General features: G+C 39.6%; 3 protein-coding genes across 3 annotated transcripts; 1 reads left to right on the forward strand and 2 right to left on the reverse strand.

Annotated features, from left to right (window-relative positions):
- The first annotated feature begins 1,084 nt into the window (after positions 1-1,084).
- Srr (Serine racemase) lies at positions 1,085-33,790 on the forward strand. The gene is given in 9 exon segments (XM_072306205.1): positions 1,085-1,361; positions 18,324-18,446; positions 19,249-19,319; positions 19,957-20,244; positions 25,342-25,504; positions 27,718-27,887; positions 28,604-28,741; positions 30,724-30,949; positions 32,795-33,790. Coding segments are annotated over 9 exon segments (1,392 nt in total). The 5' UTR covers positions 1,085-1,271; the 3' UTR covers positions 32,918-33,790.
- Positions 12,298-13,357, reverse strand: LOC140226077 (uncharacterized). The gene has a single exon (XM_072306537.1). It carries the CDS (start codon positions 13,282-13,284, stop codon positions 12,445-12,447), a length of 840 nt encoding a protein of 279 aa, XP_072162638.1. The 5' UTR covers positions 13,285-13,357; the 3' UTR covers positions 12,298-12,444.
- Positions 33,791-41,611: 7,821 nt separating the features above from the next.
- Positions 41,612-42,898, reverse strand: LOC140226004 (uncharacterized). Its single transcript, XM_072306120.1, has 2 exons — positions 42,027-42,898; positions 41,612-41,972 (listed from the first exon to the last, which is right to left on the reverse strand). The coding sequence occupies exons 1-2, from the start codon at positions 42,490-42,492 to the stop codon at positions 41,905-41,907; spliced, it is 534 nt and encodes a 177-aa protein (XP_072162221.1). The 5' UTR covers positions 42,493-42,898; the 3' UTR covers positions 41,612-41,904.
- Positions 42,899-51,538: the final 8,640 nt, after the last annotated feature.

A 51,538-nucleotide genomic window follows, 5' to 3' on the forward strand; every position in this document is an offset into this window, starting at 1 on the left:
AAATCTGCTTTTTACTATTCTGCCAGGCCAAGGAAAAACGCCGTATAAGCCTCCAGACGTTGCAAAATTTCCTTTGATACATCACGAAGTTCCGGGAAAAATTGTGAAAATGTTTTTCCTCCAATATTTCTAATTTATGTAAAGTGTCTGAAACTGTCAAGAAAAAATATCCATGACTTTTCTCAAAAATAATACCTTTCGAGTCGGAACTGCGTGGGTAACATTCGAATACGGCGGTATTCCTCAGTACAACAGTAGGTATACGTCACTGAAGGAAATTGCCAGGGATATTGCCAAATTTCATCAGATAAAATACAACTCTTCCAGAGATCCTGTTAATTTTTGTGTTAGAAATTTTTGGAGTATTTCATTATTAATCAATATAAGCAAGCGTTTTGTAAGACTTGAAGGAAAAGTCAATCATTCCTCAAAAATTAATAATCCATTGGAAGAAAATACACCATTTTCGAATATTTGAATAGTGTATTTCCTGAGCGCACGAAACTGAACAAGCTTATTTTCATCACTCATCCGGAACAGTAAATTACAGTCCACGTTAGTGAACAATTTAAAAGAAGAATTTGTCATTATATTTGTAAAAGCAAACAAATTAACACTCATGTACAGTACTGCCGTGCTAAGGAAAAACGCCGTAAAAACATTCGAGAGTTGCCAAATTCCCTCCGATAAAATATTTATTTATAAGAGAACTTATGAATATTTTTCTTTGAAATTTGCGAGGTCTGTAGATGAAGTTGTGAACAAAATTATCGAACAAATTTGAAGGAAAATGTTCATAAGTTTTCTCGAAAATGCGTGTTTCATAAAAAGAAATTCGGCAACGTCTGAAGGTTCATACGGCGTTTTTCCTTAGCACGGCAGTGTAGGTGTATTATTTGCAAAATAAAGGAATAAAAAAACTCATCCGGCAACTCTGCGCCCTCTCTGCGAAGATAATAGAGAAGGTCAATCCAAAAGCGCTACGAGGGCGGGGGGTAGGGCATAGCGCAGACACTCTGGAGGGAGGGGAGGCGAGGAGGAAGAGAGGACCTCTAGAAAAGGAACATCTTTTTAATTTAATAATTTAAATCATAATTGCGATCGGTGCGCGCGTGGACCGCTCAGAGCTACGGCAAGTTGATAAAAGGATTATCGACGCGATTCCAATCGCGAAATTCGAACGGTAACGGGTCAAACAGTGCGACGAGGCAACGCGACGGCACGCGTAAATTCAATCAGTTTAAAGGTGCCGCACAGTTGATAAGTCGGTGATGAGTGCCCAGCAAATGCTACTGTTTTCCCCGGATTTCCAGCACCCGCCTTCGCCACCGAACGGAACCACCGAATCGCCGAGTTTTGAGGTCAGGATCAGGGATTGTCACTTGGCACTGTCTTCTGTTTGAATTTTGATGTGTGTGTCCGCTGAAAAAAAGTATCGTAACATCTACCTTAGGTCTAGTTGATTTTTTACACAGTGATACTATTTAGTGAAAAAGTGGAGAAACAAGAGGGAAAACGGGAAACAAGGCTAAAATAGTCAATTATTAAAAACCGAGACGTTCCGACTCAAAACTGAGTCATTTTCAGTCGGAAATACAATAAAATTGTAAAAAAAACGATGGAAACCTGAGCCCTACATGGTGGTGGCCGGATCTGAGAAAAAGAGATAAATGAGATTAATTGTGTATTTTAGCCTTGCTTCCCGTTTCTCTCCCTTGTTTTTCCACTGTTATCATTGTCTCAGGCTGCTCTTAAAAATTTGTATCTATTTAATGAAAATAGAAAAAACAACACACTCTGGTGAGAATAGTACTCACCAGAACTCTGGTGATACTTACCAAAATATGGTAAATGCTACCACGTCGCCTGAGGTTTATTTATCACAGTGTCAGAGTATGGTAAAGTCTACCATATTTTTTCTTCAGTGTGTGTATGCATCTGTACCTTAAAGTTTCTGTTTAATTTGTTGAAGAGACGAAAAAATAGGTATAAAATTGTTTTGTCGGAGATTAGATTGTGAGTTCAGGCTATATTCAGCGACAAATGACCTCGTTTTTGGCTCATTCAAAAAACGACGTATGTAGCATTTGGTTTTCCACGAAAGCTCATACGTTCTGTTAAATCGTTTTTTATCATTCATCATAATGTCCACTTTCAACGAAAAATTTGAACTTGAAGTGAGACTTTTTCGATGGTGAAGTAAACTCAAATGTCGAAAATTCAGGACATGTAGATGATGAAAAAAGAGTAAATATTTGAATTAAATGGTGCTATGCATTTCTCATCAAATTTAATACTTTTTTTCCGGGTGCTTCCGAAATTTTCCAGAAAGCATATAACGATTATATTGGCAACCTCGGATCACCATATCTATATAAAATCAGTGCTTTATTATACTCGTTGTCATTCCTGCAGGAATTTCTAATTCTCCAAAATTTATATATCGGCCACCAACCAAATATTATTTCATTCTGAAAGTAAAGTATACCTCATATCGTAATTTTTTAGGGGAAAAATAAAATCAACATTGATAAGGGAAAAATAGGGCCGCGAAGCGGCCTATTGATTGCGCGGAGCGCCTTCAGGGGGTTGGCCACGTAGCGGCCAGGGGGCGTAGCCCCCTAGTTAGGTATAGTGATGATCACGATTGAAACAAAATCAGGCGCATAAGTTTTACTGCAAAATTTGTCCTCTCATTTTCTGCCTAATAATTTAACAAAAATAAATACATAAATAAATAAATACAACTACACAACTAAACAAAAAGAAGTAAAGAACATAAATAAACCCTCCCGAAGAATAAATGTAATACACAACTGGTAAAAATTGACTTTCAAAATGTTTGCTGGGCGCGCTAATCTTTCGCGGCAAAATTTTCAAATGGCAACACGAATAAGATCTAAACCAGTGTCTGCTTCTTGAAAAAAAAATAAAATTTTAAATAAAAAAGTAAGACGCAAACCAATAACCAGTACAATGAATCAATTAATTTATTGTGTTAGATTTATTCCTCTAGCCCTTTCTCCGTGAATCGATTAATAGTAGTGAATATTTGAATATCGTTATCATTTCAGAGCAATAAGTTATCTGAAAGTTTTTTACAATTTAAATAAGTATGTTCAAAATCTATTTAATGATTTCCGAAGGTGTAAGTTTAAGCAAAAAGAATGTCTATACTCAAAATGAGAGCAATAGATGTTTTGTAGAGGCGGATATCGTGTCGTCGAGCCATGAAGATGATGAAAGAACATCTCTCTAATGTGTGATGCAATTTTGACGAGCCTTCAGAGAGGCACTTCTTCACAAAGAAGAAATGAAAATGATAACAATGTTGCGAATGTGCGACGAATAAAATTATGCTTCCTCTTCCATTCTCTCCCTCTCCTGTGAGCCAGCTCTTTCCCTCGTGCTAAAATTTGGAAATATTGAAGGATCGACGCATGACTACGATTTATTGAAATAGACACGTTTTTACATACTGAAACGCTCGTGTCTATAGTGGGAGGGTGGTGAGCTTTCACCGTCAACTGGATGTTGAACACTGAATGGCTTATCTCAAGTGGCTTAAAAATCACTGTTTTTCATAATCTGGCACACTTCAAAAATCATGTAAGAGTGCTTAAGAGTTACGGAAAGACTTGACATAGCACACGTAATAGATTGATTGGACGGGTGTCTAATTGATTGACAGTCAGTGACACACGATACTTGAAGGGTCGTCCATGAAAATAATGAGAGGAGGAATATTTGAATTTTTAAGATTTTTATGGGCTCGAGTTAGAAGTAGTAGCAAAATATCAAGCCAAACATACATCAAATGCCCGAGTTAAAATTTAAGTATCATTAAACTGCGCGTTCGAATGTTTTCAGGCCACGCACCAGCGTAGCGCCTCGCAATATCTCAGCTCTTTTGGTACAGAATTGTCATTAAATCACGAAAAGGCAGAAAATATTAAATTTGCAACCATTTTTGAGCAAATGAATAACTATCTGTGGCAGATATGTGAAACGTTGCAATATAATTTAACTCACAATACTCACACACTCAGACTCCAACTGACACTCTCAAATTGCAAAATATGTTTCCTTTGAGCGCAAATAGAATACCTATAATGACCAAAATTTGACTTTGATGCTTTTTCAAAGAGATGCTCTTAGACAAAAAGCAATCACCATGTAGGATACGCGCAGTGTTTCGCATGGCTATATTTCAAAATCTGCAGTGCATAAATAAATTAAGATGAACAATGCTATCATTCTTTACTCATTTTACGTTTGAATCGTCAACTTTGAAAAGCGCTCTAGAAGAATGAATTGATTGGAAAAAGAGCTATGAATGTTCATAATTTGAAAAAAAATCTTTGCAATTGTTTTAATATGGTCACCATTGCCTCAAAGCACGAAGCGCACCATGCGCATTTCGGTGCGACTGTGCGAGCAAGAAAAACCAGGGCGCCTTCAATTTTTTTCATGCATCACGCGCATCCATGGAGCGCGAATAGTTGCATCCAAGCCCTGTGATGAACTTTGCCTCCTTTCGCGTGTTCATTGGCTGCAAAAAAAGGAAAAAGGAAAACATTTCAATGATGAAAGTATAATTACCGAACCACATATCTCGATTTTCGACGTTACAATTTTCCTATCACATTTAACTATCCACAGAAGGCCCAATTGTCGTTTTTGCTCAACATATTCTTTGTTTTTCTTCGATTTACTAACGCTAATTTCAAAAAAAAATTGCGTAAACAGTTCAGCAGTATTTTAATAAGCAGCAGTAAAAAATTAAAAATGAATGCAAAACTGAATAAGAGTTCTTAATTTTGTATTACCGCCACTGCTTCGAATTGTAATAGGGTGTCCCTTATTTTTTAAATTTGCGAATTTCAAGTTGGTCAACCTCTCAAAAGTTTCTACGTGATGTAAAAACACACCTGCTTTTTTGAAAAAAAAATAAAAAAATTTTTTACCCGCCGCCCAAGGGGCGAAAAGGGCGCATGTCGAAAATGGGTCATTTCACATTTTTGAAGAGTCATTTCCGACTGAAAATGTCGAATTATGGCCCGTAGGGCCGAAATTTCATCCATTTTGCCTGAAAATCAACCGTTTAGTAGATACAGGAGCAAACACCATGCGGGCGCGCGAGTCGCGTGAGCGGGGGCGCGCAACCCCTCGTTGACCCCGCGACGCCGCTGGCGCGCGGCCTCCGCTGCAGCTATAAGCGTCATTTAACGACGCATGCGCTAATAGATTGCACAAAAATAATAAGCTTAAAACACTCTAGCCTTCAGCAGTTTGATAATTCAAGCTGCAAAAATTAAATAGAAATGATTATGACACTTTATTACATAAGAATAACACAAGGAAACATAAGGAAACATGCTAACATAAACATACACTGAAAAAAAAAACTGCTAAAATCAACACATGAAATAGTGAAAAATGGTGACAACTCATCAAAATAGATTAAGAACACCGGGTTGATTTAACTAATTTGGTGATTTGTCACCGTATTTTAGCAATTTTTTTTTCAGTGTAAGGAACATATTGAAAAATTTCCAATCACATATCATGATTAAGGTGATTCGTCAAGCTCAAGTGACGTGGTCGAACTGGCATGCGATATATCGCATCTTTTAGGTCAAAAATCTCGGCAGATTTTGAATTTTCAGCAAAAAAAGGACGATAGCCCCTGCGGCCTGCGCATGAGCCTAAAGAATCATTCTAAACCCAAAAATCGGCAAAATTCAGAGAAATGAAAGCAGGATAGTGTTTGGAAGAAAACTTCGCATTCGATTCAGCTATCAATTTCTGTATCGAATGCGAGGTGTGTTTCGAAACACTATCCTGCTTTCATTTCTCTAAATTTTGCCGATTTTTTGTGCTTAGAATGATTCTTTAGGCTCATGCGCAGGGGCTATCGTCCTTTTTTTTGCTGAAAATTCATAATCTGCCGAGATTTTTGACCTAAAAGATGCGATATATCGCATGCCAGTTCGACCACTTATTTTGAGCTTGACGAATCACCTTAACGTAATCTTCAGCGCAATGAATAAATTAACCAGCTAAAGATTCAAATGAGTCCTGTTTAGGTTTCTTGGATCTCGCGATCTTCCGTTTAAAATTAGAGGATACTTTTGACAAATCCTGGAAGTCATCCTCCTTTGTTGGTACCTTTCGATCATAAGTTTGAAGTAATTGTACCGCTCATTCGGCGTGATCGAGGCGCAAGTAAGTAGCCTGTGCCATTTCATACGTTGGGGGAAAAATATTGCGTTTACCCAAGAAACGAAATTCAACATGCGTATCTCTTTATCCCTCCAAAAAGAAGAATAACCCTCTTATGCCTGCAAATGTATGAACGGCGCTTTCTTAAATTTCAACCACAAGTAATTGGGAAAATTTGTCCCTGCTTTAGTTTTTTTCAAACACTTCGACAGAAAAAACAGCCTAGCAGTATTTGAGTTCGAGGTAGAATAATACTTCAATTCCGTTCATACTGAGTGTTTGCAGGCTTTTTCTTTTTTATCATCAGTATTTCAATTTTTTCATTAATCCTACTTTTACTTTCATAAAATTTCTCTCTAAAGTTTTGTTCCATTAATATAGAGGTCACTAATGAACAGTCCTCTTCACGTGAGAAATACCTATTCCTTGAAATTTTTAAATAGCTACAGCTTCAAAAAAAAAACCACTCTAATGGCTAAACTTATTGTTATATTTTTTTGTTTTGTTTTTTGAAATGTTTCAATTCATACTCCTGAGGCATTGTGTAAAGGTATTATTACGCGTTAGGCACCTGTTTTCAATTTCGGGTCTTAAAGGAGCGAAAGTTTATTTCAATTGATCAAAAAGTTATCGTCTTTTCCAAAATCCACTAGACAGCGAACTGATAATTTTATTGGTAAAGCAACAATACTAATCGTAGATAAAAAATTTTCTCCGTAAAAATCTATAAACAAAGCATAAACTCATGGCGTGTGGTTCAAAGACCAAGACCGCTGAAGTAAACAACGTTGTTAATGCTTCTGATAGGAGAGATATTGAAATTTTGTTTTGTAATTTTTTATGCATGCTACCTTGAATACGATTTTATTCTTTTATCAATCTTTTTTTAAAAAGAATAAAAGTCTCAGAGCAGTTCACGCGGAAGACATCGCCACAAGGCCAATCTAACCATACTTAAGAGAAGTCAAATCATTGCCTGTTATTGCAATTTCCCTACTTTATGTATTTCTTCATTCCTCGAAAAAGAAGTATCAACGATAATACAATTTTCAAGTAAAAAGTTGTGGTTCGCGCTATGATATACCCAATTCTTTCAGTTCCTAAGATTTGTGCACTATTTTTCCCTCGAGATAATACTGCCGTGCTGAGAAAGAACGCCGTATGAACTCCGAGAGTTGCCAAATTTCCTTCGATAAAATGGTTATTTTTGAGGAAAGCTATGATTATTTTTCCTAGAAACTTTCATGAACTTTAGGGGAAACTACGAACAAAATTATCTGAAAAATTTGGGGGGAAATATTTACAAATTTCCCCGAAAATTCGTGATTTACCATAGGAAACTTGGCAACGCCTAAAGGTTCATACGGCGTTTTTCCTTAGCACGGCAGAATAGTCCCACCCTGATACCTAAGACCCTAAACTTCAAAAAAAGCATGCAAAAACCTGAGGCATTAAGGAAGAGTAAAAGGACCCCGCACGGTTCTTATGGAAAATTGCCCTCGGTCAAATGCGTTGAAACTTCAGTATGTTGTGCAGCATGTCATCGTGAACAAAAGTTCCAATAGGCCAAACAAGATCCCATGTGCGGTTTTCGAGATATTCGCCGTTTTATGTGCGTAAACGGAGGTTTCGCGCGCTCCCGCCGGAGCCATACCATTGTGCGGCGCCGCTCGTGCCCTTCCCTCCCAGTCACTCTCCGCTGCCCCGCCGCCCATACCTTGGCTCCTCTATCGCTCCAACTACGACGCTCACGAGGCTGCGCCCATCATTACCGGACCGCGCCCGCACGCCGTCTTCTTACGCGGCCTCTTCTTCGGCCATGTCGCCTCTTTTTCTCAGCGATCCTTTCTCTAAGTCTTCAGAAACGTTTAAGAAGTCCATTTTTACTAAACATGATAATGCTAATAACACAAATAATACAAAAAGAGAGGAAAAACAAATGATAATCCATGCGAAAGTACGTAGGAGAGTTGGAATGCCTAAGAGACGTTGAATAAAACAAACTTTTTTTTATTGTCTTCCCTCTTCCTTTCTTTCTTTTTTTTCTTCATTTTTCTCATGTGGAAGCAGTGAAAGTAAATTCTGTCGGAAGATGATGTTGATGTTTTTTCTTTTGTTTTTTCTTTCTTTCAATAATGACGTGGCGGAGGTTGAAGGTAATTAGTCGGCTGACGATGCCCAAGTATAGGAATTAAGTTTGCTTTAGTCTTGACTTAGCTGAACCGCACCAATGGAGGAGGAGAGAGGGATCATTAATAACTGAACTCTAGGAAGAGAGATGTCCATTTAGGCGTAAATGGTCACATTTTAAGTCGCTCCAACTTGCAGCACCACCTTATCAGCCATCTTATTTTCTGCTGATCGTATCCTCTGATCAGATTGTACAGCCAAGACGAACTCCAAAGAGATGATGAACAAGAGTTGCAGGTCGATCGTAACATTCATGCGCGTTCGCGGCTTTTTTGCGAGTACGAGTTTACGATCGGCGATCAGAACCCTCGACCTTCGAAAGTTACTTAGGGATTTTCTTGCAATGGTCTTCCAGCCGCATCTTTAATGTCTTTTTTATGGAAGCTGGAGAAAACTCGTACTCACAAAAAGCCGCGTACGCGCATGAATGTTACGATCGACCTGCAACTCTTGTTCATCATCTCTTTGGAGTTCGTCTTGGCTGTACAATCTGATCAGAGGATACGATCAGCAGAAAATAAGATGGCTGATAAGGTGGTGCTGCAAGTTGGAGCGACTTAAAATGTGACCATTTACGCCTAAATGGACATCTCTCTTCCTAGAGTTCAGTTATTAATGATCCCTCTCTCCTCCTCCATTGGTGCGGTTCAGCTAAGTCAAGACTAAAGCAAACTTAATTCCTATACTTGGGCATCGTCAGCCGACTAATTACCTTCAACCTCCGCCACGTCATTATTGAAAGAAAGAAAAAACAAAAGAAAAAACATCAACATCATCTTCCGACAGAATTTACTTTCACTGCTTCCACATGAGAAAAATGAAGAAAAAAAAGAAAGAAAGGAAGAGGGAAGACAATAAAAAAAAGTTTGTTTTATTCAACGTCTCTTAGGCATTCCAACTCTCCTACGTACTTTCGCATGGATTATCATTTGTTTTTCCTCTCTTTTTGTATTATTTGTGTTATTAGCATTATCATGTTTAGTAAAAATGGACTTCTTAAACGTTTCTGAAGACTTAGAGAAAGGATCGCTGAGAAAAAGAGGCGACATGGCCGAAGAAGAGGCCGCGTAAGAAGACGGCGTGCGGGCGCGGTCCGGTAATGATGGGCGCAGCCTCGTGAGCGTCGTAGTTGGAGCGATAGAGGAGCCAAGGTATGGGCGGCGGGGCAGCGGAGAGTGACTGGGAGGGAAGGGCACGAGCGGCGCCGCACAATGGTATGGCTCCGGCGGGAGCGCGCGAAACCTCCGTTTACGCACATAAAACGGCGAATATCTCGAAAACCGCACATGGGATCTTGTTTGGCCTATTGGAACTTTTGTTCACGATGACATGCTGCACAACATACTGAAGTTTCAACGCATTTGACCGAGGGCAATTTTCCATAAGAACCGTGCGGGGTCCTTTGGAAGAAACGTTTAGATGAGTTAAAATGAGAGATGTAAGTGGTCAAAAAATGATGTAATTTAACTGTGAGGTCTACGTCCACTCTCCGTTAGGTGATAAGAAGTTTATGACGCGACGACGCGACGCGGGTCAACGAGAGAGTAAGTAAGAGAAACAGTGATTTAACAGTGTTGCCATTTCGACGGTAAAACTCCCAAACCGAACGTATTTTCTTTGCAGTATTTTAAAATCTTGGCTCATATTTGATTCTTTTGCAGGAAAACATGCGTATCTACACCATTAATTGATTTTTTTTCACAATTTATTTCGCACGGAAGAGAGAAAGTTATGAATTTTTCAAGAATTTACTTTGAGTATCTAGTTTTCCATCTAAAAAATAAAGACTAAACCTAACCGAGATACTGGGTTTGGGACTTTCACTGTCGAAATCTTTCATAAGAAATATTTTTTCAAAAAGTCGGTGTAAAACACGAGGGAAAGGCTTTGACATATATATTCCTGAAACTTGACAAACTGGATTTGAGAAGACTCGCAGTAATGAGAGTATTTTCGAGCGTATTGATCAAGGATTTACAGTGATGTCCGTTTGATCAATCTCCATACTTTTCCCACTTGAACTTTTACCTGTCTGCTCAACCGAGCGCCGTATCTGACAAATAAGTCAAATTCGCACGATAACGCGTCGACAGCATATTTTGTTCATACCGACATTGTGTGCCTAGAGCTCGCCGCAGTTCAACATGTCCGACACATCAGAGCTAATTGTAAGTTTTTTCCCCACTTTACTCGCGTCGCTCCTTTGAGGTTCTTCCGCAACTTCTCCGTCCCGCAAACTTTTCACTTTATCTGCACTTTTTCGTACTTCTAGTTTTTATTTGCGGTCGCCTCTTAAAGTTTTCCTCATGAATAAAACTTCCTCATTGACATGGAGTGAACTTTCGTTGCTGATTTCAAACTGTTTGCTTTTTTTGTTGTGAGGGTACACTTAACCTTACAGATGTTTCTCTAAGAGGGTCCTTCCATTAAAAAGTGCATACGGGGAGGTCAGCCGGTATCCAATTATGATCCATCGTGGAGACTTTAACCCCAAGTATAGCATTTTTCGACGGAAAAATCGCAATTGTTTGAAATCAAGTTTCGATTTTTGTCACGAAAAAATTGCTAGGATCATCAACATCTGAGCGATTATCCTCAATCTTGTCGAAATTTTATCTCTATGAATTCGCGTTCGATAAAATCGAAATTTTATCTCAATTTATCACAATTTGTGTTAGAAAATATTGCAAAAAATCGCCGTCAATTAAATCGCGATTTGATGCAAATTTATGCTCTGACATCTCAATGTTTATCTCATACAATAGTATTGTAATAAATCAACGTCGATAAAATCGCTATACACTCAAATTAAATCGCAACTTATCACGATCACAGCCACTTGGGATTCTGTCTCTGTTTCCTCATGATAGGGTCGTCAAATCGTAAACCTTTACATCCAGTCGTCTTGACTGATTTTAAACACATTGATTGTGAACTAAAGAAAAGATAGCTGTCTTGAGCCCGAATCACTCGCATAATTGTTGCCAGATTGTATGACAACCCGTCAATATTTTACATTGAGTGAAATGGGAAAACTTGCTGAATTTTCAGCACAATCTCACAACAATGACTCACATTTTGTCACGATTTAACCTCCGCTCTTTGATCAAAAATTTTTGGCGCTCTCAAGCAAAAGATGAATTTTGAACGATAGGGTTAAGTTTTTTACTTGGATTTCTAAATGTTATCCAGGCTTTTCAATATGAAATTCACGAAATCGGTACTCGAAATTTTGCTATGAAGAGCGGATAATATGTGGGGTCAGTGGACCCCTATGGACCCCCAGTAGTTTTGGGTTAAAAAACAAGATGACAACATCAGGGCCGGATTTACCTACTTGCCGCCCATGGGCCGCCTGTTTTTTGCCGCCCCCTTCTCATTCGTTTTGAAACATCAATAAAAGCCGTCAAATGAACGTGCAAGCGGGGGAGGGGTGCATAAGACTCGTGTTGAACACTTTTTTTGAGAAAGCCCTGTCAACACTACTAACAAAAATTCACGGAACTTTGCGCAAAAGTTAAGTTTCGTGAACCTATCTTTGTCCAACAAGGCCTTATTCCATTCATAAGAAATGAACGAAAAAATTATGAAAGAACAAACATAAATATAGATTAATGATTTGAACTTCCGTCGCCTCGCCGCGCAGACCGCACCGTGCGTTGGGCGCAATGCGTGAAGTATTCAGCAATATTGCAGCAATATTGTCAATATTGAAACAATATTGTCATGTAAATGTTACGCACAGAATGTGTAATTGCCCAATTCATGAATTGGGCAGATTTTTGCTCATTTCATGAAATGGGCAATGTCGTTGCCCAAATTGTGAAATGGCACAAAAATTGCCCATTTCATGAATTGGGGCGGGGAAAAAAAAAAATTGCCCAATTCACGCATTGGGCAAAAAATGAAAAAAACGCTCACACTCAATTTGTGTAATTGCCCAATTCGTGAACTGGGGCATGAAAATATTGAAAGTAAGTATTGAACAAAGTAGAAAGTAGGAAATGATATCATGCTAATGTAACTCACCTAATTGTTATTGGCGCAGGTCCTTTGCGGGTGGCAAGCGGAATTGCACTGCACTTTATTCTTGAAGCAACGGCACTGTAAGGTGCGACACATAGATTTTTTGCAGGAGCACCGCTGGTACCCCTGTCCACTTCCGACGGACATTTTCCGCACCAATTCCCGAACACTGAAACAATCTTGCGGCACATCCTCCACCTTCAGACCTTTATATTTCATAACTTCAAAAGCATTTCGCGCTAATCGTGTAGAAATAATTCCACATTTACTACCGATCTGGAACAAGCCATTCTCCTCCTTCATCACGATCCCAATAATATTGGCTGGATCGCCGCGACCTCGGTCAAATTCGGAGACGGGGACGGTAACGCAATCACCCACTTTGACTTTGGCTAACTTTTTTTCTGCACGTGTCAGCATTTTCTCTGCCTGGGTTTTTAAATTTTCGCTCGCTTTCTGACGAAGCGTTACTGCAGGATGAGCCTTTGATGCCTTTGCATTGCTACTCTCTGAGGTCGTTGGAATGTTAGGCTGAGACTCTGCTGTTGTTATGTCACTGGGTTGAATGTCGCACGCCTTTGCATCGCTACTCTCTGAGGTCGTTGGAGTGTTAGATTGAGACTCGGGTAGAGATGTTGATTGTACTGCTGTTGTTATGTCACTGGGTTCAATGTCGGCGGCTATTTCAATAACAGCATCCGTAATAATTTGACAACCATTAATGACACTTTCGAACACTTCTTCGTCTAGCGCATTTTGAAGTTTTTCAAGGTAACAGGAGGGCACAGAAGAGGCAACTCCCATTTTAGCCTTTACACCAAACATTGCCGAGTATGGCTCCATTTTGATGGCCTCGTGGTAGGTAGTGTTAAGACCCCATTGAACGAACTTCAGGCCAGTGCTCCACTTTTTCGTATTGTTAATGTCCCAAGCATCCATGCCACAAGAGCATCCTTCACACACGCATTGGCTCGCTCAACAGATCCTTGTCTATTGGGGGTGTCTTGGTCGCCCATTTACCATAAGAAGTCCTGGCCATACTGATCCTAACTCCTTGATGACCTCGGCGGTGAATTCACGACCATTGTCACTCTGGAGAATGTGAGGAGCTCCATCGTGATGAAGGAGGAGAATGGCTTGTTCCAGATCGTAGTAAATGTGGAATTATTTCTACACGATTAGCGCGAAATGCTTTTGAAGTGTATGAAATATAAAGGTCTGAAGGTGGAGGATGTGCCGCAAGATTGTTTCAGTGTTCGGGAATTGGTGCGGAAAATGTCCGTCGGAAGTGGACAGGGGTACCAGCGGTGCTCCTGCAAAAATCTATGTGTCGCACCTTACAGTGCCGTTGCTTCAAGAATAAAGTGCAGTGCAATTCCGCTTGCCACCCGCAAAGGACCTGCGCCAATAACAATTAGGTGAGTTACATTAGCATGATATCATTTCCTACTTTCTACTTTGTTCAATACTTACTTTCAATATTTTCATGCCCCAGTTCACGAATTGGGCAATTACACAAATTGAGTGTGAGCGTTTTTTTTCATTTTTTTGCCCAATGCGTGAATTGGGCAATTTTTTCCCGCCCCAATTCATGAAATGGGCAATTTTTGTGCCATTTCACAATTTGGGCAACGACATTGCCCATTTCATGAAATGAGCAAAAATCTGCCCAATTCATGAACTGGGCAATTACACATTCTGTGCGTAACATAAATATTTCCTTAAATACACTGCAGAAATATGTTGACAATATTGCTAAAATATTTCATGACAATATTGTAACAATATATTTATAAAAATGTTTTAAATATATTTACAAAATATATTTATGTAATTACTTTTAAAACAGTTTGTAAAATATATTTACAAAATATTTTAAAATTATTTTAGAAATATTAGTTTAAAAATATTTGTTTAATATTATGTTAAAAATATTTTATAAATATTTTTGTAATATTTAAAAATTAATTGCTAAAATGGCAAAAAATGGTTTGCGATTTCTGCAATTTGCTTTTTTTGCTAAAATGCCCACCCTCGTGGCGAGAACGACAAAACAATTTGCAAAAGTGGTAATTTTATTGTGCGAAAATGGCAAACTATACTTTTGCGAAATTAACATTACTAGTTTATGCTATTATGGCTAAAATTTTTGCTAGATTTTCAAAATGTTTGCCAAATTAGCGTATGGTTTTGCTCTGTTTACCAATTATTTTGCGGAACTTACTAAAATCAATCGCTAGAAAAAAGAAAGGGGGGGGGGGAAGAAAAGACAAAAAGAAGGGAAAAAAATAAATAACATAACATAAATACATCGACATAAATTCAAACTAGGAAAAAGCTCAAATAATTAAAACTGGAAAAAGACGCAATTATAAAAAACAGTAATTTGGTAAAGAAAAAAATGAGAGAGAGTTAAAAAAAACGAAAATTTGTAATACATGAATAGGAATATGTTGAGTACAATTAATAAAGAATTTGAAACACAAATTACAGGATGAAATAAAAAATAATAAATAAATAATAAATAATAAATTCTGGTAAAATATTATAAGAATCCGTCAATAAACAAACATATTACGGACTCAGAGGCCTGCGATAGTTAAGAGATTGAATTTACGGGCCCATCTACATCAAGCCTGGCTGGTCTGGTGGTAAAGTACTGGACTTCGGATATCAACTCCACCCCGAGGCGTGGGTTCTAATCCCGACTAGGACGGCGCGGATTTTAAGGTCAGTAACAACTCTACGATCCACAACCTGGACGCATGTGTACATTAGAAAGAAAATTAGTACCAAAGACGTCTCCTAGAGTGCGCGCACACGGATATGGAATATGATAACCTCATCGCAAGTAAATATTTTTAAAATATATTATCAATATTACCTTGACAATATTGCTGCAATATTGTCAGGGGGGCGGACAACAAACTATTGCAGCAATATTATTTCGATATTGTTAAAATATTGTTAAAATGTTTTTGACAATATTTCAGCAATATTTTAAAATATTTCCGTGTTGGGCGGGCGGTGCGTTGGGCGGCAATGCGTGAAAGTATTCACGCAGTCTTGCAGGCGCTATGCTTTTCATGCTGATCGCACTGTGTTTGCCGCAATGCGTGCAGTATTCTTGCATTCTTGTAGGCGCTATCCGTTTCACACTGACCGCAATGACCGCACTGTGTTTGATGTAATGCGTGAAGTATCCGTGCAGTCTTGTAGGTGCTAATATGTCTTACATGCCGATCGCCGTGCCGAGGGCTTCTCCTTTCCATCTCAAGTCCTCGTCATCATTTTCCCATTCAGTCGCGTCGTTCCAGGCCAAATTGCGTGTTTAGTTTCTCTCTTAACTCGACCGATTTAAAATTGCTGTGTTTTTTATCACTGAAAGACGACAAAAGTATAAATTACTATTCCCTCAGAAAATGAGAGATTTCGTCGCCTTTTCTCGTTTATAATTATTTTCTCTAAATCCGAATTTATTTTATATCTGCATTTAAAAAAATTGCAAAATTTGCCGCTCCTTATAGATTTGCCGCCATGGGCCGCGGCTCATGTGGCCATCCCCTTAATCCGGCCCTGGACAACATAATCAATCATAAAATTACAATTTCCCTATCATTCAGCCGATCTCAGAGAACAGCTGACGCGATTTTCAGGTTGTTTGGTGAACTTTGGTGGTGTTGGCGCCGATTTGTGTATCTTGAACTAATTTTAACCTCAAAAACCGGCCATTGTTTGTTGATTTGTTTGATAAAATTGGCTTTTCAAAGCCACCTACTATTAAACCACCCATTAATTGGTTTCTTTATCTAAAAAAGTGTTTCAAGGGTCCATGGGGGATCCCTGCTTTATGCAGAATCTGACTCTACAAGAGGGTTGCCGTGAAATTATCTCAAGATTTCGTTATGCAGCAACGCCTCATCAATATTGCAATTTGCCATAAGGAACAACTATTTATGGTTTATCCATAAAATCACCTACCTGCATGGGGATAGTAATGAAAAACGTACACCGTTTCTAAAATGGACCAGAAAAAGCAGTTTCTCACTGAAAAATGTTGTCCAGTTTTAAACCACAAAATTCAAGGTATGAGTGATCAAAGGCCAATTGCGCGGATATTGTTCCTCTCTTTTTGTGATTTCCCGCTGTAGAGCCAAATAGATTACTTCTTCGGTCTGAGGTTACAAATACACATATGAGTGTAATTCACATCAGCTTTGAAACAACAACAACAACAACAACAACAAAACAAACAAAAATTAAACCGGGATCTGGAGCTTCAGCAAGGAAAAATCTTCTGAGAATATGCAGCTACTTATCGAGCGACTAGGGCTCATCAACAGCAATTTGTCTCCTCGGAGAAATTAATTACGACCGAGCAAATTTATAATTCCGTACTAAATAGCAATCTTATCAATATTGAGGAAAAAAACACGAACCCTGGCACGACATTTCCCATGCACCCGTTTCGTGCTGAACACTCTCAGCCATTAGTTTTGCACTACAACGTATCGGAGATATTTTTTAAGTATCGACTCTCTCCTCAGCTTCGTTTTCTGCTCAGAATAATATGAGCCCCGCATCATTTTCATATCCTGTCATTATGATTAATTGGACCGCGTTAAGCAGAAAAGAACCAAGCCACATCAACTATTACCAAAAATTGAGCAATTTTATTTTTAAAATGAAAACGGTCGTGCGGATTTAGTGAAAATTTCGGTGAATTTTCTGCATTGTACGAAACAAGGCCCTTAAAATGTTGAAAGAATCCGCACAAACGTTTTTTGGTTAAAAATTTAACTTCCCAGTTTTTGGCAATTGCTAATGTGGCTTGGCTCCTTTCTGCTGAACGCGGTACAATTTGAGTTGGATTACTAGGCATGTTTAAAATGGTGAAGGGAAAGTTGTTGTGACGTGATTTTTGAGGAGCTCTCCCCCCCCCCCCCACTCCCTCCCAGGAGGAGTTGAGATACTGGTGAGAAGCGTCAGCATAAGGAAAGAAAGAAAAAAACAAACGCCCATATGAAAATAAAATTTAGAGTATCGGTACTTGAGTAGCGTCGGGTGATTCAAGAAGTCAAGATGGCCTTTTCAATCTTCGTAAGCCTTTTGAAGGCTACTTACTGTACATGTATATATATTTGAGTTAGTCGCGTCACTAGGCCACATGAGAGGCTAAGTCGCGTGTGCCTTCAATTCGTAGATAGGCAACATACACAACACTCCGTTGCGGTAGCAATAATTTTACCATGTGATTGCAATTTATTGCAATCTGCGCTACTTGGGGCGTGGCAGACAGAAAGCTCTTCTGACACGAAAAAACCTCTGATATTGTTTGAAAATAAAAAAATAAAAAAGCACAATTTTCTTCCGTCAAAACGTATACGAGAAATGGCTAGTATCGAAATTAGTATAGTGCTCAATTTTACTCGTGTGTACTTGTGTTGTTTTTTTTTTCTTTCTTTTTGTTTTGAGCGAGAACTGTGAATTAACTCACACAAAAAACGCTCTTGGCTAATTTGAGAATTGGACTAGGGACGTTTAAATGCACCTATCGTATTCTTCGTAAACCTTTGGTAGGGAGGCGTGTGATGAGATGCTCAATTTTGAAATCTGTAGAGTTTTCCATTCATTGTAAATCAATTTCCAATTAAATGTTTTAAACGTTTATAGTATACTTTACTATTACGCTACTTGAATAGGAGATAATTTGACTGGATCGGAGGTGGCTACTGCTACACTTGTAAGGAGTCGTTGCCATGCAGTAACAGCTAACCAAATTCAATTTTGAGGATTTTAAGGATTCTCTTTTTTAATCCTTACATTTAGTTATGCTACTCAAACGATAATGTTTAGTTATTTAAATTCAATTTTATTTGCAGGTACCTGAGCAGGAATATGAAGACCCGTTCTGCGTGCCGGGCAAACCAAGCGTCGTTCAGTTTGCTGACATCACATCTGCAGCTTTCAAAATCAGAGACGGAATTGTGAGAACACCATGTATGGTAAGTTCTGCCACTGTGTATTCATCAAATAACTAGGTACAGTGGGACAGTCATCTGGCAAATATACGAAAGTCAGACACGTGCGAGGCAGCGAAAAAATATTCATTACTCAAATAAAATACCGCTTCATTGCCCTGATAAGAATAATTAAATATTTCAAAATCAATAAAGCATATCAGCCAAAATTCTTTTGTTATAGCAAGTGATTGCCGTAATTCTAATCGATAGTATATCATCAATCATGATATTGATCTTTAAAAAAAAAGCTACGAACATTTTTGCAGCGTACCGTCTCATGAAAAACCACCATGTTGCGCTGCTAAAATCTAACACACAAATCCGCAATCATTTTAATATTTTATGAATGATATGCACTCTTTTTGACCCTCGCATCTTGCTCCAGAATATACTTAACCACACATAACAAGGTTGTAGTATAATGTTGGGCCCCACACTACTCAGCAGGGAAAATAATGCCAAAAGTTCCAAAAATTCATTATAAGATTTAAAAATGAGAGGAACTATTTTATAGTTTTTTCCCCACAAAATATGTGTAGCACCCAGCACAATTCTACCACCTTGTTACTTATAGTACTGTGCCACATTTTCATGGTGTTTTCTTTTCTTCCTTAACTGAACATAAGTAAGTGCAACGACAAGCAATGACAGTGCAACGGTTAAGAGTTTTGCTGCAAGAGCATAGATGCGAGGTGTCGCTGACGTTATTATCCATCAATGAAGAGCTGATCTTATATTGTAATTTTCTGCAAAAATTGACTTTCTTCTTTGTTTTCTCCCTCAGAAATCTCATCTCTCAGAATTGACTGGAATGGAAATATTTCTCAAAAAAGATTTCTTACAGTTTACCGGCAGGTATGATATTATCTATACGCATTTTGGTTCATAATTACGAATTTCTCGAAAAGTCGTGTGCTAGAAAAAAAAGGTCGAATTGCAATCGGTTAACTATGCACGAGATAATATCTTTACAGATATCTTTGATTCTATTATTTATCTTTGAGCTTTGCGTCCACGTCAGGTAAACAAAATCCAAATGCGGAAATGCGGATCCGAGTAATGACTATTGCTCCCATATAATTGACCATAAAGGAGTGTTAAATCTCCGAAAGTAAAAGCTTCCACCTGTCGCCAAGAGGCCAATGCTGCCGTAAGAAAGAACACCGTATGAGCCTCCAGACGTTGCCAAATTTCCTTTATAAACGCGAATTTCCTGGTAAATTTATGAATATTTTCCTCCCAATTTGTCAGATGACTTAGTTTGCAATTATATCCAAAGATTCTAAAAATTTAAAGAAAAATTTCATAACTTTCCTAAAAAATAAGCATTTATCAGAGGAAATTTGGCAACTCTCGAATGTTCATACGGCGGTCTTCCTTAGCATATAGCAGAATGGAGGGTCTCTTGTCTCTGAGCAGGGCAGTATATACTCTGCACCCGTTTTTGGAAAAAGTAGAAGTGTAACTTTGAATTGATCAATTTTGTTTTCAGTTTCAAAGAGCGAGGAGCCAGTTACGCTCTGATGAAACTTACGACGGAGCAGAAAAGCGCTGGAGTGATCTCAGCCTCCCTCGGGAACCATGCGCAAGCTCTCTCGTACCACGGCCAAAGACTCAAAATCCCGGTGACTGTGATCATGCCCATCGTGGCTCCCATCATGAAAATCCAGTCCTGTCGCAACCTTGGCGCCAACGTCGTCGTCCAGGGCAGGAACATGAAGGAAGCCAAGCTCATCGCCATGAAACTCGCCAAGGAAAGAAGCCTCGTCTATATCAACGGGTATGTGCAAATATCTTGCGGTGCGATGTCATCGTCGCCCGGCCCACAAAAAGGCGTAACTACACATTGAGACGAGCCCGTAAAAGCATTATATTATATGGACATTAGGGTTCATTGTAAAATGGAGCTACGCCTTCATGTTAGGAGGGCGACCATCTAAAATTGAGACTTTGCACGAAAAAATGTATTGCTTCATCTTAGAGTGCTCACTTGGCTGAGTTTGCCTCATTTGTCACAATTTTTTTCTGATATCGAAAAATGTGCAAATATAGATTTAAAAGTGAGGAAATCTGATGCCTTGTGACGTTGTTAAGTGGCATTTCCCATTTGAACTCGTGTATTTCAGCAGATTCAGTTATTTTACCGTATCTCCGCAAAAAATTGTTCCGTCTAGAAACCAAGGATAATCTCGAGACTACATAAAGTCGAGTTTCATTATCCAGTGGTTTTCTGACAAGAAAATAACTACGTGGTGGAGATTCTGGTACAGTGTAACGGTAGAGTGAGGAAATCTGATGCCTTGTGACGTTGTTAAGTGGCATTTCCCATTTGAACACCTTGGTTTCTAGACGGAACAATTTTTTGCGGAGATACGGTAATCCTGCGGACCCCAGCTGGTAGCCCCTGCCTCAAAGGGGGTGGGTAGACAGGGCTCTTAGCTGTAGTGAAAGCAACCTGTCTAGGAGAGGTAACTCCGAAATCAAACCCTGGTCCTCCAGGTTGGGGGTTGGGGCATCGGGCTGACTCCCCGATCCTCGGAAAAAATGTACAATGTCAAAAAACCCAATAACATATGCCTCGGTAACCATGGAAACAAACGGACTCTTCGACTTAGATTACGGAAAACGACCCTCGCTTTTGGTACTTGGAATGTGCAAGGCATTTCCAAGAAACTGACGGAAGTGGTATCGGAGATAAAGAACAACGGGATCGACGTGGCGGTAATAACGGAAACGAAGAAAAAAGGCCACGGATCAGAGAGCCTTGGGGACTATGATTTATTCTACAGTGGAGTGCCAAAACATCAGCGTGCACAGCAGGGTGTCGCAATTCTGATCCGCAAAAAATTTCGAAAAAATATTAAGAACTGGGAAGCCATCAACGCTCGCATGATTAAGATGAACCTAACTATGCACGGTCACAGAGTCACTGTTTTGGGGGTATACGGGGTCAATGATGATGCTACCATCGCACTTAAGGATCAGTTTTTTGAAGAACTGGACGAGGAGGTAGTGAAGGTAGGACCTGGGAGAGAAGTCCTTGTGTTGGGAGATCTAAATGGAAGAACGGGATCCCGGGTTAACAGTAAAATCGTTGGCCCGTTCGGTGAAGTTACAGTGAACGACAACGGAAGCCGCATTATCGACGTTTGCGAGCAGAGGGAATTAAAAGTATTGAACGGGTTCTACCAACACAAGGATATTCACAAATATACTTGGGTCCAACCTACCCGCGGCTTAAGATCCATCATTGACTACGTGCTCGTTAAACAGGTAACAAACCTGAAGATCCAGCAGGTGAGGGTATGTAGAGGACTCTCCTGCGGTAGTGACCACTATTTCCTCAGAGCGGATGTAGCCTTTCCCGCTCGTGTGTCGCAGAACGATCAAGGCGACAATCAACAACCGGAGCGACAACGCGTACATCAAGTTCAGTACAACATCGATAGCCTAAAGCACCCGAGTGTCAAGGCTCTGTACGCAAAGCGCCTGGATGAAAAGTTAGGAGATGCATGCGATGGCAGTACGGAAGAGCGGTATGAATTCATTAAGAATTGCGTTCACTCGGCGGCAGCGGAGGCCCTGGGGGTTTCTGATCAAAAAAATGATAACAGAAAACCGTACTGGTGGGATGCGGAGGTAGAGGAGGAAATAAATGTGAAAAGGAATAGGTATCATCAGTTTCTCTCTTCCCAAAAGTTGGATGATAAAATCATGTACAGACAGGCTCAAGCAAGAGTCCGTCGGGTAATCACTCGGAAGAAAAATGAGGCTTGGGAAGAAAGCTGCATGAAGATAAATACCTACCTTGGAGGCCGGAAAAGTACGGAAGGCTGGAAAGTGATCAAAGGGTTGCGACGGAATAAAATGCGCGACATCATATCTCCGATACCAATTGACAAGATGGAGGACTATTTTAAAGATTTATTAACGGAGAGGCGACCCGAGTTTCAAGGCGGAGTCATAAGCACTAAAGAAGATTCCAACGTGGAGATCCAGCTCCAAGATGTAGTGAAGGCTGTGAGGGAGTTGAAAACTCGCAGAGCTCCTGGACCTGGGGGTATACCGGCGGAGTTGATAAAATGTGGTACCGGTAAACTATTTGAACATCTGAGGAAACTTATGCAAGACTGTTTGCATGGTTCCGAAATACCAAAGGATTGGAAGGAATCTTGGATTACTCCCAGTCATAAGAAAGGTAGTAAGCAAGATTGCGACAACTACAGAGGTATATCGGTCACAGGAACCTTGAGCAAGGTCTACGGTAAAATTCTCAAGGCAAAGGTCGAAGAGGTTTGGAGCGGCCAGGAAGCCGAAGAACAGGCTGGTTTTAGAGCCGGTAGGTCTACCGTCGACCATTTGTTCACCATTACCCAGGTCATCGAGAAGAAAAGGGCGGTCAGCCAGGAGCTGCACTTGGTGTTTGTGGATCTTCAGAAAGCTTATGACAGCGTGCCGTTAGTGAAGCTTTGGGAAGCCTTGGAAAAAAGGGGTTTTAGCAAAGGACTTGTGGGGGCAATTAAATCATTTTATAACGGGACGATAGCAAAAATTAAATGTCGTGGAGAGTTGTCCGGAGGTTTTTTCGTCACAAAAGGGCTAAAACAAGGCTGTTGTTTGTCACCAACACTATTTAAGGTATACCTAGAGCACGTTTTAGAGGAATGGAAAAAGAAGGTTGCAGGAATGGGCGTTCCACTCCTTGATGGGCAGACCCTTTATACTCTATGCTTTGCCGATGACCAGATCGTTGTAGCTCAAGATGAGGAAGATGCAGATTACATGACGCGGAAGTTGGTCGAAGAATATCGGAAATGGGGCATGGACGTTAGTGTGTCCAAGACAGAGAAGCTGGTCGTGGGAGCAGCGCATCAACGGCAAAGCATAGAGCTTGAGGATGGACGGCGCATCGAAGAGTGTGACGAGTATAAGTATCTCGGTGTTTGGCTCGATCAGGATGGAAGGATGGATAGAGCAATTAAGGACAGGATCATCCAGGGCAGGAGAGCCATCGCGATGCTGAACGGGGTGCTCTGGGATCAGAGCATCTCAAAGGCAAACAAGCACCGGATATATGACGCCATCGTTAAAAGTATCGTGCTCTATGGTAGTGAAGTGTGGCCTTTGACGAAAAGAACGCAAGAAATGTTGAGGGCAACTGAAATGGATTTTTGGCGGCGATCTGCCGGCATTTCGAGACGGGACCGTGTCCGTAATGAGAGAATTCGCCAGGTGATGAAGGTTGAGAAAGATATCGTGCACGACGTCATGTCCAGGCAGTTATGCTGGTATGGACATGTGCAAAGAATGTCGGAGGAGAGGTTGCCCAAACAAGTTTTGGATTGGGTACCACCTGGGAAGAGGCGACGGGGACGTCCCGTAAAGGGTTGGCGGCAGGGCGTTGACAAAGAGATGTTGCGGTGTCAGTTGCCCGATAACCTCTGGGAAGACAGGCATATGTGGCGCTTGGGTGTCGTAGAACGCCAGAGTGCGTTATAAAGCGACTTTATATATATATATACCTATCCCTAGTGGAAGTGAACCTCATGCGGCGGGAGGTCTGCAGGTGGTTAACCACCCGCGGCGGGGACTAACCTCCTGCAACCTCGTGCGAACCTCAAGCAACCCCCCGTCGCATGGGGTAGACACCCGGTTCCAGGAAAAAACCGAGTAACCTCCCGCGAACCTCCTGCGAACCTCCTGCAGACCTCTCGCAAGCCTTAGTGAGCTGCATGGGGTTGCAGGCCCTTGCTTGAGGTGATTAAGGCTTGCGAGAGGTCTGCAGGAAGTTCGCAGGAGGTTCGCGGGAGGTTACTCGGTTTTTTCCTGGAACCGGGTGTCTACCCCATGCGACGGGGGGTTGCTTGAGGTTCGCACGAGGTTGCAGGAGGTTAGTCCCCGTCGCGGGTGGTTAACCTCCTGCAGACCTCCCGCCGCATGAGGTTCACTTCCACTAGGGATATGCTAAAATTATTGCTGTTGTATCGGAGTGTTATGTAGGTAGTCTATTCACTGATTGAAGGGGCTCCTCCAATTGGAATGCATTAAACTAATAAGTTGCAAATTGCCTACTCATCTCTTGCAAGGAAATTATTCTATTGATCGTTTAAAATCAGCATTCACTGACCAAGTTATGTGAAAAGATTGTAATTCGTCGCAGAATTTGCTACTTGGTCAAGGTTTCAATTTAGGCAATGTGAGATGGAATGGGTCACTAATCTATGAACGAATTTTGACTTGCAAATACACTTTTCTAAAGGTACATGACGCGTAGAACGCGATGCGCACATTGGAAGGCGAAAAAGTATCTCAATAACCTAGAAATACGCTGTTCAAAACGCTCAACTTTTCGGCAAATTTAAAACGCCCCAATTTTGCGCCGAACCGAATAATGTCATCTGGCACTAATCGGAAGCGAGCAAGGGTTTCTACGACCTCCGTCAAATGTCTATCTACTCCTCGTATGCGAGAACAATACTAAAGTCGAAATTATATCTTTAGAATTGAAGAATCGAATCTCATTTATGTCATCTGAAAATTACAAGCGACAATTCCACTTTGAAATACGTTTTATTTTAACGAACATCAGTGGAAAGTGAGGGAAGATTGCGATTTGACTACCGCAGAACATCACCACCGTCAGTTTTCCGCCATTCGGCTGCGTTTGATATGTCTTGCTGTCCTTCAATTTTCCCAAAGCGGTTTTCTTCGCGATTTCGGCTCCATAAAAATGCGGAATACTCACTACATTATCTACTCGTCCAGTACTTTTAGAATAATAAACAAGGTTTAATGAGTCATGTAGGCAATGTTAGATGGAATTAAATAGACACTGATCTAATGTGCGCAATTTTTATTTGATTGGGTCCTTTTTCAGATACGATCACCCGGATATAATCGCTGGTCAAGGAACAATAGGTTTGGAGGTTGTCGATGAGGTTCCAAACATCGATGCCATTGTTGTGCCTGTTGGTGGAGCCGGACTTATCGCCGGGGTAGCACTGGCTGTTAAAACACTCAACCCTCACATCAAAGTCATTGTTAGTATACTCAATGAAATAAATCACTTCATAGTCGTTGCCAGTATTCTAGATTACCGTCCACGGAAGAACAACTTAGCGCTGAGCCCTAACTTTCTAGATCGAACGGAGCCAACTAAAGGCAGTAAAGCTTGAGCCCTGCAACTTTAGGGCCCAGCAGGACTCAGCACTGCTGCCTATAGTTGGCTCCGTTTGATAAAAGAAAGAGCTTGATGCAAAAACGGCTTTTTTCGCCCCCCCCCCTCTGGAAGTTCTTCAGACTTTGTCTATTGATTACTCATACTTGAGCGCTTCTTTTCCCAAATTTTCAGACCCCCAAAAATTTTGGGGGGGAGCTAGGGGGGGTGGAAGTTAAAACCTGTGAACCTCGATATCTCTTGAACGAAGAAAGATATCGAGGTCCGGTTTGGACGAAAAATCGTCTAAAATTGCATACTTTAAGATTCTAAAGGTCAAAATCCCGATATCACATTTTTAAGTCCACATATGTGCTTTTTTCCAGTTTTTAGGTCTAGAAAATTTCTTTTAAACGAAAAATTTACAAAGATCTCAATTTTTTATTTGAACAAAAACCAGTTTTTTAAATTGTTCGTCTTTTTCCGCATCCAACGAGTGGTCGTATAAGCTGGGGAACCGAACGGTTCCGGAGTTATGATCGATTGAAGTTTCCGCTCAACGCGCGCCGACCGATTTTCGCGCGCAAAAAAGTCGGATTTGACTGTTATTAGATCAGATTGAATGTTCAAACTGAGTAAAATGCTTTATTAGGGACTCTTGAGGGTCGCTGAGTTCAGAAATTACAGATACTTCCAAATAATTTACGTTTTTAAAATTACAGCTCCGCAGCGCTATTTTAGAGGCCCACTGAGCGCCGACCGGCCGCTCAGTGGTCCTGTCCGAAGCTGCAATTTTAAAAACGTGAATTTTTTGGAAGTATCGGTAATTTCTGAACTCAGCGACCCTCAAGAGTCCCTAATAAAGCATTTTACTCAGTTTGAACATTCAATCTGATCTAATAACAGTCAAATCCGACTTTTTTGCGCGCGAAAATCGGTCGGCGCGCGTTGAGCGGAAACTTCAATCGATCATAACTCCGGAACCGTTCGGTTCCCCAGCTTATACGACCACTCGTTGGATGCGGAAAAAGACGAACAATTTAAAAAACTGGTTTTTGTTCAAATAAAAAATTGAGATCTTTGTAAATTTTTCGTTTAAAAGAAATTTTCTAGACCTAAAAACTGGAAAAAAGCACATATGTGGACTTAAAAATGTGATATCGGGATTTTGACCTTTGGAATCTTAAAGTATGCAATTTTAGACGATTTTTCGTCCAAACCGGACCTCGATATCTTTCTTCGTTCAAGAGATATCGAGGTTCACAGGTTTTAACTTCCACCCCCCCTAGCTCCCCCCCAAAATTTTTGGGGGTCTGAAAATTTGGGAAAAGAAGCGCTCAAGTATGAGTAAACACAAAGAGACAAAGACAAGAGTAATAGACAAAGTCTGAAGAACTTCCAGAGGGGGGGCGAAAAAAGCCGTTTTTGCATCAAGCTCTTTAGTGCTTAGCGCTAAGTTGTTTTTTCCGTGTGAGCACTGAAGTACAACGGCTTTCGCAGGCTTCTCAATCGAGCAAAGTTCCTTGATCAGTCTTGAACAACGAACAACTGCTGAGCCGAAGCGGCAAGATTGACGTTGTCATACTTTCATTCCGCAGAGACGGTAACGGTAACATTTAGTGTGTGATTCAACTCAAGTAGATTATTGTTTATTTTGAGGTAGGAAGTTTGAATCGAAGAATCAAAAAATATAAGTGTCCTTGTTAGCAGCTACTTACTACCGGTGATTTTCGTCGTACAAATCGTGTTTTACGTGAGATTTTGCTGAGGAAACAAACATAATGTTGATGCTCAAATTTGCATCTTGTCCAGGGGCCCGTTTATTAATGGACAGTATTGCATTTATGTGGTTTTAGTAAAGCTGATTAACGTTACACAATAAAGTCCTCATCTTTGAGCGATAATTATTCGAACATGGCTGCGTGAGGTCGAATTCACATTATGATGAAGACAATTTTTTTGCTCAAAGAATGAAGACTGGTAGGATTATATTGAGTTCTGTTGCCAACAAATCTACGTCTTTTCGAAAGAATAATGTGCAATGCCTCGAATGAAGTTGAATGCACTGAAATAGTTATTTTGTTGTTCTTTGTGTAGGGTGTTGAATCAGAACGGTGTGCGAGTTTCTCAAAAGCAGTGGAGAATGGTGGTCCGGTGATGTTAGATATCGAATCAACTCTTGCAGACGGTCTGGCCGTCCCAATGGTGGGTTACAACGCATTTGCCACGGCCGCGCCCCTTGTAGATCGAACAGTGAGTATTCAAACGTTTCTCTTAACGATTCATAAAAAAAATGTCAACGATCGCAAACAGCCAGATGTTACGCAGTCAATCTGAATGTCCCTTAAAATGGAAAATCAAATTAGTGAGTGCAGCACAAAAACTCTTCCGGATTAAAAGTTAAAATCCAATGCCTGTGTCACACTATCAAAACTAGCCATCAAAATATCAAGGTCAGGTGTTATGATCGGCTTTCTCGATGACTTGGACCAATCACAGCAATTGACCTTGACATTTTGATGAAGTATTTTGATAGTGTGACACAGGCGCAAGTGCCGGTTACGTCTCTCGTATCTTCATCGATGACGGCGCAGAGATACAACTATTCGTGCTTGATGGACGTCCGTGTTGCGTCTTCGAAATTGAAGGCGCGATGCGTGAACTCGCAATGCTCCGCTAAATGCTGCAAATTAACGAATTGCAAAATTATTTAAACATTTTCGTCGCACTGTGCAACTTGGTATTTATACTGTAGGTTTCTGGAAATTTCAAAATGCCCATCGTGTTCTGCATGTTTCAATAAGGAATTAGAACGTGCAGTGTTTTATTGATTGTCGACAATCAATTCCCAATCAAAGGATCCTTTCCAGTGGTTCATTCTATGGAATTTTCGGTCGAATGAAAAGAGTAAAAATAATGGTGAACACGCCTCTTTCATGAAGATGTCAAACTTACAAGGATCTTATTTAATTACGAATTTTAGGTAGTGGATAAAAGAAGAATGGATAGCTATTGCAATCTTGCGGTTGGTCGAGTTGGAAAAATGCGTCGTAGAAGGAGCAGGAGCTGTTGGACTGGCAGCGATTTTAGCCGGACAGTTAGAAGAACTAAGAGGAAAGCGGTAAGATAATTTAACACGTGACCAGCATCCGTATAGGGTGGCATCTTTTTTCTTATGTTTAGAACGAAATATTTCAAAAAAGTTCATGAGATAATAAAAAAACAAATCAAGGGCTGTCTTTGAAAAAAGAGAGGAGAAAAATTAGATCTCTTAAGGGGAAGTAACACATTAAAAAAATCGAATATTTTATCATTTGCATCGACAGACTCCACCTGCAGCTAGTTTATAATAAAAATAGAGACCAAAATCAAATATGATATTCACAATTTTTTGTGGTATAAAACATACATTAGAATGATTAGTGGTATCGGGATAACTAGTTTATTCAAATTTTTGTATTTTTTTTTTTTTATTTTACTGACAATTTGGGTCCTGTTTTTTAGTTACTGCCTACCTAAATCATTCTAGCCATTAACATATAATATTTCCTTAAGCGTTTTATGAAATACGCAGCACGCAGTTTCATCGAAACCTCACACTTTACCTTGTGAGCGTAAGCGTTGCTGAAATTTTCTTGGGTGGCAAGGCCCCGAAAACTCTTCACAGGAATCAGTGGTGAGGCGTGAATGATCGATCATCAATATTTCCCTATTTGAAGCTATGGTAAAGAATCGATTAATGATATGCTCGTTGCAAACACCCTATTTATCGATCCTTTTCCATAGGCTAATATGTAGATCAATCGATACATCGCAAAGCACGTCACGTCACTAACAGGAATCTAAAGGTCTGCAGGTTACATCCCAAGTAGCATGGATTGCAATTTCATTGCAATGGATTGTGAGTTGATTGCAATTTTTGCTTGTTGCCTATACGTTCATTTGAAGGCGCTTAAAAAGTTGCAATTTTATTGCAATAAGTTTGCAAGAAATGTAGATTATGCTTGTTGCCTAACCTTCTTTTTCAAGGCACTATAAAGACTGCAATTTCGGTGCAATCATGTTGTAACAAATTCACGCCATGTGCCTGGCATCCAATTCTCTAGTTGTTTTAAAGTTTTTTTCGACTTAAATGTCTCACCTAACCCATATAGCCCAACATATTTTGAAAATATTGTCACCTTTATCAAAATATTTTCATGGCAATATTGTAATTAAGATATTTTCAAAATATTTTTAAAACATTTAAAGGAATATTTTGAAAATGTTTACAAAAAATATTTTTAAAATAATTCAAAAATATTGCCTGTAAACATGCATGTTAAAAATATTCCTTAAGAAAGTTTTGAAAATATTTTAAAAATATTTTTTGAAAATATTTTTAAGTTCTCAAGTTAGTATGTGGTGTAATTTACACCGGTGTAAATTTAGTGTGAGTACCTATTACGTGATATCGAAAAAAAAATCAGACAAAAAAAATATGAAAAAAATAAATAACACGAAAAAAAATAAATAATAGGCAAAAGAAAGAAGCCTGAGAAAAACGGCGTTAATCAAATCTATGATGAATGTTGAGCCACGCACTGACGCAATGCATGCGATAACAGCCTTAACAGGCGTGATTTCAACCCAGCTCATCATCAGCTCCCTGTAGCTCAGTGGAAGAGTGCTCCGCTATGACATTCGCGGGTCGGGTTCAAGCCCACTCAAGGCGTCCGGTATTTTATGCTGCTAAACGTCGTAGGACATTAGGTAAGCATGGGTTCGAATTATTATAATTTCCCCGGAAAATTTAGGGGTTGAAATTTAAAGGTCGTCAATATTGAAATTTCTTTGCAAAAAAAAAAATTGCAACTTTTTTACAATGAGGGGGTCAGATGTTGTAAAATAATTGCAATTTTCTTGCAAGAAAGTTGAAATCATCTGGAAATTTTATTTCATTTAAATTGCAATTTTTTCGTTGCAAAATGCTACTTGGGATACAGCAACAATTCAACGGAAAGGCGCCAGTTTTCTAGGGGGCCCGCCCCCTCCCAAAGACCTCTTTACCTACGCCCATGCTTGACAAATTGCACTTTTAATAAAATTTACCTCTAATTTCAGAGTCGTATTATTACTGTGCGGAGGTAACATCGACACCACAATCCTAGGTAGATGCCTTGAGAGAGGATTGGCCGTAGATGGTAGGCTGATGAAGTTTTCCGTGAATATTAGCGATAGGCCGGGAGGCATTGCTGAACTGACAAGGTTGTTAGCCCAACTGGAAGTTTCTATTAAAGACATAATCCACGAACGCGCTTGGGTCACTTCAAACGTATTCGGAGTTAAGGTACGGTCTCACTGTATCTGTTACCTGAATTTGTATTACGTAATGTTCTTTGACGGGAAACTAACCATACCTCCAATAGCATGATCATCAAGGGGAGAAGGTGAGAAAAAAACCTTTGAAAATAGCCTTAAAAATGCAGACAAAAAATGTCCATTTTGCGGTTTTTTTTACGTAAAAAAAATACAGATTTCCACTTAACGAGTTTTTGTCACTCTATTTCAATGATTCTAACAATTTTTACACAGATATTTCATTTAGTATGTTGTATATTCTGCAGTTTAATTTCTCACGCATAATTTCAAACATGTTTTCACATGTTCAGAACCCGATCCACAGCCATCATTTTCAGTTACATAAATATAAAGTTAGTTATAGTTAGCTAATTAGTTATTAGTGTTTAGAGACATTTAGCTACTGAAGGTATCAATAGATTTAAAGAATTGAAGAAAAAGCGGGTACAAATACAAAAAATTTAGCTTTCTGACTTGCTCCTCTCAAGTAAGAATTTATTCATATATTTCTGTGAGCAAGATGTGGAACCAGGTATCTCCGTAGGTAGCTCCGCTTTGCGACGTTGCAGACATCCTGTCATTCTTTATTGTTTCTCTAGAAAACTAGTCAACGGTATGTCTCGAAGTTCTGTGTTAGTTTTTCTTCTCTGTTGGCAGAGTATTCTACATGAATTTTAAGCTATTAAAGTGGCCTCCCTGGTAAAAATTGGCAGTAGAATCTGTGTTCCAAAATACCATAGACCTAAAGCCGGCTGTAAGATTTCCAATAGCTTCTGTAGCCGGCTGTACAATTTCTTTTAGCCTTTTATAGCCGATGGCGATTAAGCAACAGCCAGACGATAAATTTTATGCTAAACGTTACGAAATACGGATACTAGGACTTAGTTAGTTTTTGGACTACCGCTCTCTTTTTGTGCCGTAGTATCTTAATTTATTTTGCGAGGTAAGCTCCGTACTTTTGAAGGATGCCTGTCATTCTTAATATGTTGGAGCGCCTTTAATTTCTTATGATACTGTGCAATACATCTGGTGTGAAATAGTTGCTTCAGACGCCGTGGCACGCTGCGGCGCGGCGGGCGGGCAGAGAGCGCGAAACGCGCATTGGCGCCTTCAAACCTAACAGGGATACTTCACGCATTGCGCAATGCGTGAAGTATCCCTGTTAGGTTTGTAGGCGCCAGTGCGTCGCCGCTCCGCTTTGTGTTAGGCTCTAATATTTAGTCTGGCGGAGTCAGCGTTTTTCAACTCATGATTTTGAAATGTTTGCACACTCTGTATGGATTATTCTCATTTTAATTGATGAATAAAAAAATGTTTTAAAGGAAAATATAATGTGTGTTTTGTAAATATTAAGGTAGTTCCGTATCAAACTTAATGATTTCCAAAGCACACGAATTTCTACACAATTTCTTATAGCCTTTTATAGCCAATGGCGATAAAGTGTAAAGCCCGGCGATAGGAACTATAGCCCGACTGTATACTTTTTTATAGCTTCGTATAGCCCGGCTATATGATTTGCTCCGCTTTCTACAGCCAGCTATATGATTTTCAATAGCCTTCTTTAGTCGGCTTTAAGAACTCCTATGGTATTTTGAAACGCAGCTCCTATCGCCAATTTTTACCAGGGCTGTCTTTCTTTAAAAAAATAAATAGATGGATTAGATAAATAGATAAATAGCGTAGATTTTGAAACACCTCAATAGAGACATGATTTCACACTTTAGCCATCGATTATTCATATTTTTCATTTTGTGTGTGTATTTTTTCTTTTGTGTGTGATACGCATATTTAATCGATATTCTAATAATGCAGTGTCCTTCCATGTCCTCGCCAGGTTACAGTCATGTGTGAGACGAGAGACGAAGATCACGCAGCTCACTTGAAAACCGTCCTGAAAGAGAACTACAAGCAAGTGACATTCGAAGAATTGCCAAAATTCCAGGCTCCATTATTATAAAACTGTGACTACCTGATTTCACGTCATGATGTGTTTAAAAAAATGTTCGTTTTTTTTTAAAAATTGCCACTCTTTGGGCCTTTCCCATGGGCAATTTTGTCTTTGATATGATCTCCAAGAATGCGCGCTGTAAGCCAGGTCACGAAATCCAACTGCAATATGCTCATATTTTGCATGTTTATAAGTATTATAATTTTCACTGCAGACCAGGCATATTTAATTTAAAACCAGAAATCAAAAACTTGAGTCAGAGTGCTCAAAACTTATAATCTTTTTGAGCTAGAAATTGCATCAATTAGTGCGTGCACCTCAAATGTATTTCTATGGCTCATTGTTCAGTAGAAGAAATATGTTTTACCTGAGCAATAACATCACCTATTATACTGAGTTGCTTGATGATCCACAGCCTTCGGAGGCTGTCGATCATTGTTGGAACTATGGATCGACCACTGGATGTAGTTTAACCAACCGATGAATGATAGTTCCTTCACTCAGCCAAGTCACCTTTTTTAAACTTAAAAATTATGTTTTTTTACCAAAAGACAACTTGGAACTAGAACAGACAGCGTCCCAGTCCGAGGGCCTGTCATTGCATTTCTAACTATAAGGAATTGGGTGATGCACCTACTTTTACAATAAGCGGCGTCACTTTTTATTTATTAATATATTTTCAATTCATCTATAGCATTTATCCATGTTCTTTGTGTTCATAGTTACCGCCTTTTACCTAAATGTCTCACTTAAATTCTCATCTTTTTAAAAAGTTCATTGTTTTACTCTTGTTATTATAAATTAAAAATAAAGAAATCGTGAGAGACGCTTTTGTCCAGACGCAGACGGTCAAAAAGAGAGCTCTCCATGAATTACATCAAATGTTTTTCTCGAGTTTTCCCCCGTCCTCTTTCACTTAGTCAAGTTGGTACTTGACTCTCGGAAAATTGTGTTAAGCTGAACGGGCCAGCAGGCCGATTATTTAAATTGATAGACAAAGCAATAGACAAAGACGACAAAAGGGATTTATAGGGATCCTATTGGTGGAAGCGGGTGGTAGCAATGGACATAGTAGATAGGTAATGGACTGACTAACGGCAACCCACCAAAGACCCGACAGTTAGTCCATCATTTTCTTCCTTAGTCTATAAGAACCAACCATGTCAACCAATAGGATCGCTCTATACTCCCTATGTCTTCTTTGTCTATCGCTTTGTCTATCAGTTTCAATAATCGGCCCGCGGGCCTGATTATCCGGGGTGCTGTAGCAGGTAGCACCCGAGGCCCAATGACCCGACAGGCCCCCTGGGTAATTTCTTTTATTATTACTACTACTTTTAATTCTTTATTTTAGCGAGAAATCCGACCAAATCCTTTAGGGTCATTGGAGTCTTAAATATAGATGTAGAGGGACCCTTATACTTGAATTATCTTGGGTGTCATGGGCCATTAAATTTTGGCATTACGGGCCCCTGACGAAGGTTGAGAACCTGAGAGCCTGATATTGAAATTTCGGTGAGTTCATGAAATCAGCGTTTTGCGGGCCCTATATGTGATGGACTCCTCGGCTCTGAACTTAGTAGTGTGGTGCTCACATCCTACCTACTTTTGTGAGCATCTATTAGTGTCTAAGAGATGTCTGTGTAGTAGAAACGAAACAAGTAAAAGGCGCTCTTTCTTTTCGGATCCTCGCAATAATGCCGCGCCGCGCCGCCGCGACATGCGCACTGGCGCCTACAAACCTAACAGGGATACTTCACGCATTGCGCAATGCGTGAAGTATCCCTGTTATGTTTGTAGGCGCCAATGCGTGTGCCGCGCTGAACACCCTTGCAAGCCGTCGCCGCGCCGAAGCGGCGAGTTAAAACTCCTTCTTTTCCGTGCATAGGCAACACAGACATCCGTGAAGCCCGAATAGTTGCATCAAGGCGTTATAATGAAATTCGTATAGTATTCGTCGCATGCGATAGTAACTGAGATCATCCTCTTTTGTTTCTCGCGCACCTGCACTTGATTTCAGCGTTGCCTATTAGTCGCCGGATACCAAAAAAGGCGACAGAATCATTCCATGGATACTTCAGGCGAAATTTTTCGAGCGCGCATCCCAATATACTAGAATTGCAGAAAAATTGAAAAAAGTTCCACATATTTAGAAGGGGAACTACACTGCCGTGCAAAAGAAAAACGCAGTATGAACCTTCAGGCGTTACCAAATTTCCTTTGATAAGATACAAATTTATTGGGAAAGCTGTTGAAAATTTTCCTTCCAACTTTTCGGGCAATTTTATTCGATTTTAATTCGAATAAAAAAAAATATCTAAGATTTTCAAGAAAAAATATGCATTACTTTCTTACAAAATACATTTTTTATCAGAGGAAATTTGGCAACATTCGAATGTTCATACGATGTTTTTCCATAGCACGGCAGTACAGATGATTGATGCATCGGTGCGATAATTATGCGTAACAGTGCAGCGTTTTAAGTACATGCGCGACGTTGAAGGTGCTATATACGCTGATCCAAAACGGGGTTCGTGGGATTTCCTCAGTTTTTTTCTTTAAATTTCGGATATGTCTAGTGTTACGACGTAAAAATTTTAGGGACACCTGCTATGGCACAATGGGCGGAATATAAGAACTTTTCGTGGGAGAAGGAGCAGAAGGCCATTCATCAAGAGGGGGCGGGGGGGGGGGCAAAAACACTCTTCTTTAAGGGGGGTTTGCCTGCATCTGAGGAACTCCCTCAGCTGTGAGAAAGGGCTCGGAAATTTTCTTATTTTAAAGGGGGACCAGGAAAGCTTTCCTTGGAAAATTTTGAAAAATTGAGTCGTCTTAGGAGCAATTTTGAGCTGTTCTTACAAACACATTGATCGAATTGAAATTGAAATGAAGGAAAAACATGACACACCCTTGTTTACTAAAATCCTTAACATTTCTTAGAGAGGGGCTAATTGTAAGTAGATTTCTAGGGCGCCCCCCCCCTTCCCAGCCCGTACTAGTTCCGCCCATATCATTATGATAATTGGACTACTTTGCAATTTGGACTATAATATAGCCCAGTTTAAAAACAACGTATATGCCATGGTTTCCCAATGACATGAGTGTTTTTCCTCAGAAGAGCCAGAATTTATATTCCCAATTGCAAAATGCTCAATTATATGAATGATTATATCCTGATAGACCCCCAGGATGAACCACAATCCACATTACTGTTGTTTGGCTGTGATCGAAATTTACTGGGGGAAAAACAAAACAAAATCAAAAGAATAAACGACCACACTAAGGAAATTCACAATATATTACATATGTTGCACAATGTTATGAGACAAGAATTTATTGAACTTTTTAAACATTGTCTGAAACTCAGAGAAACAAAAAGTCGCATTTATTTTTAATTAAAAACATTCAATTGTAGAGATGTCTGTATGCTGAGCATTTCTGCGAAAAAAGTTTTGCTAACTTTTCCTGATACATAAGAATAAAATGATAAAATTTAGTTCAAAGAATTTCCAGAACAATGTATTCGTAATATTCATTGAAAATTACGAACATATGACTTAGCTTGGAATTCCTATCACATCAATGATGAAACTAGGAAAAACTGTATTCCATTGAGACGATTCGTTTTAATAGTTCCTCGGAACTAACGAAAGTCCAGTGGATCCAATACGCGATCATTTATTATGTATGTTTCCGATCATTTATTGTTTCTTTTACGCTTGTAAATATTTTTGAATTCTGGAAGATTCCAAACAAAGATCTTAACAACTTAGTTTTATTTTGAATAAAAAGCAATGCCTAGTCTGACAAATGTTGGCTTTCTTGTGAAATGAACTTTGTTGCGCAGCAGTATTACATCAAAACTTCTCTGTAAATAGAAAACTTTCTAAAAATGTCTACCGAAAATAATAGATGCCAATGAGAACCAATCTCAAAATGGATCAAATGGATTGGAACCAAGAGTATGCCAATTTCGCTAAGATTGCGTGCAACTCGTTTCACCTTGCACATGTAAACTGATCATCTAAACAAGATTTATTTTCACTCTCAATTAACTAAATATTTAAGACGAAAATTACCTTTGAAAATTTAATTTTTATCGCGATTTCAGTAATTCAAACGCGAAGAGTATAAAGTTGCACAATCTGAGCACTGTTGGATTGCTCTGGGCTCCTTTTTGCAAAGTGCAGTCGTCCAATATGCTCTGGAGCGAAAATGGCGTTTGTGAACTGGATTGCATTTTGCAAAGAGGAACCAGGAGCATTGCAATGTTGCTAAGACTGTGCAACTTCATCCATTGCAATATAACCATTGAAATCCTTAAAAAATATGAAATTTACTTGGTAGGTAATGTTTGTCCTACCTAAAAGAGTTTCTAGCAAGTAAAGTGGAAACTGTTTAAAGATAATCAGGTTTTTTTTTTCCAAGACAAAAAAGCTGCATAACCTCAGCAGATCCATCCAATGGTCAGTCATTGCGCAGATTTCCGCTGGGGTAAGCCCTTTCATTGGCTCGTGACGTCAGCATTACTGCCGCGAAAACCAGAAAAGTCGGAAACAATGCTTTTCTTATGGGAAAGAGCAAATTTTCTTAATGAATCATTTAAATTCGTACTTTAAATCCTTTGAAACTTTCTGTGTGTCGAAAAGAACGTTTAGACATTAGCATCAGGGTTTCATTGCCAAATTGTGTTCTCTTCAGTTCTCATAAGAAACAATGTAAATGGATGCTGCTCCTGTTCAAAAATTAAAAATTTGAAAAACAAATAGCTAAGAAAATAGCTAATTCTAGAGTCCGTGGGCATGGCAAGAGAGCGTTGTGGACAGGCTCATGAGTTCAAGACGCCGGAACGGCGATCCGATCCCGAAACTGTCACCGCACTCAACGCTGACGTCATGCGCTTGATATTCTCATTCATTCTTATGGCCGACCACTAACGAGCACGACCCCATCTTTCCATTCCACATTTCCTTTTCGCATAAATACGCCAGATGCAGTCCAACTTCAACCAAAGTCCGATGAAAAATGTAAGGGTTCACAAGTAAATCCCCGAGTCTAGGTCCAGGATGATTCTGACCTTCATCATGAAGTCCCGACGGATGTTCAAAGACACTGCGGTTGGAGAGATCAAGGATCAATAGGCCAGCAAGTGGCCGTTTCATCCCTGTAGTGTCGATCCCATACGACCCCATAGATGTGATAGCATTTTTTCTCCGCCTTGGGTAGAGTAACATTGATTAAGGTTTTCTTCTTACCGATGAACACGTAAGCTTTCACTTTGACTGTCACGTTGGTGCATGTGTCAGGAACGTAGACAGTTTTATACTGGTTGTTGAGGAAAACTTCTTCATCTCGCACTGCTTCGGGACAGTCAACTATGTACCTAGCCGCGAAACCCGAGTCATTCCAAAAGGAAATGGGAACTCTATCACATGAAGCCAGCACTACAACCATTAGAAATAAACAAATCAGCACGAGAGGAAAATGCATATTCACCAGTGAGAAAAGGAGACTTCAGAATGACTTTGAAGAGACTGATGTTAGCCTAGACTCTTGATCAGAGATCCTGGGCAATGGTGAATCGCTCCAAAGCGCCAGCTGTATAAACGTTTTTTTGAGCATGCTTTAAGCGCATAATGGAGGGAGCAAACGTCAATACGTCACTTTATGACGGATAAGTCCCGAAAAAACAATAAAAAAGTAGCGACGCGACGCTCAGCGGATTTTGGTTTCGATCCGTCAAAGTTGACCAATCATAAAGCTAGAGACACTCGCATCGCGCTGTTTCGAATACCCCAACTTAATCCTTCTCCTGAGATGAAAATTAGTAATTTATAATTATAAAAAATAAATAAAATAATATTATTACTCTTGATGCGTAAGCGAAGCGAGGATAAACGTTTCGACGTATGAAAAATAACTTATGGATTCAACCATAGCTAACCGAATTAATTATTTGTTTGCGCACTTGCGCAGTCCTATTTTCAATGCATGAATAATTACTGTTTTTCGGTGGCAATGGTCTGTAAATTGTTGACACTACCGAACCTAATCTAGGCTGTGGGTCGAAATTAGTATACGGTTTGCGTCATGAACTGACCTCACCCCTAGAACTGTACGTGGCGACTCAATACCATGAGGCTCTTGCAGGTAGTGGGTCGGTCCTTGGTCCACCGCAAAATTTCAATAAAAAACGTCAGTTTACTCTCAAAATTTTAAACAGCGCATGATAGGAAAATCGTTGACTCGGCTTTCTAATATACCTATAGCCTATGTATATTGTCGCTTGGCTGACATGAGGGCGTAACTACACATTGAGATGAGCGCGGAAAAACATTGAAATGTGTGGAGGACAGGGTTCATTGTAGAGTGTAATTACGCCCATTATGTCAGATAGACGCCGATATGTCGTAGGCAATTAGCAATCGCCGGCAGTTCACATGTTGTTTCAATAGATCGCAATAATGCGCATCGGTATAATGCAATTTTTAAGGGTTATGGTCTTCAAAAGTATGAGCTCGGCTTGAAGCGCCTTCATTTTTCGTGATACTGTACGCTTCGCCACGATGTTAGTTTAGTTGCCTGTCCGATCTCAACCCGGCTAATGTCACGGAGTTCACTGCACGCTCTCCTGAGTGCGCATATTTCTGCCATATTTGTAAGGATGGAAAAGTGTCTATTCACATCATAGGCAACATAATCAGTACTCTAATCTTATTCTTTTATTTTTGAATTTAAAGATTTTCTATATTTATTATTCACCACTGGCTTGCAAATTACTAGCGATTGCTAATTGCCTGCGACATATATACTATGGTCTAAATTATAGCTTGATGCTCAAGAAAGTAACAACCGAAATTTTAAAGCTCTTTAAACAAGTAAAACTCAACCTTTAAGGTAGATTCCTAGTCTTCAACGTTAATATCCTGGTTGCTAATCAACGTCTTAATTATTATAACTAAAAAATCAATTCAAAAGTCGGAATGGTACTTATTTTCCCGTCCTTTGGGGTCGAAATATTAATTCACTGGAAAAAAAAGTCGCTTGGATCTAGGGTCCAGACTCATAATAATATTGAAATGAAAAAATAATCTTGATTCAATCAGATTTTCCCTTGAATCGAAGAGCCGAGCCTCTTGATTTAGGCGGATTTCCCTTTGATTCAAGCAAAAAGTCCGATTGAATCAATAGTATTTTTTCTTGTCAAAGTTTTAAGAGTTTGGACTCTAAATCCAAGCGACTTCATTTTCCAGTGCTGAAAACAAATAGTGCAATATAATTTTAATGAGAAAAAGTATGAATGTATAGGATTTGCATGTTTCGTTGTTGTTTTTGATTTGGTTAATTTTAACATGGTCCTTTTCCTAGGCTTTCCGCGGGTGGATGTAGCCAACTTTTCCGACCAGATCGGCAAAGTTGCAACCCAAAAGAGAAAAACGCTCTGCTGAAATCAGACCAGACTCAGTTGCTTGATGCATTTTAGCCGAGAGGTTGGCATTCATCCACTTTTCGACCCACCTCCGGAGATGGGTCGAGAATTTTGGAGGTAGTCGTCATTGCTGCCAGCATGAAAACCAAATTAGGTATAGGCGCACCGACGCAGCGGATCGGGTTAATAGGAGAGGTCGGACAGAATTTGGAAACTTTAAACGCTTATAACTCCGTTTATACAAAACTTTGAGGTTCTCAAAGTGGTTCCATTGGTCTCCTCGTGAAATTTTCTTCTGAAGGCACCCCTTAAAATTTGAGATGTGATTAAATAAACATCAAAATTGGCCGTTTTAGTCAACAATTTCATGTCCGACCTCTCTAATTGACTCGGTCTAGTGTAAGACGCCCAGAGGGTAGAGTACCTATATTGAGAGAGTATGGCCACTGAGGTTACCACCTCTGATTGGCTCAGCCATCTTAGGCTAAATGGAGCCCTTAGGACCCAAAAATGGCGGACGCCATAAATTAATGTAATGCAAAATGACTCAAAATGTAGTTTTCTTTGCTTATCGTAATGAGAAATTTACTCAAATGCACTATTGCGACATCTTTACATATTTTTAAGGCTAATCGTGTGCAATTTTTGAGAAAAATTATCTTAGATGTAGTAAGGTTGGCAGCAAGTGCGGTTGGTGATAACCGTCAAAAGTTGGCAATGACCCCCCTCCCATCCACAAAAACCAAAACAAAGCACCGCCATTTTTGGGTCCTAAGCCTCTCCATGGGGCCCAGTGGCCATACTCTCTCAATATAGGTACTCTACCAGAGGGTATTTCAAAAATCACAATTTCATGAAATCGCGATAATTTCTACTTAATTCGGTCGATGTATGCCGATTTTAAACGATTGTACACTTGTGCGAACGAAAGTCATTGAGTTCCGTACGTGTATTAGGGGAATAGACCGCGCAATGCAACAAAAAATGTGTAGCTTTCCTCAATTTTACCGCAACGTATACAAGAGTCGTCCCTTTTAATACTGCCGTGCTAAGGAAAAACGCCGTATGAACCTTCAGCCATTGCCAAATCTCCATCGACAAATCATGAATTTCCGGGCAAATTTTTTTATATTTTTCCCCGATTTTTTTCAGAAAATTGTGTTCTTAATTCTCTTAATTCTTCTTAATCTAAGAAGTCTGAAAATTTCAAGGGAAAATACTCATAACTTTCTCCAAAAACAAATACTTTCTAGAGAAAATTTGGCGACTCTCGAATGTTCATACGGCGTTTTTCCTTAGCACAGCAGAATAGCAGTTATGCAACACACACAACTTTTTAGTCCAAAGGCGATAATTTTACCATTACAACATATTATATTGTTTTTATTACAATCTGTGATACAATTTAAAATTCCCATAGTAAGTACGTGTAGTACGTACGGTAGTGAATCAATTAAGAATAAAAATACGTATTTTCACATTTCTCTCTAACTTAGCCTAGGGGTCCATGCATGCATGGCAGCAGATGCACATTACCTGGCTCCTGGCTCCTGGCTCAGGCGATAGGTCACAGCGATAAGTACGGCACGGCGATCTGCTCCGTCGTAGTTTTATTGGCTGCGGGGTCAGTGGTGGCTCTGTGTTCAGCATTGGCTCTGTGTTCAGCATTGGCTCTGTGTTCAGCAGTGCCTCTGTGTTCAGCAGTGGCTCTGTGTTCAGCGGCGCCGCTGTTTTCAAATGCGGCGCTAGCGAGGACAGGGACAAGGGCGAGATTCGGTGGTTCCCTGCAAGGGCTCGGTTCGCCGTTGCAATAGTTGCGTTCGCAGATCTTGCAGGCGTCGGTTCGGCAAGTCTCGAGATCCCGCTTGTAGACGCAGGCGCGGGAAGTGAGCATACCGGGCTCGCAGCGGGTTCCGCAGAGGACGGTCATAGGGCAGTTCTGGGTGGCGACGACGCCGCTCCCGTCCATCCGCTCGCACAGAGAGCCCGGGCCCCCGGAGCAGCTGAAGCACAAGCGACTGGTGTTGCCGACGACGGAGCCGTACTCGGGACGGTAGGACACGAAGACCATGGCCGCCAGGAGCACCACGAGCAACCCGATGACGGCGATCGCGAACGCGAACGAAAATGCCGGACTCCTGAACGAAGCGCACATCAGCCACGCATTCGCGTTTCAGAGGTTATGTCATAGAATAAAGAGACTAACGTCAACAGAAGCGAAAGCCCCCGCCATTTTCATGTCAACGAAGCATACCGAAAGGAGGCTGTTTCAATAAGTACTGTTTACGTTTGCGGTTTTGGAGAGGTCGAATAATAACGGATACATACGTTTTAAGGAATTGTAAGAGTTTTCTTTTAACTTATTTATCGTTAAACCGAAGAAGTACTGTAAATTCGCTTAAAATTTAATGTTTTTTTCCACTTTTATATTTGTAGGTAACCTCGAAATTGGTTTCAATCTGCGCAGAAAAATGTTAACATTGGTTCTTACGGAGCTTTCGCTTCTGTTGACGTAGTCTATTTATTCTATGGTTATGTCCAAGCTCATGTGCCGGCTTCGATCATATGATAACAGTGCTGCCATTTCATTTTCACAAAGATTTCCGGGTTCTCGAAATTGATTCCGATTCTCGAAAATTCCGAAAAAATCTTCTTTTTTACTTTCTCGTTTATTTTTGCGGGTTGTTTGGCCTCTATTCCAGTTTAGGAATATGCAGGCATCTATAGACAAGAGTTTAACGTAGAGATTATTTTTTTTTTGTCAGTACTAGACATCCGGGGATTTTTGTCGCATCCGTGCTCCAGCTTTCAAATTTTCAGGGATTAGGGCCGAGTAGAATCTGTTTCTGCAGATCCACTCGTCAGTTCAGTAAAAATTTTTCGCCACCACTGGGATTCGAGCCCGGAACCTATTGGTCTAGAGTCAGACCGCTGACCACTGGGTGCGCAAGCACCGCTGGGTGCTGGATGCAGACGTGCAGAGTGCGCAAGCTCTCTCTCAAAAAAAAAAAGGTTTCGAGAAGAAACTCCGAAATACACCCGCACATTTAGTTCAGGAGATTGTCCAATTTGTCAACAAAAAAAAAAAAAAAAAAAAAAAAAAAAAAAAAAAAAAAAAAAAAGGCATCAAATTTGATACAAAAAAATTGGTGGAACTGTCGAAAACCCCCGAAGTTCTGAGAAAATTCCGAAATTAGATAGAAATTCTGGACTTAGGAAGATTCCTAGGGAAGTTCCGATAAATCGTCGCTCCTCTGGCGTAAAGGCGTATCTCGATTGCCGCATGAGCCCTAGAAAGCTTAGATTTACATGTAAAACAGGGCTCACGCAGAAATTAAGATACGGCCTTACGTCTGAGTGGCGACGAAATATAGCAAAAGTTCGAAAATTCGGAAGTAATTCCGAGAAATGACATCACTGTATGATAAAGACTAGGGTACCTATACATATAGGGAAAGTACGGATATGTCAGTAATTTTTAGGTTAGATTATAAAACTTTTAGGGCCCAATAGGGCATGCCAACCTGAATTCAAATTATCCAGAGTAATTCATCACTAAAGTTGGACCGCGTTCAGCAGAAAGGAACCAAGCTATTGCAGCTAGGTATTGCTGAATTTAACTGGGCGATGTAATTTTTTACAGGAGAATGCGTTTGCGGATTCCTTTGAAATTTTTAAGGAATTTGATTCGTACTTCGCAGAAAATTCAATGAAATTTGCACAAAAATCCGTACATCAGTTTCCATGTAAAAAATTAAATACTGCCCAATTAACCTTGGCAATAGCTAAGATGGAGTTGTCGTTCAATCGGCAGGCAAGATATGAACCTGGTCGCCCTGAGAACACAAGTCCTCTCGAAAAGTTTCGAAATAAAAGGACTTAACTTTGAAAACTCCGTCGTAAGTTTACTAAAATTTTAGATTTGGGCACAGCTCCTCGAATAATTCGTTCTAAATTTGATCGAATTGTGTAAAACGTGCGATCACACATAAAACCATGGAAACCACCGACTTACGGCCCATTTTCCTCCTGGCCTAACTTTTGCTCCTATAATAATTGGACGTATTTCTACCAAACGGAACTATGTGCATTAACACATGAGCCCTGAGACCCATAAGCATATGTGCATAACACGGCCCACGATATAGTGCAGATAGTTCCGTTTGATAGAAATACGTCCAATTAGGGTGCGACTTACGAGACTCGCGTCTGGGGCAAAAATAGAGATGTATATCGGTCGGGCGGATTTTTGCGATCAAATATGAAAAACAAGCCCAAACTGTCAAAGGCATTCCTACACCCCCATGCGTGGGGGTTCCACATTTGTTCGACCTCAGCTGAGTGGGGAATTGGGAGGAAATGCCCACAGTAAGAGTATATTGTTGAATGTTTTCCTTGCCGAGAATGCGAATTTGTTGCGGAAAAATGCGTTTTACGTGCGAAAACAATGCGCTTTCAGCTGCGTCTGCAGCAATTGTTGTTACGAATGTGTTGTGCGTGCTGATTTTCGGTCATTACATACTCAACGCTCTGAAGGCGTTCTATGTGCGCAAGTAGTGCATTCTGTTGGAGAACGAATAAAGTATGGTTTTTCAATTTCACTTCTACTGTTCTCCGACAGGGTGCGCAATACTTTCGGACATATAACGCCTTCAAAGAGTCAAGTATGTATTAAGCTGAAATCAGCACGCACAACATATCCGTAACAGCAATTGCTGCGGACGCAGCTGAAGGCGAATTGAAAACAACCGTATAAAATACCGTTGAAAAACATTTTATCTTTTTAATTAATATTGTTACCAATATAGAGAGTTGTATTTTATGGTCTTTTTTATTAGGTATCACAGCAATGCCCCGCAGTTTATTGCCCCGTGAAACTCAGCCTGTTGCTGTTGCGCGGGGCAATGCAACTAAAAAATTAGTGCGGGGCAATGAAACCAAATTTTTGCAATCCCCCGCAGGAATGAAATAAAATTGTTTCACAGCCCCGCACCAAAAAATTTAGAGTTTCATTCCCCCGCAAATTAAATTGCTGATTTTTGATAAAGTTAGATTCTTTCAAAGTCATCATAAAATTCTGAACGACATTCTCCATTCCTTGGAGTTTCTACTCAACAGCCTGGTCTATTCCTTCTAAAAACTTCATGCAAGAAAAAAACAGTTTGCAGCAACTCACCATTCACTGTGTCTAGTTCTCCTGAAGAGGTAAGATATTTCAATTCCAATCGTCCTATATTTTAAAAACACTTTCAGAATCGCACTTCACAGGATTCCCAACACTTCCAATTTCTTCTTTTTCAATTCATAAGAAAGTTAATAAGCTCATTCAAAGTTATTACTGGTCTTCGTACTTTTGGAAGAAAGTAATAATAATAAAAAAAAATCCTACATGCTAAATTTCTTTGAAACAAATGCCTTCCAGGAGATTGCACTTTTATGATGCAGTGCATTGTTTTTCTGTCAATCTTTCAATAAATTTTAAGGTAGATTTTCAAGAACTTGATGATGTGATTTTGCTGCTAAATCTCTGTTAATAACTGATCTAATGCGGAAAAATCAGTTGAATCACAGAGTGCTAGTAGCTTTCATTTTTCCATGAGGATCCCAGCAAACCAAGCACTTCGTAAAGAAGTTCTAGAAAAAAAGAATAAAAAAACAGGCATTAGTGATTATTTCCTCATTGAACAAATAATTTTAAGAAATTGCAAAATAGCTTCCATCGTTTGAAATGTTTACACCTTGGCATGTTGGATACAGAATGAAGTGAGTGACCAAAAAAAATTACATCCATAACATTGAGAACAACAGATAGAGGGCATACATGAGGCAAAAATAAGTGACTGCTGGATTTTTAAGTCATGCTAAATAAAGAATAAATTTGTTGTTAAGTATGATAGGTAAATTTCTGTATTTGAATTTTTTCTTGCGTTTCTATTTTTAATATTCAATTCATTTTCCTAAATGAAAGTCCCGTCACAGAGATTTCCTACTTAAAATAATTGAAACCTAATGTTTGACAATTGACTGATAAGTACCACTGGTAAGCATAGTGAAAATTGAGAACCCAACCTCAGCTTCTAGGAGCAATCCCTTCAGCTTTTTATGATCTTATCTGTGACTTAGTCAATATTTAAACCATGTAATTTATTGTCAGGAAAATCTCATTGTATCTACTACAATTGGATTCATGTAAACCTACATTTACTCGATCACACTCGAAGTATTTCGACAGTGTGAGTCGGCAATCACATAACTCGGTTTGCAACATCGCAGACTTCTTGTCATACTTTATTTTTTAAAAAGAACACTAGTCGAAGGCAATTCTTTAAAACTGCCGAGACTTTTCTTCTCAGTGGGAAGAAAATTCAGCATAAACTTCAAGGAATGATGTCCATTTGTTCTCCTTTCAAAAAATATCATAGAGCCGGAGATTTCCAGACACCGCAAACAAGATATGTGATTGCGGACTTACACCGTCGATTTGCGCTACTGAGCATTTTCAGGAACTTAATGAGAGATTCATTGATTGGAGGAGGGGTAGGGCATGAGCGTAGCAGTAGAGGTGATAGAGTTAGGAAGTGAGGGTTCAGGAAGTTCACTCCAGATAATCTATAATTGAACCCAAAATTCGCAGATGGGCATTTTCCACACAATATTCATAATCATTTGAGGCTGAACGTTTGACAAAATTGGTAAATCACCAGGCTATGGTGCGATGTGCCACAGATCTGCGCATCAGGCTCAAGATCACCATAGTAATTGGACATGTCTCACTGTAATCGCAGTAAGTACATGCCATTTGTGTTGAAATTACAAAATCTATCTGTAGCCCATTACCTCCAATTTGGCTCCACTGTTATTTTTGCTTTCCCAACCTTCCAAATCAGATGTGCACCATACGATTTGCCGAGCTCATCAGCTCATCACTTAATTCTACAAAGAAACAACAAGTTTATGCCAAAAATCTTCAGCTTATTAATGAAAGTCGATCTTAGTAAGCCCTTAGTCGTAGATAAAGTGAAAATTTAGAGATTCAATGGATGTAATATTTTAATGAGGTTGGCTATACTGAGATCGCGGGGATTTTTTTAGCGGGAAATCCTCTGATACTTAAATTCTCGCAATGAACATTTTCAATTTTATCTGACGAACGGGGGTGTTTTAATTGTTTAAAAGCCCATCCGGGTCGACGAATATGCACTATTTTTCACGAGGAATCGGAAAAAAAAAAACACTTTTAAAGGCGATAAATCATTAGTAAGGAAGAAAAAACAAGCCGGGCGCAAAAAATTTACGCATCTGAACACAGCTTGCTTTCTTTAGTTCTTATTCAGCACTTATTTGGTGATGCGGATTTTTATTTTTTGGTGCACGTGTTTTTTTTTGGAGGGGGTGGGAGGGGGTTAACATTAAAAAAAAAACCCAAATACAGTGTATTTCCGTATAGTTCATTGCACTAAGGGAGAATTCTTATTGAAGAAAAATGAGTCACGGTGCTGGGGGGGGGGGGGGGGGGTGTCAGTATTTTCAAATATCGTTTTTTCGGTCCATATGGTTAGAATTGGCATAAAAGGGGCTTATTGCGCATACTGGAAGATCAAATCTGTCTAACATCATTTCAAAATGGCGGCCGATTAAAGTTTTGAAACTATCTAGTTTCAAGGACAGACATTCTCAATTTATTAAGTTTAGTATGAGAATTTCCGGGATCTTTGAAATTATTTTTATTTTTTTGAGGGGGGGATAAATATCGATCATTTCCCGCACTACTCGCTATCCCCCCCCCCCCATTGGAAGGGGGAATATTTTTGAAATTTTAACTCTATTTGAGCGCATCTCTATAGGTATCCGTGGCGCTAATTTTCCTACAATTTTTACACCAAGTTACCCAATTTTATGCATTTACAGGTTAAAATACTTTCAAATTGTTGCATTTAACAAGTTATTCGTGCATCAAAGAAGGTGTTTTTACACCATCCAGAATTTCTGGGGAGGGGGGGGGCAAATGAGACTATTTCAAATTCTGGGGGGGGGGGGGGGCGGCCCCCCTTCGCACGCCTCTGTTACAGAGATTTTGGACTTAATCGATGCGCTGTATCGCATGATCGCATGCCAGTTCGACCACGTCAGAGAGCTTGACAAATCACTTAAAGGCTAGGACTAAAAGGCAAATACAGGTCAGCCTTCCATAATTGGACTGTACTACTAGACAATCGAACATGAGAACAACCTATGTGGTATCAGTTTCCCTTTGTAGATAAGTGCTTTCACAGAATTACGATCTCGTTAAGCGTGTCTAGCGCATCTATCGGTGAAATCTAGAAACTCTTCCCATCAACTTGGCAGCCTCGCTGCAGCAGATGTTTACAAAACAATCCTGTTATTAATTTTAGGTTATTTCATTTCACTCCTCTTCTAATTTCTGAAAGTATCTTCTCCTACTTTTTCTTGGCTGAAATTGGTTTCAAGTCTTCAAAATTGTTTGCGAAATCAGAAAATTATTTTCGTCATAATTCGGCGAAGTCAGTAAGGTGAAGTTCTTAGTAAATGCAAGCATGTGTTTTTGCCACCCTGCAATCAATGAATGGTAAGCTCTTTAGTCGCTCTTACAGCGTAAATAATATCCCCCACAAATCAGTGATATATTTGGTTGTCTTCCTCTTCGATTCATCATCTCATTGTTTTGAGCTTTCTTTGGATATCTTGTATCTCTAAACTTTGATACTTCCCTTCTATTGTTCAACATGGATAGGACAAATTTGAATGCATTAGCCAAAAAAAATTAAAACCCTTCAAAGGCCCTAATACTTATAGCCTTTGGACAACAGGTTTAGGTTGAGACTTTCACTCTAGGGGCTTCACCGCTAAACCATGGGAACATTTCACTGGCTGGTGAACAACAAGATGAGTCATTGTTGGACCCTTCAGCTAAAAATGTCTTTGTCAGGCCTTGAACTGTTTGATGCATTACTGAACAGCCAAGAGGAAAGTAAAGTGAGTGTTGCTGGAAACCTATACTCAGAAAGAACAAGTCCGTGTAGCTTAAGGTCTTCCATTTCTTGTGAACCAGATATCAAATCTAACATCATGATTGCCATTGATGGATGACGTTGACTAATACGATCTCTTGCCCCTTCCTCTTGGATTTGTTTGGTCGCAGATCTAAAAATTACTGGTTACAGCTTCGCCCCATATAAGTTAAAACTCTCTCAGTTTGTAAGGTTTATTCCATGCAAAAGCAGCGAGAGGTTATGCATGACCCACTTAGAAATTGCTGATACTTTGAATAGATGGTCTTCTTGGCTAATAGAGACCTAAAATATTTTGTCCCCATTTTTCAAGTCACATACTACTAACTGCTACAGGAACTCCTTTAAAATCTGTCAAAAGGGAAAGAATACTCCTAGCGGTAAATAAATTATATCTCTCAAAGGGCTTATTGAACGTAATTCGGCATGTAGTTTGGAAATGATGGACACCTCAAACTACACTGATTCCTTCCTGAGAAGGTTTATATCATCAATTTACTTTCCCCTTGGATTTTTCAAGTCACATACTCAGCCACAGCACCTTCAAAATCTGTCATAAGGGGAAAAATAGTCCTAGGGATTAATAAAATTTCTCTTAAAAGGATTAACCAATGCAATTTGGCATGTAGTTTTGATATCTAAGGGCTGCAGGCTCCTTCCAAATGAGATGTTAGTTCTGCCTTTAGTCAGTATGTGATTTTAAAACTTAAAATAGAGAGAGAGAAAAAATTGACCCAATTTTGAAAGATGAGATTCTGGCTCTTAAATTGCACGATGTTTACCAATTTTGAACACAGTGTAAAATATTGGATAATAGTTAAACACTAGATTTTAATTTATTTTAAGTAGGAAATCTGCAACCGGACTTTCATTTTGAAAAAAAGAAGAAATGTTTTGAACTAAGAAAGAAAAAAAACTAAAAGAAAAGAGGCAAAGAAACTTCCAGGAATAATTGAAATTCATCACTATAATGACAAAAAACTTAGTTTTTTCTTTTTTAAATTCAGACAAACCTCCAGATGGCCACTAAAACACTTTTCGGCTCATGTCTACCCACAAGTCTCCTTCTTTCCGGACTCACTAAAATCTACATCTAACATGTCGTTCAACATACCAAACTATCGAGGGTCTTTTGTCAGTTCTTGAAATTTTTTGTTCAACGAGAACAAAGTCATTAATGCCTGTTATGTAATTTTTTTTTTTTAGAATTCATCCACCCTGCGCCTGCTTTCCTGGAGTCCAACCTGGTAAAATGAAAGCTACTAGCACTCTGTGATTTGACTGTTTTTTCTTCATATGATCAGTCATTAACAGAGATTTAGCAGCAAAATCCCATCATCGAGATCTTGATAATTTACGTTAAAAAATGCTTGAAACAGCAGAAGCACTGTGTAAGATTTTTATCTCTTTACTTTCAAAAAGTAAAAAGGCTAGTTTATAATTTTCAATGAGTATATTGACTCCTTTATGAATAAAAAGGACATTGGAAGTGTTGAGAATTTTGTGAATTTCGGTACTTCTAAGTGTTTTACAATATCGGATGATTGAAATTTAAAGATCTTACCTTTGTTGGAGAGCTCGATGCATTCGGTGGTGAGTTTTCTCATACTATTCCTTTGTTGCATGCAAGTTTTGCCGTCCACTCATATATTTACAAATAAATGGACTGGACTGCTGAATGGATATTATTTCCTTGCAAAATATACTGATGAGATATCAACCAATTATAAGAGGGAGGGCTGTCAAATGAAACTAGTTAAGTGATAAAAAATGGCATTAGGAATTTTTTGCTGACTTTGATGGTTTTTTTCACCAGGTGAGGTTATCAAAAGTCAATAACATAATCTGCGGGGGAATAAAATTCTACAATTCTTGGTGCGGGGCTTTGAAACAATTTTATTTCATTCCTGCGGGGGATTGCAAAAATTTTGTTTCATTGCCCCGCAACATAAGTTTTATTGCAATGCCCCGCATCTCGCGGAGCAATGAAATTCCAGTTTGTTTCATGGGGCAATAATCTGCGGGGGATTGACACGTAATCTTTTTATTAGAGATTTTCGAAAAACTTTTAACGATAAACTGAGTTAAAATGCAAAATAAAAGAAACTGATCTGCAAATTTTCAGTCTTGACGGAAAGTTGAGCCTAAACTTTCAAGGAAATTTCCATGGTT

Source organism: Bemisia tabaci, chromosome 1 (genome assembly GCF_918797505.1).
Source record: "Bemisia tabaci chromosome 1, PGI_BMITA_v3".
NCBI classification, from domain to species: domain Eukaryota; kingdom Metazoa; phylum Arthropoda; class Insecta; order Hemiptera; family Aleyrodidae; genus Bemisia; species Bemisia tabaci.

What these genes read in the sequence shown, in the direction of transcription:
- LOC140226077 (XM_072306537.1), bottom strand. Translation starts at nt 13,284, where the DNA reads ATGGAGCCATACTCGGCAATGTTTGGTGTAAAGGCTAAAATGGGAGTT.
- LOC140226004 (XM_072306120.1), bottom strand. Translation starts at nt 42,492, where the DNA reads ATGTGCGCTTCGTTCAGGAGTCCGGCATTTTCGTTCGCGTTCGCGATC. An exon ending in AGCCACTGCTGAACACAGAG is followed by an intron (nt 41,973 to 42,026) that starts GCACTGCTGAAC and finishes CTGAACACAGAG; the next exon opens with CCACCACTGACCCCGCAGCC.